Source organism: Eleutherodactylus coqui, chromosome 6 (genome assembly GCF_035609145.1).
Source record: "Eleutherodactylus coqui strain aEleCoq1 chromosome 6, aEleCoq1.hap1, whole genome shotgun sequence".
NCBI classification, from domain to species: Eukaryota; Metazoa; Chordata; class Amphibia; order Anura; family Eleutherodactylidae; genus Eleutherodactylus; species Eleutherodactylus coqui.
In genome coordinates this window covers 241717700-241789788 of record NC_089842.1, presented here as the reverse complement: position 1 = coordinate 241789788, position 72089 = coordinate 241717700, and the positions used below count along the sequence as shown (strand labels likewise).

Here is a 72089-nt window from a genome sequence, read left to right as displayed (position 1 = left end):
TTTGGCTCATAGTGTTGCAACTCACCTCTGTTGCCTAAGGTGACATCCCAACACTCTTTTACCAAGTGTTTTTTTACTATTAGGGCTCCTACCAACTTGCGTTTTTAACATTAGAAAGTCCCATTGACAATCGTGTTACCAAAAAACGCAGCGTTTAAAAAACACAAGTGTGTGGGAGCCATAATGGGGGAAGAGAGGGCACCAAAAATTTTTTTGAATAGGGCACCAACTAACCTAAGGGCAGCTCTGCCAAAAACCCAATGATTGCTCTGGCTGAGCGCTGAAGATCCTGTGTGCAGACAGGAGAAACTTCCAGAAGATCAACCATCACTGCAGCCTCCACCAATGTGGGCTTTATGGCAGAGCGGCCAGAAAGAAGCCTCCTCAGTAAGACACATGAAGGCCACCTGGAGTTTACAAAAAAGCACCTAAAGGACTCTCAGACTGAAGATTCTCTGGTCTGATGAAACCAAGATGGAACTTTTTGTCCTCTAAGCGTTCTGTCTGAAGGAAACCAGGTGCCACTCATCACCTGCCCAATACCATCCCTACAGTGAAGCCTGGTGGTGGCGCATCATGCTGGGGAAGGGGAGACCGGTCAGGGTGGATGGAAAGCTGAATGGAGTGAAGTACAGAGAGGATCTAAATGTTCCAGAGAGCAAAGGACCTCAGCCTAGGCAGAAGGTTCACCTTTCAACAAGACAATGACCCTAAGACCCCAGCCAAGACAAAGCAAGACGGGCTTAGGGACAACTCTGTGAATGTCCAGGGCCCTGACTTGAACCCAATTCAATCCTCTGGAGAACCTAAAATGGCTGTCCACAGACAGCCCCCATGCAACCTGATGAGTTTAAGTGGATCTGTAGAGGAGAATGGCAGAAAATACCCAAACTGAGGTGTGCAAATCTTGTGGCATTATACCCAAGGAGGCTTGAGGCTGGAATCACTGACAAAGGGGCTTCACCTAAGTAGTGAATACAGGGTGTGAATACTTATGTCAGTGCAAAATGGGAGTTTTTGATTCTGTTCTCCTTTTTTCATTATGGGGTATTGAGTGCAGAATGATTGGAAAAACTTGAATTGTATTTAGTTTGCAGAAGGCCACAACATGAGAAAAGGGTAAAAGGGTCTGAAGACTTTCCGGAGCCACTGTATAAACAATAAGTGCATACAAAACTGACTGTCACTAAAAATCTGCCTAACTCTAATGTGAGTGAAGGATGGTAACAATCTGTTATAAATCACAGCGATCAGGAACACACTTCACGTGCTAGAACCACCGAACGTTCCAACCCAGCTATGGCGGTCAGCCGCAAGTGTTGTCCAATAACTGGCAGACGAATATGTGTTCCTCTGGTGTCGGCTTGAGCATATTTTAACTAGCCAGCCTGCATGTAAGGCACTACCTATTTGCATACACCGGGCCTTTTCCTGAGGTCCCACCTCACTTCCATATCTCCCATGTATTCAGTGTCGTAATATAGGTATTTGGATGTCTGTTGGGGGAAACCCAATTTGCAGGACTGTGAATCCTTTGTAGCAGTCTCTCTAGTTGTAGTCCCTGCAGCTTTGTTCTCTCAGTGATGTTAGTTCTGGGTGTTACGGAGCTTCGCTTCTCAAACACCGGCTGCCTCCTTTCTTGTGCCGCTGTCCCTCTCTAACAGGCACAGATTCCCAGGACACATCTCACACGGCTCTCCAGCCGACTCCTCACTCCTTTGGCAGCTCTCTCTCCCGGCAATACAATCTCTCTTAAGACTCAGTACCACTGGAATTGCTCTCCAGCTTGCAGCTCTCTATGATATCAAGTCCCCCAGATCTCCCACTTGATTTCTGCAGCTAATGGGAAATACACCAGCTGCATTCATATATGACGGCCAGTAGAGGTCACCCTTATACAATTCAGATTACATAACTATAGGAACCATAACAGAGCTCATTACAGCACAAACTCAAACCTGGGCTCCCCCCTTACATAGGCATTTAAAAGTTTTGAGGTTTTGGAAAATATTATATGGTACATTGGATGATGAAAAAAATAGAACTTGTCCAACAAGTAAATACAAGCTTTCATACTGTTGCCATGGCTGGTCATTAAGGGGTTAAGAAAGTACTTTTTGTGTTCCCATACGTACCACTATGCACATCACACCTCCAGATTAATGTTCTTTCCTAAGTGCTGACAGTAAATACATCTCTTCAGTCATCCTCAGCGTTACGGCTTTGGCATTGATACAAAAGGTCTTCTTCAATGGTTTATGTTGAATGATGTTGTTTGTAAGCTTTGTGATTCTTGTGCAGATGACTAAACAAATCTGTTTCCATTGGAGTATAATGTTTCTAGATGACGAGTCTTCTGCACTTACGCACTGCTAGGTAAGTCGTATCGGAGGGTGGGTGGAAAACAGCTCACAGGACAAGCAAACAGACAGGGTTGCGTAAAAAATGCAGGCGATGGCCCCATATGTGTCCACAATACCGATCTTATCTGAGCAGAGAAACGGGCTTGTGGGTTTTGATCCCGGGGACTGCACACTGATGACTACACGTAAGACCTCAATGTTCAATGCTAGGGACTAACAACCATCTCCCTCTGCTTCTGGGGGGTAGTGGCATACATAGAAGAGATGGGGCCCCATAGCAAAGGGGTTGCGCTAGAATCACCTTGTATTGCCTACATGTAGGATAGATGATTAAAGTCTGTTCGGTGGGGGTCTCATTGCTGAGACCACAACCAATTCTAATAATGAGGATCCCATGTCCCCCCTTTTTCACACTGCGGACTTACTGCATCTCGCACTGTGAGGAGGAGATTGCATGGAGCAGTGGTGCCACTCCATTAATTTTCAACGGGACTGTCAAAGATAGCTGAGTATAAGCGCTCAACTATTTCCGTCCGCCCCATTGAAATGATTACAGTAGCAGCTGCACATGCTTGAGGACTGCTCAGGGAAAGTGGGGACACAGGATCCCTGATCTTGGGATCAGTGGTGGTTTCAGCAGTGAGGCCTCCACCAATCAGACTTTTAGCACCTATGCAGTGGACAAGGCCGACCTTTGGTGGGGAGCGACGGGATGGGAAGATGGTGGTTATGTCACGGTAACTCTACCATCAACTTCCAAATGACCCAAAGTACAATAAGCCAGCTGCACACAGTATCCACCTTCGGTAGCAACAGTGCTAGATAAAGTTTGTTACCTTAAGTTGTCCTCGTGACGCCAGTACCCCTTTATGAAGTCCAGATGAAATAAATAAAATGAAATGAAATAATTAGAGTCCACAAGAGTTAAACTTTTTAACCGGGGGTACACGGTCTCAAAACATTACAGTGCAAATTACTCGGAGGATTCTTCCCTCAACAAGCTTGTATCCAGAAGTCACCCTTTTACTTTTACTTGCATTCTCTGCAGTCTTAAGTCATCTGTCGGGACTTTGCAGCCATGCTTCTGTTACTCATCAGGTACACTCTACAACCACTCTCACTTTCCTCTATCTCTCAGTTGCAGTTGGTCCTGACCACATACTCACGCAGACTCAACAGCGTGATCGGTAAAGGGTAGTTCCAAACACTCTCCATCTCCTACTCCACGAGTACAGAACCTGGTCCTCACTCTTGTATGAGGCAATTGCCTGTTGGGCAATTCTCTACCTCCTTGTTTGCTAACAACGCAGTTCGTCTTTGAAGAAAGGTCATGCATATGTTCTCGCTACCCAGTAGCAAAAGGGATAGTGCAGTCAGAGCTGGGCCATCTCTCTCGAAGGACCGCACAGCAATACACGGTCTGCAAACCAGGCCAACCTCTTAAAGGGCAAGCATACACACCCAATGTTCCAGAACTAAACCAATCCTGATGTTTCCTGGGTTATTTCAGGCACCCTTCCCCACTGGAGGGTGCAAGAGTAATAGGTTTCATTAATTTCTATGAAGGTGCTATTGTTTCTTGCTTGATGCCTGGTTTTGGCCCTTACCTGTGTACCCAGCTTTCTCGAATCTTGCTAATCCTGACCTCAGCCTATGATTTGATGACAGTTCACCTGATTGCTGTCCGCCATGACTCTCCACTTGTCACATTGCATGAACTCTGTCTGTCCTTACCAAAGCCTGTTATATTGACTATGTCTCTGCCTGTCTCGCTATGGTGCCTCTGACTTGACCGTGCTAGCTGTCACTACACCAAGCGTTCTCTTGGGGTAATGGTGAGGGAGCCCCTGCAGCAAAGACCAGATCCCTCAAAAAGGGGTAAAGGGTGAAAACCAGGAGACCCTTAGGTGCAGCCTAAGCCAAATTGGTAAGTGATACAGTAGGTCCCCACATGTTGCATGACACACTTTAATGTTTGTTTAGGGGCTCAAATTAAGTTTTTGAAAAATACAGCATACAATGGATGTGCTTATCATGTATTTTTGGAGTGTAGCCCACGGATCATCCTCTTAAACCATTGGTGCCATTACTGCCTCCAACTGAATAGGCATACAAACTGAAAGTCAATGGACCAAATTACCCGTGTGATCACATAGTCTGGCACATAGATTGTTGAAGGGCTCCATTGAGGCAGCTCTCAATTATCAGTATCTATAGTGCTATGATAGATATAGTAGTCTGTTCCCATCTTGACCTACCATATCTCACAATCCAACCTGTTTATAGGTTGTCAAGACATGAGATAGTAGATATACTTTGCATCTGCCCCTCTGTCTGCTTACATGTATAAAGTAGAAGAGGAAACATAAAAGTGGAGCAAAATGACAGCAGTACCAGACTACACAGAGTTTTATTGTAGTGGGTAACCAAGAACAGTGTAGGCCTTAGGTTAGATGGCATCTATGGTTAGATAGCTCAGTACATAAATGTAGCACCAGAACCAAGCTCAAAATATCAAAACAGTACAAACCAAACTCAGTAAAAATATACAATACCAGAACCAAGCTCTGAACCTAAATACAGTAGCAGAACTAAGTGATTGTGTTTCCGGGTGCCCATGACCTAATAGTGGTGAATAGAAGTGTAACTTGAAACTTCTGGGCCCCAATGTAAAGCCTGTAACAGGGCCCCCAACTATAATGCTTTATTCAGAGTACTGGGCTCCCTATATGAAGAAGAGAGGCCTTATGAGCCCCCAAAGGCTCCTGGGCCCGGGTGCAACCGCATCCTTTGCATCCCTTATAGTTATGCCATTGGCGGCACCTCAGAGGGGTGGAGACAGAGCCAGGAGGAGGTGGATTCTTGTAGCTCCACAAGACACTGCTGCAAGGAGGAAGAAGATCATTTGGCAGGGTGGACCTAAGGGGAAAGATTGCCCTTAGCCTACATTCTCCTGTTGTCCTTTCTACAAGCTGGTGGTCGGTGCCCTGTGCGACTACAGGGGTTGCATGTAGCGAAGGCCGGCCACGACCTAGGAGATATACACAGAATGGTAGAATGTTTTTAATCAAGACTATTTGCAAAGTTGCTTCATTTTTTATGCACTGGAACCAAAAAGTGATTGCAAAAGCAAACATACAGCTTGGAAGGATTGCTTCAAGATGGCATTCCCTGTTCATATGCCTTCTTAGGCCATGTGCAAGTCATAGAGCTGCACATTGCCTAATGTAGAAGAACCCGCCCTACAGTTTATCCCAGAGCTGCTCAGTAAGAACGGCTCTCATCCCAGTAGACCTGCTACTGTCCTGTTCTTACAGGTTGGCCAATCATGTGAATGGCTCTCCAGTAGTACTGCGGCTGCTGAAGGGGAAATGTCAGGTTGAGCGTGGCTTCCTTTAGCAAAATCAGCTGTTTGCTGGAGGTGCCAAAAGCAGGACTGGGGGTGATGAGCCCCACATTCTCACAGGAGCTGTGCATCTTGGCATTAGCACCAGTTTAGACTAATTTGACAAGCCCTCTTCATAGTGCTAGTCATCTTGTGACATCTTTGTCACAAAACAACAGCAAAGGTAAAAGGGGTGTGGTTTGGGGTGTGGCTTATCACAATGTATGTTTTAAACTCCATTATTTTAGTGGCGCCAACTAATAGTTTTGTACCCCTTTGTGGTCTCAATAATAATAGTGTCCTCAGTAATGGCCCCAATAGTAACAATGATTCAGTTAGTGGTCCTAGTAGTAATAGTGACTGCATTAGGGCCCCAGTAGTAATAGTGATGTGGCTAGTGGCCCCAGGAGCAATAGTGAACCCTTGTGACACTAGTAGCAATAGTGTCTGCATTAGTGGTCCTAGTAGTATTAGTGACCCTGTTAGTGGCCTTAGTGTTAATAGGGTCTCCCTCAGTGGCCCCAGTAGTAACAGTGCCCTTGTTAATGGCCTCAGTAATAATGGTGAAACTAATAGTGGCCTCAGTAGTAATAGTGACCCCCCCCCCCCCCAAAAAAAAATAATCTCAGTAATAATACTGTACGCAGCACAAACACTGGGAGGAGACATCCAGGGTCAATTGTGAGTTTACGGCAGGAGGCATCCGGAAGGCAAATGCCAGGGGAAGTAGCCCAGGGTCCTGTGTGAGTACAACAGGCGTCCAGAATGGAACCTCAGTTAAGTGAATGCCCGGCAGAAACTGCTCAATACAGGTAACTTTTTTTAACGGACTGTAAAAAATAAATATCGCTACCAGCCTTCAGGATAGATTACCGACCAGGCTGGTAGCTTACTGGTCAGGTGACAACCCTACTAGGACATGACATGACCTCTTCTAAAATCAATGGGTGTCCATTGGTTTCAATCAGTTGCCTGAGGTATCACGGTATCGGAGGCCAATGTCAGTCATTGATTTCACTGCGAGTCTTGTGGCCTTAGTGTTCCAAGAGAACCTGGCTTTAGCTAATAGAAGAAGGTCACCAACTTGGAGTCAACCACGTGCCCTAACAGGGCATCTGCCCCTCATGATGCACCTCACAATGTTGCATCTTACTATTTGACAAAGGATGTATTAAGATTCTGATGTACCGTACCCATCAGACAGACCCATCGTCCGTCTTCTACATATACCAACCAGTGATACTCCCACATCCTCAGACTCCGGAAGAGTTAACAGCCACCTACTGCAGATGCTCAGTCAGGTAAGCTCATGCTGTCATTCTTCATGGTGGGATTCACAACTCCGTCTGTTCTCTCCTGCATGTTTTCAGCTTCTATTTCAGTATCCAGAGAGCTGAGTGGGAGGCAGGCGCTGCTAAAAATGTGAAAGGCTTGCTCTATGCTTACGCAGAGCTGGAACAGAATGACACATATACATCCACTCCTGCAACCTCTCTTCTCATTGCAGCAGGGACGCATTTGTTCAAAATTAGCATTTAAAAAATACTCGGTTCATAAAAATAGCCACTTGTGTGCCCACAGGGGGCGGTCCACCGAACAAGAGCCGGTCGTGTTAACAAGAGAGTACTTGTATGTGTACTTATCTATCCACTCAACAAACAAGTTTTTTCTATGCGGCGACCTTCTGCTTTTCTTTCTCTTTATAGAGAATTTATTCATTTCCTACTCATTTACATTGGCTTCTGGCACTGGTGGTGCTTACCATCTCGTTTGCCTAGCAGTGGCAGATGAAGTGGATCATAGACCATATTGTGGGTTGTCCATAGAATATCTTCTGGGAAAACATTTAATAAATAGCCACTATAATAATAGTGCCCCAAATGAGGCTGCTTATAGTAATAGTGCCCCTGATGTGGCCCCTTATAGTAATAGTCAATCACAAGAAAGCATCGTTAGGTGGCCAGGGTCTGCGGGAAGCAGGTGGGGCTGGCCCAGGACAGGAGCTATTATAGAAGATTATAATTGGGATGGTTTGGACAACAATGGGCCCCCTGGAGCCTCGGGCCTTGAACAGTCACCCTATACCCCCCTATTATAATCTGCCATTGTTGTCTACCGAGGATATATACCGTAGTACCACTCTGTTCTCTCGAGATCAATAAGTAATTATTGGGTATTGGCTTTTCCCTTTCATATTTTCAGCAAGAATCAAATAATTGAAGTGGCAAGCACTGTTGCGGGCACCTATGCCACATGTCTGTTCCCACTCTCAACATGTGCCAAAGCAACCACTTATGTATTCTAGATTGGCCAGGTTGGGAACACATTCTGCTGGGTGCTAAAAAAGCAAAGTGTGAGCATGTTGCTACCATACCCATAATAATTCCATCACTATTCATTGTCTATGGACTTCAAGAAGAATGCCCCCCTCTGTGTCTGACATGCAGTGGGTGCAGACCTGCTGTGCCACTGACCATTTCGACTTTGGGCTACTCCCGAGGAAAGCATCTAGTGGACCTCTGTTTTTTACCCTTTAACCACTTTTTGAGGGAACTGCTTTTAGTTGCAAGGGCTGCCAGGCCATCACCCAAAAATAGTTTCAATGACGTAGTAGCTGACGTTGACAGGCCCGAGGCACCATAGCGAAGTACCAGAGGTACAGCCAGAGAGGTAATCGGTATAATAGGCTGACATCAGGACTGATGGAATTTATGCAAAACTGAGAGATAGGCAGAGGGTCAGGGCAGGTGGCAAAGAACAGGCCAAGGTCAGGAGAAGCAGAATATGGGAAAGCTGGTGACGTATACAAGGGTCAAAAACAGTAATCAAACTGCAAACAGGAACACTTTAACAGAATCAATAGAACCTATTGCTAAGGAACTGTTCAGTGGAGGAGGATGCATTAAAGAACCTGGGAAGCATCAGGATTGGGTGAGGACAAGAAAGCTGGGTGTGCGCGCTAACCCTTTAAGTGGTGGACTGAGCATGTGTGCATGAACTATAAGCAGAACTGACGGATGTAGGAACAGAATAGCATCTGCTGCACAGCAGGAATAGAAGATATCGATGGCTACGACTGGCGGGAGGGGAAGGTGAAGAGAGGCACTATCTTCTATGGCAAGCGGACATAACGGTGTCTTGCTTCTAGTCATACAATAAAAGTCACCGTTGAATATTTGCCTATGCGTATAAGTTGGATAATGCATAGAGAAACTAAAGATCTTACTCTAGAAGAGCGCAGATAGGCAAGTGGCTGAAGAGTAATTTCTGCACAGATAATTAGCTGCCCTCAGCAATGCCAAGTCTAGCCCATCTCTACCTGCTTATTACACAGCTGCCCATGCTTTCGCCTTCTTCTCTGTCCCACACATACACCACAGTCTTGATGCATGAGATATTCCTAGTGAATAGTGCAGAGTCCAGTCCCTGGTGTTTAGTGGTAAGCTAATTCAGATTTAGTGTGACTGTCTTGAGGGGCCCATATAGGGTTTTTTCAATGGGTGGGGTAAGGGTTCACCTTGGCAAAAATGTGTGTACTCCTGCGAATGAATATTCGCATGAGCAAATATTTCGGTGCCCCAATGAGACTCTGCCCAAAATACTGGCATGGGTTCCCACGGTCTAGTGTGAAGAAGACAGCGGTGTCAGAGAAAGACTCTTGCAGTGGAGTTCAGCTGAGGATTGGTTATGACTGCCTGAGCAGGGAGGCAGCTGAGTGACTGTGCGGGCTGCATAGTCCTGGCCGTGTCAGGAAGGCATACTGAGAGGGAGAGTTCTACTGCAGAAGTTCGTGTTACAGTTTCCCAAAGCTTACATCCAGACGGATCACGTCTGAGATTGCCACAGTGGAGGACATATCATTTAACAGTTACCAGGATCCGAGATTGTCAAAGGATTTTAGAGGCCTCATCACCCTGAAAACAGAACAGAGGATGCCAGAGGTTGTGAGTGAGGATGGACCTCAATAAAAAACAAGTGTGCGCACACGAACAACTAGTGTGAGATAGCAAGCAGGCCTGCTAGTCAGGGACAGGGACATACTGTGTTATTAAATCAGATGTCCACAGTGCTATTAGCGCTTGTGCATAGTAACGTACATTCACGGACCTAGAGGCAAGCCAGTACCTTGTGTTAAAATCCTCTCTGCTCATCAGGGTTTTAGGAAATAGGGGCCCTGCCACTAAGTTCTTGCTAAATCTGGGATTCTGAACGGTGGCTGCTGTTGCAGGGAAGGAGCTCTTCTCCTCCCAGGAAGAAGGCAATGGGTTGAGGGGAGTGATCGTGCTCTTTTTCAATGGTGCTGCATTATCGTGACTTAAATCTGGAGCGACTTCGGGTACCTTCCATGCCTGAGATAATATCCAGGGTCAGGATTCTCTAAAGACTATGTCCCGCCCAAAGCTCAATCCCGAGACCCTGATACAGGTACCAACTGGTCACCAGATGCATCCATTTAGATGACCTTGCCCATTACACACAGGTAAATCAATATACCTTGCCAACTTCCATGACCACTCTACAGAATCACATCTCGAGGATTGAGATGATTATACCAGCCTCTGAGTAGTGAAGCTCTTCTTGCTATATCTGTGAGCAGTTCTGAGCGTTGTCTGCAGATGGAAGTGATGGTTATATCTCTGGACTTACTTTCTCTCGAGATGTCCTACATGAAATGGTGAGATCTTGAACGTTTTGGCTCCATCTTTCTTCACTCACCAGCTCCGTGTGACTTTGAAATACATTTTATTCAACTTTTATCTTTCAAATGATATATTGTGTTTATTTTTCCTGGTGGTCAGTGGGTGAATAAAAAATACTTTTTTCTATGTTGAGTCGTAAATCCAGAGTCTTGTTCTTGGTGTTGAGTGATAAATCTAGATTTAGGTCTCTGGTGTCCAGGGGAAAATTGAGAACCTGATCTCTGGTGATCACTGACATATTGTGTGTGCAGTCCCTGGTGTCAATGGTGCCTTCAGAGCAGTACAACATACTTTGACTGGTCACTTTATTAGAGGTACCAATCTAGTAGCACATTGGACCTCTGTTGGTCTTCAAAGAAGTCGCAATTCGCTGTGGCATTGATTCCACTAGGTGAAAGTAACATAGTACGTTAGGCTGAAAAATTATCCAGTTCAGCCTATTTGTCCCAATGTTGATCCAGAAGAAGGCAAAAAAAAAAACAATTAGGTAGAAGCAAATTTTTCTCATTCTAAGGGTAGACACCCACTGGCGTTTTTTTCTCCACTGCGCTGCGAGACTAAAGTCAATGTCTCGCATCGCAGTGAGAGAAAAAAGCCAGCATTACGCTGGAATATCGGCTTTTCGCCAGTCTTTTCAACGGGCCAGTGGCAGCAGCGCTAGCCCCATTGAAAAGAGAAGCAGAATGCCGGGGACTTCTGCCACAGCTGTGACAGCTGTGGCAGAAGTCCCCGGCATTCTATTCCATTGCTTTCAATGGGATTGGCACTGCTGCCGATCCCATTGAAAGCAATGGTTTCTGCCAAGCCCAGCGGAATGATTATCGGGGAAGGGCTTTAAATATAAGCTCTTCCCCGATAATCTGCAAAAAGTGTGTAAAAAAAAAAAAAATTACTTACCTCTCCGGGCCTCAGACGCGTCCTCCGGCTGGCTCCACTGCACTGCTATTAAGCTTTTTCAGCAGTCGGGGATTTAAAAATCCCCGCCTCCTGAAAGGGCTGTGCTGATTGGCTGAGGGCTCAGCCAATAGCAGCTACTGCTTAGCTATTGGCTGAGCGCTCAGCCAATGACACATTGCCCTTAGCTATTCATTTTTGCAGATTATTGGGGAAGGGCTTATATTTCAAGCCCTTCCCCAATAATCATTCCGCGGGGCTTGCCAAAGCAGTGCTTTCAATGGGATCGGCAGCAGCTGTCACAGCTGTGGCAGAAGTCTGCGGCATTCTCCCTATGTTTTCAATGGGGCTAGCTCTGCTGCCGCTGGCCCCATTGAAACCACTAGCGATATGCCGGTTCTATACCGGCGTCTTTCTTGCGCTGCGAGGCGAGAGTTTTCTTATGCTCTCGCAGCGCAAGAGAGAAAATATCACCTGTGAGTGCCCACCCTAAGGGTAAAAAATTCCCTCCCAACTTCAATCTATCAATCGGAAAATTCCCTGAATCACCAAACTTCCTGACGTAATCAGTAATATACCATGTAATATTTTAACACTTAAGAATGATGTCCAAGCCCCCTTGTACTATTTTATCGAGTTCTCCATCACCACATCCTCAGGAGAGTGTTCCATGGTCTTACTGCTCTTACAGTAAATAACCCCCTTCTATGTTGCGCAGAAACCTTTCTTCTAGAAGTAGAGGGTGCCCCCTTGTTACTGACACAGTCCTGGGTATAATTGGTGATGGGAGATAATGTCTGAGCCTATGCCAACCCCACCAGAGCTGAAGTGTCATATCGGAAGTGGAACGCCCCAGCGGCACCAGAGCCGCAAGAAGACCCGCTGGAAGGATACGTCCAGCAGGGAGAAGAGGAGGAGAAGAGAACAGGTACCAGAGCAGCAGGAGGCCAGAGAGTGTGTCCACCGGGAGAGAGGTCCTGGCGCTGAGCCTGCAGGTCACGTCATCGGCTGCAGAGGAGCTGCTGACAAGAGCGGATAAGTATACTTTGTGTGTCTGTGTTTAAGTGTGTGACTAAGTGTGGGGGTGTAAGAGAGTGAGTGTGTAAGTGCCTGTGAGCGAGGTGTAAGTGAAGCAGAATTGGATGACTGAGCGAGAGCAAGTAGAAAGTGTGCAAGCATTAAAAAAAAAAGTGTGAGCAGTTGTGAACGGGCGAAGGCGCGTGAGCGATTTGCAAATGGGCAGAGGCGCGTCAGTGGTTGCAAACGGGCGGAGGCGTGTTTGAAGTAAGATCTAGTCAATCTCCACTACTCCCATAAGTAAATTGTGGATTCCCATTAGGAGGAGCTCCATGCTTGACAATGACATCCAGTGTGCAACGCGTGCAATGTATGCAGTCCTTGATCAGCCGCAAGATGCATGCTTGTCGCACATTTAGGCCTCATGTCCACGGGGAAAATCAGATCCGCTGCAGATTCTACATGTAGAATCTGCAGCGGGTCCCTCCTGCCCCGCGGACATGAGCGCCGAAAATAAGAATTTAAAAGTATTTACCATCCGGCGCGGGCGGAGAAGATCAGCTGTTCCTCACGGCCGGATCTTCATTTTCGGCCGGCGGATGAATTCCTGACGCCGGCGGCACGTCGCCGACGTGCCGCGCGCATGCGCCGGGCACATCCGCCGAGCCGAAGCAAGGAAGATGCGGCCGTGAGGAACAGCTGACCTTCCCCGCCCGCGCCGGATGGTAAATACTTTAAATTCCTATTTTAGGTCTCCCGCGGATCCGGACGGCTTCCATAGGCTTCAATAGAAGCCCGCGGGAGCCGTCCCCGCGGGAGACCCGCACGAAAATGGAGCATGGTCCGGATTTTTCCATGCTCCATTTTTTTTTAAATCCCTTTTATTGACGATCCGCGGGTATTTATCTACCCGCGGGTGGTCAATGCATCCCTATGGGATGCGGATCCGCATGCAGGAAATCCGCTGCGGATCTTAAATCATATTTTGCCCGTGGACATGAGCCCTTAGAAGCCCAGTCCTAGATCTAAATGAGCAACTGGCAACACTGAGAGCCATTGACAACATGGAAAGGAGTTTGTTGCTCACTGAGCAGGTACTTACTGGGGTAGAGGCGAGGGCGGATGGTAGTTCGGAAGAGCAGGGGGAGCAGGCAGCTGGGTGACAGTTAGAAAGGGTAAAGGGATGAGAACCTTGGAGGCTAGTACTGAACTGGCACACCCCAACAAGTTTGCAAAGTTGGCACACAAGGGGGATGCCATTAGAGAGCCCGCACCGCTGCAGCACGGCATGCCCTCTGAATGCCAGGGAGATGACTGCTCCAGTGAGAATGGGATGGGGAACACAGGGCAGGTTAGACAGGTCCTAGTGGTGGGAGATTCAATTATAAGGGGGACAGACAGGGCATTCTGCCACAAAGACCGGGATCGTCAAAGGTGTGTTGTCTTCCTGGCATTCGAGTTCAACACATCACGGATTGGATTGACAGATTACTGGGAGGGGCTGGTGAGGATCCAGCGGGCATGGTGCACATTGGCACCAATGGACAAATTAGAGGTCAATGAAAGGTCCTCAAAAACGATTTCAGTGACCTAAGATCCAAGCTCAGGGCGAGGACCTCCAAGGTAGTTTTCTCGGAAATACTACCTGCACCACAAGCCACTCTAGAAAGGCAGCAGGATCTTAGGGAGGTAAACAAGTGGCTCCGGAGTTGATGTAAGAAGGAGGGGTTTGGGTTCCTGGAGAACTGGGCTGACTTTGCTGTCGGCTACAGGCTCTATCGTAGGGATGGGCTGCATCCTAATGGGGAGGCTGCAGCTGTGCTGGGGAGACGATGGCTGGAAGGCTGGGGACTGGAGGGAGGGCAAAAAGAGAATAGGGGGGTAGACAGTGTAGATAGTGACCTGGTACCAGGTAAGGAGAATGGGGATCGAGCGATGGGTGGGGTTAGTGCAGTTAGAACTGACAGAATAGCTAATAGTAACATTAGTAGCACAATGAACATAAATAACAACAACCGTATAAATTGTATGGCAACGAATGCAGGAAGTCTGATTGGTAAAGTGGGTGAGCTTGACACAAGAATCACTGATGAAAATTACATATAGTTGGAATAACAGAAACATGGCTTGATGATAAGTGCGATTGGGCAGTGAATTTATAGGGTTACAATCTCTTCAGAAGAGACCGTGGGGAATAGAAAGGGGGAGGGGTGTGTGTACGTTAAATCCTACTTAATACCGAGACTACGAGAAGATATAGGTGCAGGAGATGAACATGTGGAATCTCTGGTGATAGAAATATAGGGAGAAAAAAAATAACAAAATCCTGATAGGGGTTTTGTATAGGCCACCAAAAGCAACAGAAGAAACTGAAATCTTATTATTAAGGCAGATAAAAGGTGTCAAACCACAATGATGTAATTATTATAGGGGACTTTAATTATCTAATATGGGAAAATGAAACCTGCAAATCTCACAGGGGTGCTAAGTCCTTGAGAACAGTTAAAGATAACTATCTTACCCAATTTGTTCGGGAGCCAACTAGAGGGAGGGCCACTCTGGACTTATTATTAACTAACAAACCGGACCAAATAATGGGGGTGCAGGTTGATGGACACTTGGGGAACAGTGACCACAATATAATTAATTTCCAGCTATCATTCAATAAGAAGACTTATCAGGGAGCGACAAAAAAAACTAAACCCCTTGTTACAGGCCTGGGTATAATAGATGATGGGAGAGATCTCTGTACTGACCCCTGATATATTATACATAGTTATTAGAGCGCCCCCTTGTTACAGTCCTGGGTATAATAGATGATGGGAGAGATCTCTGTACTGACCTCTGATATATCTATACATAGTTATTAGAGCGCCCCCTTGTTACAGTCCTGGGTATAATAGATGATGGGAGTGATCTCTGTACTGACCCCTGATATATCTATACATAGTTATTAGAGCGCCCCCTTGTTACTGTCCTGGTATAATAGATGATGGGAGAGATCTCTGTACTGACCCAATATACTATACATAGTTATTGGAGAGCCCCTTGTTACAGTCCTTGGTATAAATAGATGATGGGAGAGATCTCTGTACTGCCCCCTGATATATCTAGACACAGTTATTAGAGCGTCCCCTTGTTACAGTCCTGCGTATAATAGATGATGGGAGAGATCTCTGTACTGACTCGATATACTATACATAGTTATTGGAGAGCCCTCTTGTTGCAGTCGTGAGTATAAATAGATAATGGGAGAGATCTCTGTACTGACCCCTGATATAATTATACATAGTTATTAGAGAACCCCCTTGTTATAGTCCTGGGTGTAATAGATGATGGGAGAGATCTCTGTACTGACCCCTGATATATAATACATAGTTATTAGAGCGTCCCCATGTTACAGTCCTGTGTATAATAGATGAGGGGAGAGATCTCTGTATTGACCCCTGACATATCTATACATAGTTATTAGAGCACCCCCTTGTTACAGTCCTGTGTATAATAGATGAGGGGAGAGATCTCTGTACTGACCCCTGATATATTATACGTAGTTATTAGAGCACCCCCTTGTTACAGTCCTGGGTATAATAGATGATGGGAGAGATCTCAGTACTGACCCCTGATATACTATACATAGTTATTGGAGAGCCCCCTTGTTATAGTCCTGGGTATAATAGATGATGGTAGGGATCTCTGTACTGACCCCTGATATATCTATACATAGTTATTAGAGCGCCCCCTTGTTACAGTCCTGTGTGTAATAGATGATGGGAGAGATCTCTGTACTAACCCCTGATATAATTATACATAGTTATTAGAGCGCCCCCTTATTACAGTCCTAGGTATAATAGATGATGGAAGAGATCTCTGTACTGACCCCTGATATATCTATACATAGTTATTAGAGCGCCCCCTTGTTACAGTCCTGGGTATAAATAGATGATGTGAGAGATTTCTGTATTGTCTCCTGATATAGCTATACATAGTTATTAGAGCGCCCCCTTGTTGCAGTCCTGGGTATAATAGATAATGGGAGAGATTTCTGTATTGTCTCCTGATATAGCTATACATAGTTATTAGATCGCCCCTCAGCCGTTGTTTTGCTAGACTAAATAATCAAAAATTTTGATAACCTCTCTGGGTATTGTAGTCCACCCATTCTGTTTATTACTTTAGTAGCCCGCCTATGAACCCGGTGATGCAATTGTTCTGCTGGAATATTGGCCCAAGCTGTCAGGAAGCTTCTTGTAGTGCCACAAATTAGATAGAAGTATTGACATGCTCTGATCAGCTGACAGGCAGGGTGTAACACAGCAGATGTGGACTAGTAAGGAGGGAGTCCAGATTTGAGTTTGTGCTGTAATGAGCTCTGTTACGCTTCCTATTGTTATTTAATTTGGATGGTATAAGGGCAACCCCTACTGGCCGTCATACATTATTGCAGTTTGTGTATTTCTCTATAGAGTGTTGTATGTGACTTCCCATTGGCTGCAGAGGTCAGGTAGAATATCTGGAGGACTTGAGATCATAGAAAGCTGCAAGCTGGAGAGCAATTCAAGTGGTACTGATCCTTAAGAGAGACTGCAGTGCTGGGAGAGAGAGCTGCCAAAGGAGTGAGGAGTCGGCTTGGGGAGTCGTGTGGGTCGTGTCCTGGAGAATCTGTGCCTGTTATAGAGGGACAGTGGCACAAGAGAGAAGGCAGCCAGTGTTTGAGAAGCGAAGCTCCATAACAGGCCAGAAACAAGGTCATTGAGAGAGCAAATCTACAGGAACAACAGCTAGAAAGACTGCTACAAAAGATTGACTTTGCAGCCCTACGAATTGGGGTACGCCCAACTGACATCGAAAGATGCGCCTCATACATTACGCTACTGAAGATGCTGGAGATATGTAAGTGAGGTTGGCCCTCAGGAAATGGCCCCATGTGTGCAAATAGAGAGTGACTGAAATGCAGATCTGCCAGTCAAAATATGTGAGCTCAAGCCGACACCAGAGGGACACATATTCATCCACTGGTTGCGGTCAAGTTAATAGACAATGCTTGTGTTACCTTCCAACTGTGTCCTGACGACCGCCATTGCTGGAGTGAAACATTGGGTGGTACTACCATGTGTTCTACAGGGAAGTGTGCAACTTTTTAACAAGTTTGTAAAACAATGATTCCATACACAGGCAGCTGTTTCGGGGGGGGGGGGGGGGGGGTTGCCCCGGGGGGGGGGGGGTTGCCCCTCATCAGTGTGCAGTAGGTTTCTGACTTGGCTGGTGAGAGGCCTGTAATGTGGATCAAGAGGGGTGTCGTCTCTTCTTAAGGAGATAACCTAGAAAGTGTGTGGAGACACCTAGGTGATGAGTGGGTTGGGGGGGAGATCATTTCTCCCGAACTAGAGCACCCAGAATGGGTGTAAAAACACCTAAGTGGTGAGTGAGGAGACTTATACGGCCATGCATGCTCCTCTGGGAATTTTATGCAAATAAGAAAGATGGAGCGATACCTCTGCAGCGCCACCTATTGGATGGCAGCATTTCTTCAAATCAATGTACGACTTTTTTTAACAAGTCTGAAAAACAATGATTGGGAACAGGAAACTAAGTCAGACCCCATACACACACAGTTGTTTTGGGGTGTTTGCCCCTCATTAGTGTGTAGTAGGTTTCTGGCTTGGCTGGTGAGAGGCCTGTAACGTGATGGGTCAAGAAGGGTGTCTGGGTGCTCTCCTTGGGGAGAGACGATGCTCCCCCCCTGACCCACTCACCCCCTAGGTGTCCCCACACACTTTCTGGGTGCTCTCCTTAAGTGTTCGCCCCTCTTGACCCACAGTGAAGTGTTTTACTGATCTGTGATTTCTAACAGATTGTTACCATCCCCCACTCACGCTAACGTTGAGCATGATCTCAGTTAATTACCTAATGTTTCTGAATATCCACATGTTGCTTATCTATTAACAGAGGCTTCTACAGCAACTTCATCTACAAGTTTATTTGTTGAAATAAAATAATATATATTGTTGCAAGCCTGGTGTCTGCATCGCACCTCGATTCCTGTGTCACCTGCCCCTACCGCAGAAACCAAAGTAGTATCAGAAGTATACATACCTATAATAAATACTCTAACCACATTCAATAATGCAAGGTTCTTGGTATAGAATTTGATCAAATCATATTGGCCCATCTGCCACCGTCCAGGTGACTAAGCTCAGATGGGTCCTAACGCTAACACCAGGTGGTTTAATCTTAACCTGAGAAAGACCCACGGTGGCACTGAAGGATCTGACTTTGGACTATTTCAGGGAGGGGCTGCTCTAAGAGGACCCTGGTCTTCACCCTTTGACCCCTTTTAGTGGGATCTGGCCTTTGCTGCAGGGAATCTCCAAGGTCATTTAGATACAGAACACCTTCTTATCATAAAACAAAGGACATAACAAAGGGTTCATTGTTTTATATTGCTTGCCCTAAATTCTGCCCCTCCCATCAGCACGGTGCAACAGAAATCTGGATTTATCTGACCAGGCGATGCTTTTTCGCTGCTCAGTGATACCATTTTTGTGCTCTTGGAGTCTTGTCTTTCTATTTCTCTTAGACAGTAATGGCACTGGAACCGGTCGTCTGCTGTTATAGTCTGGTATATGTCTGGAGGAGAGCTATTTTGCATACTTTTTCCCAGGGAGCATTGCCATAAAGATTCTCTACCAGCTGGATCTCCACAAGGACAATCAGTAGTTCCCAAAAGCCAATATTACATATATAATAAAACACTGGTTATCTGGCACATGAAAGTCCAAACATACTACTAATTTGTCATCCTGTACAAACAGTCCTCAATGCCAATTTAATTAAGAGATAATGAGAAGAATTGTGTGTGTGAGTATGGGGGGGGCTATGATGAACATTAGTAGAGGTAAATATATTAGGGGTGGATATGGCCAAGTACTATGTACTGCAAGGACATATTGGAAATATGTGGTACATGTGAACAGTTCAATTCTTTATAATTATGTTGTCACACAGTGGGTATGGACCTGCCACTCATCGATTTGACTTTGGGCTACTCTTGAGGGCAGCATCTAGAGGGTACACTGGTTTTCACCCTTTAACCCCTCTAAGTGGAATCTGGTCTTAACTGCAGGGGCCTCAAGGCTAGTTACCCAACAGTAGACTTGGTGCAGTGGCAGTGGCAGTTGACATGTGATGTGGTACCGGAGGGACAGGAGGGATGTTGTCAATATCACAGGCCAAGGTCAGGACAGGTGGAGTTCCTGCATAAAAGGAGAGATAGGCAAAAAGTCAGGACAGGTACAAGCTGAGGTCAGGAGAAGAGAATACAGGAAAGCTGGATGAACAAGCACAGGTCAAACCAGGAGTCAATCACAACTAACAGCACCTTGGGAGAACTGAGGAACTAAGGGGAACCTATTGCTTACCCACCTTGCAGTGGGGGAGCGTGCCAAAATAACTTGGGAGACACCTGGCTGGGGGCAGGAAAGCTGGGTAGGTGCTGGCTCTTGAAGATGTGGACCAGCCACGCATTCACATCTAATAGGTGGCACAGACAGGCACTGTGACAATGACTGCAACACAAAGTTGGGAACTGAAGTTAATGACTTTGATTGGTGGATGGAAGAGGTGAAGAGAGGCACTGCCGATAGCGGCCGGCAGACATGATGTCAGTCCCAAAGTGGATTATTTTATATACTGCAGAAATTAGCTTCTGGGTTGATATTTATACCACAGCTAAAAATATTCTCCCTGCTTCAATCTGTCTTATAGAACAAGCTGTATTTGCATAATGCAATTCTCAGATCTATTTTTGGTGTAACCAGCCTAAACACGCCGGTCCCATTCCTCTCAAGGGTAACAATCTAGGAGAATGCCTTTATCTAATGGAGGATTAGTTTGCAATTGTTTCAGGGTTAGACAGTCTAGGCAAGGGAAGCTTGTGGACACCAGTTGTGGGTAAAAGGGCCTTTTACATGAGCGGCTATTGGACATGAACGTTCGCCAGAACATACAGTTGCCTAATAACCATCTGGTCTGATTGTGCTGCCATCGCCTGCGCATATTAACCTTTTACTCCCCACTTCTTCACGAGCCAACTCAAATAACCAATCACCGTGAATGGGTAAATCCAAACAACCAATCAGGTTGCGAATGGTGTGGATTTAGGGAGTAATATAGATATATGCGTCCCCTGCGCTCGGTCGTTGGGAGATCGCATCTTTTATGAGGCACAAAAACATCATCGTTGTTAGAAGTTCATTCCCTAGTATAATGGGGGAGTCCTGCAGACAATGATGATACTCTACGGGGACGAATGATTGTAAAGGCCAGGCAAAGAAGCACCGATCTTGCTTATTGGCACTCATCAGGAGTGGATTGCTCCATGTAAAAGGACCCTAAGCCATGGTACCAGGTCATGTCATCTAACTCATTACTAGACTCGGGCTTGGACTCATCCAAGAATATGATTTTCACTACTTTTTAACCGTGATCATTATCATTGTATAAACCGGATATATCCATAAGGGTATTTGTAACTGTGAACAGCCCGTAGCAGATAGGCCCTACTGGCAAGTCATTGGCTACTCTTGGGATTGTCTTCTGCTGGACCTTTAAGGCCCATTATTGTGTTAGAGCCTTGGCTAACAGAGGATCTTCTGGTATACTAGTAGTGTGACTATGTCAATGACTACCACCAAATTGCGGAAGTCAAGCATCACCATTTTTCATGTGTCCATTCATTGTGGTACATTTGCAAACTGTTCTTGGTGGTTCGTGGTCTGATCGGTGTTGCCAGTGCATTGAACCACAGTGGTTGAATAGACTGATCGTTGGATGTTATTGTCTGCATCCCTAGAAGTTCAGTAGTTTGTACCAATATCCAATGTCTTTTCTACACAGTCCTACCTAAATAATTGGACACCTGAGCAAGAATCAAAAGCTGTGGTAATATTTAGTGGGGCTTCTTTGGCTCTAATGACATCGGATACTCTCATTGACATACTTCCTACTGACATTTGATACATTTCAGCTGGTATTTCCCTTCATTAACCCTGCAAACTTTTGGCAAGTTCTCTCAAAGATGGACACTGTTCATATTTCCTGACCCGACGTTTCAGTTCGTCCCAAAAACGTTCGGTAGGGTTCAGGTCGGGACTCTGTGCAGCCAATTGTGGAACATCCATAGCCTCAAAACCAATGTAAAACAGCGTTGGATTTGGGACAAGGCGAGTTGTCTTCTTGGAAGTATGGCCGACCATTCCCAGGGTATTACCATATTGTCGACAGCACATTATTGTGTATTGTCAGGGTACACCTCCGTGTTCATGGTTCTTGTCACTACAACCAACGGACCAAGACCATGCCGCGTAACACATCTCTAGACCATAATGGAACCTCCGCCGTAATTAACTGCTGGCATATCACACAGAGGCAGAAGGCGTTCCTCAGGATCCTCCACAGCCACCTGATTTGAAGATAGAGTAGTGCGATTCGTCACACTAAAGAACGTTTTTCAACATTCTATGGAGTGCTCAACTGTCCAATGACAACGCTACTTACAGTACATCATTGTAAGTGTGCCATTTCATCTTATTTGAGAGAACTTGCAGGACGAATGGAGGGAAATATCAGCTGAAGTGTAACATACGAGTTAATACGTTAATAGAATGTATACCACAGAGAGTATCTGATGTCATCACGGCCAAAGGAGGCCCCGCTAATATTAACATAGACTACTTTTGATTCTTGCTCAGGTGTCCGCTTACTTTTGGTAGGATTGTGTACATAGGTGTTAAGTACTAGTGATGTTACAGCAAACATTTTAGTCCAGTCTACCATCAGCTGCGAAACAGCACATCCAATAACTGGTTTTAGAGAGCGGTCAAAAAGAGTGTTTCTCATTCTGGAGGACCGTTCTGTCAACAGCCAACCTATTGATTGGAATGAGCATTATAATTCTTAATTTCTCCTGTAGAGGCGCTGCAGGCAAATTGAACGCTTACTACCAGGTTTCCCCAAATATTACAACTGATCGCTGGAGACCCCAGCAAGGGGTGTAAGTTATGATCTACTTATTGTCAAGAAAGCCTTTCAATAAGTTGGGCTTGCCTAAAGTGAAGAACCCCTTTATGGTTTATTTTATGATTACTGGTTTAAAATAAGCAAATATTTTAGTCCAACTACTTTGCTCTCCTCTATTGTGTTTTCTTCAAAAGTGAGGCAAGTTCCTCTCTGGTGTCCACCAGTAAGTTCCAGCAGGTGCAGAGCAGACTGGAGAAACTCGTCACCTCCAATTGCATCCCTTGCCTGACAGCAATTTAGCCAAGTGCCCTTGATGATGTCACTCGTAGCAATCCACATTTCAAGTGCCATCGAAAGATCATCAGGGCAGGAAGATAAGCATGAAACCACTCTTCATTATTCCACCCTCCGAGGACACTTACAACACATCGGCCAAATCAAGGAGAATGTGACATGCTGTATGTGATACTTGGATGTAGCAGTAGCATCCTGACATCATTACCGGCTGTGGTTCTTCTATTATATACTAGTCTTTTATTACTTTATATGTTGCATATTAATTGTTAGGGTTTTCATACCAAACTCTATCCCGAAATGAAGGTCCACCAACTCAGTGGTAAAGCCTGCTGCCAGCTTCAATTATGAGAAAGGCAACAACTGCAAGGAGATTCATGACCTGGGTAGGTTAGAGTGCCCGCTCCTGTAGCCAACCCCCATACATTCCAAATAAAACAACTGACCCAAAGTTTGGATAAATTGGCCACAGTAGCCATTTTATTAACATATTAACATAAAATACAACATAGAAAATGAGGGAGCAGATCCTTGGAGCCACAAAATCTGGTGCTTAAAATAATAATCCACATGTATCTTGCCCACAGCCTTACTGACCAGCTTGTGGACACCACTACCCGCCCTTGGGTGGCTAATATATGTAAACTGCGGCCGGGAGGGATTAACCGCTCCCCCCCCCCTCCCGTTACCAAACTGCAAGCACCAGACACCACCCAATTAATGACAGGAGGAAGTATTATCCGGTTAGGCCATACCCACCAAACTTCCCTCCCAACGAATTTAAAACCGACTTCAAGGACCCCCCACCCACCAAGGCTGACATGACAGGAAAAAACAATCTCCCTTCACCCCCTCAACAACAACTAATAGGGAGGAAGGGCGGTACTCTTCTATCCTTCTTTACAAAATGGCCCACATGTCTAGATCTATGACATTAAGATGCACTCCACCTGCTAACCAAAAACTACCAACCCCTTCTTCCAGATCCAAATGCCTCATGCTAATTCCCCATTCTTTTCAACAAAAGCCGAGATATGCCTATTCAATTTAATTCTCGCCTTGTTAAGTCCCTTCACCGACCTAGCCATTGGCCCCCTCCTCTGCGGAATGACCTCAGACTACACCCCTACCTCCTTCAGAAAAAGACGCAGAAGTGCTGTATATTCCTTCTGAGCTTGTGGGCAGGGCGAGTACCAAGATCATTTCCCCCAAGTGTAATATCAGAATATCTAGACTCTAACTACTGTAAACCTGACTCCATGGCATACCTCTATGACCCAACCGCCTAATCACCGCCACCTCTCTAACAAAAAACTGCCAACTGCCCCCCATTCGACCTCGCCCGTGCATTTTTTTTTAATCAATAGTTTGACTATACCATTTTACCCATACCCGCCTCACCTGAACCTACAAAAAATACCGTTTTGACTCCCATCTCCCAATTCTTTTCACCAAATCTATACTTAGACCACGCTCCACCACCTCTGTTGCAGCCCCTATCCTAAAGGAGTAGGATGAACAACCACCCCTCACTATAAATCCAGCTTTACCAAAACTCTTTCAAACACTCGAGGAAACTGAAACCTAGAAAGAAAGGTTCCATCCCTGTACCTAACAAAGGACCTTCCCTTCCAACCACCCGAGATCAATATTCCCCACAACAACTGACCAAATACATCACCGGCCCTGATACCCGTGACAAGGACACTCTCTTTCTCCTACCCACTGGATCCGTTTCCGACCTCCGCAGCCAAATATCCACTCCCTAACACGTGCGGCTAACATCAGCCACTTCTGGACCTCCTCCAACCCGTTCACTGGGCGACACCAATTCACTCAGCCTAAAAGTGTTATAGACATACTTAACATGTATTGTGAGGAAAACAAAATGTAACATACCATAACATATGAGGGGCAGTCATGGAGCCACAAAAATTTGGTGCTAAACATAATTATTAACAACAGAGCTTACATCCAATGGTACTAACAGGCTCAGGGGCACCACAAGCCGCTCTTGGGTGGCTAATAACTGTATACCAAGGCCGGAAGAAATTTACCATCCCCGCCACTAGCCACATCACACAGCACCAGACACCAAGCAAATTATACCAAGGTGAGATAGTGCCCACCCAACTTCCCCCTAACCAATTGAAACTGACTCCAAGGACCCTCCACTAGAAAATAGCGAAAAAGACATTCCTCAAAACTGTCTTTACCAACTTTCCCCCAAAACACCATCCATGCATTCCAAAAATGAAAACGTAGTCAGTCGCCTACCATCCTTAACCACTGTTCCCCTCTGCAAACCCTTCAAGGGCTGTCATACCAACAATTCTTAGTAATATCCCGCATTCATCTCAGCTGAAAACCAAACACCAAACCCAATATCAATCGGTTAACCTTAGCCACCAACCACTCATTCACCGATGCGGCTCCCTACAATCGTAATAGCGCACTGACCAAATCATCCTCTGAGAGCACGCCATCCATGTCCCCCACCCACTGCTCCCACTCCCACCAAGCTGACCCTTACGCTGTGCACGTACCCCGTGCCAGCGAAACCCCAAATCAGGTGCTCCACTGCGCGTCGACCAACTTCCCAAATTTCCGGGGGACATGGGCAACCTTCTTTCCCTGCGTCCAACATCAATAAATGGAACCGATCCCACTGCAACCAGTTAACCACGGGCAGTGAGTGCGCCGACCCAGAGGTAATGGCCTGTACTGTTCCCAGGTTCTCCCAATGAAAGCGATTCCTCTTGCGCCTAAACCAATTCCCCCAAAGCAACACCACCACCACTATTGGAAACAGCCCCAGACTTTTTACCATCCTGGCTCACACCCACTCCTTCAGCTAGGAGCTGCACACCACCGTCATTTAAACAAGGCTCCAAAGCCAACTGCCCCCAGCCGCATCCATGAACATCTCACAATCAAAATTGTCCACTACCTCTTCCGAAACAAGCATCACCCATTATACTCCACTAAGAAACTAGAGACCCCACCTGTAAGTCGTCCTTCCTCCCCAAATCACCCGCTCAAAATGATGACCCGATTCAACCCCCACCCTTCCTTCCGCAATCCTGCAACCAAAACCTGAACCATCGACATAGTTCAGCTTCCACAACAAAAAACTGCAAACTCTTAAGGGTAACTTTCCTGGTCCACCGTATCCCTTGAAGATCTTCCCGCAAGCGATCCAACTTCTCCAACGGCAGCCGGCATTCCCTTTTTACCGTATCACTCATGACACCAAGAAAATTAATGCCCTAACCGGGCCCTCCATCTTTTTTAGGGGCCATTGGGACTCCACAACGGCTGGCGAACCCCTGCCATGTTGCTAAATGTGAGGCACACAGCCTGGACTCCCCAGGGCCAACACATAAGAAGTCAATAAAATAATATATGACCGACCTCAACCCCAACACATCCTTTACTACCCACTCCAAAAACGAACTCAAAGAATCAAAGTACGCACAAGACATCAACAACCCATGGGAAGCCAACGATCCACCTCAAAATACCCTTCCCAGACACACCCCAATAAGTGAACACTGTCGGAATGTATCGGAAACAACCAAAACTGACTCCCAAGAGTTTTTTTTTCTTATATAAAAGAACAACCCCCAATGGTGACAACCACCAATCCGGGAACAAAACTTTCATTCTGCAACTTGTTCCTAGCCACTGCCAGATGACGTAACCTGACTGTAAAACGTTTTAGCCAAAAAGGTGATGCGCGGCACAGGAATACAACCCCCCCCCCCCCAAAAAAAAACCCAAAACATAACAACCATGTTTTTTCAGCATCAGGGTCCCTTAGAAAGGGGGGTGCATCGTGAACCCTCACTGACATCCACCCGTATGTGATCCCATTCACCTCCCTCCCTTTCCCCCATCGGAAACATTTAATAAACCCGTAAGATGATCCACTAAGTATGGAGCAACTGTGCCGAAACTCGCAACTGGCCCCGAACTTGCACTGACTCTCATTGAACTGCCCGCAATAACTCGCCGCATGGTCGACGAACTTCCTGAGTTGGAGGACTGCTCTCCGCTACTTGTGTTGGAAGACCCGGCTCTCCTGTAAAAAGGCCGCCCGTTACGCGTTGGGCCATATGCTTCAACTACAAGATAATGTCTTCATGATCACAAGGGATATTGGCCTAACCGGGCTGCAACTGGAGACGGGCCCCCTGCGCCCCCATCCACATCTTCTGTTCACAGCGCGACAATAAACCCCAAACATTCCCCAACAACGACCAAAAATCCTTGTGACCCACATCACCCCGAGACCCGTTCTACTCTCGACAACCACCATCCCTCTTACAAAGCTACCCACTAGTATATTTTGAGACACATAAAACATAGAACCATGTTCACCAGACTGCATGGGAGCTGTGATCCCACCATCCGGACCCACTGGATCTTGAAGGTCAGCGTCGCTCCCCGACTCGTCCACATCCAACTGGTCCTGATGATGCAATCCTGATCCTGGCTCCACCGCTACTCTGCATCTGCCATCTTGTCGCTGAACCTGCTGCGACCTCGACATTGTCGACCTCAGCCGTCCATTGCTGCCTCCAGCTGGACCCCCATGGGACTACTGTGGCCTGGTGCACTCCCCTGAGCACCGCGCTGCCGACAGAAGAGGATGTCAAGAACAAATGCTACAAAAACACCTTCCATGAAGAACTGGCTCATCTGGGAATTGAACCACAACCTTGGAGTCATACGCACCACACTTTAACCAAACTGTGCTAACAGGCCATGAGATGTAACTGCAAAAACACCCTCACAGGTCTTCATACACTAGGCTGTATAGGGATTGAACCCCTGACCTTGGCCATACCAGCACCACGCTCTAACCAAACTGAGGGTGAGCTGCAAAAAAGTGCTGCAAGTCAAGCCAATTGCAGTGTAAGGGCATATTTACATATAGTCCATATCCTGCGGATTCTCCACAGTGGAAAAGTCCGCTGCAAAATCTGCATTGTTTCTCCCCCCCCCCCCCCCTCCCCCACGCCGGTGCGGAATTTAACGAGAAATCAGCGGCATATCCGCAGCTGATATCAGAAGTTACCGCGCTCCCCACCCGGCCGTTGAAGAAGGCACTGACAGTGCGAAGACGTTGGAGGTGTGGGGAGCGCGGTATCTTCTGATGCCGCTGATTTTGACTCTGTTTTGGAATGTGGAAATGCTGCAGAATTTTTCGTTACGTACCCTAATACAACGCTGGAGCTCCAACCAACATGTCTGCACGTAACCTCATCATTCCTCCGCACGGATGGTATAACAGCAGAGGACCAGTCCCAGCGCCATTGTGTGTAAGAGAAACAGAAAGACGAGACTCCAGCGGGCAAAACAGCGCAAAACTTGTATCCCTGAGCAGCGGCAAAACATCTCCTGGTCGGATTTATCCAAAATTCTGCTGATGGGAGTCATAATTTGGCGCCAGCAGCATGAATCAATAACCACGTCCTGTCAAGCAATCAGAGACATCAGGACCCCCATGGAATCTGCAATCTACATGAAGCTTCCTGTCCACAGGGGCCGATATTCCTGCAGAATGATCTTACCACCCAACCACAAGGAACTGCTGCAGTTCTGAAGACCAAAGGAGGTGGGGTCATTAAAAAATGGCGGTCAGCGTATACAGTGGAAATCTTTGCTACGTTTTTCAGACCTCCTTATGTTTTTGCCCCTTTTACCCCTGAGGTTGCAGGTTTTGCCCCCCTTTTTTTTTTCTTCTACTCCACTCCCTAATATCCCTCTACTAAACTAAGTGCAGCCCCCCCTCCTGCTGGACCCGGATAGAACGGCGCTCTCGTTAAAAATAGCATCTCGTTCTGTTTGATTTCATAGATCCCCGTTTTATATAATCTCCGAGCGGAGTGGTTTTTTTTATCCCACTTGATGGTTGCGTGCGTGCGTGTGCGACAGCTCCGCCTGACATGCTGATGCATATTGAACCCGATTTAGTTACAGCGGCTGACGCAATGCTGAAATACGAATCAAAAAATAGAAAGTGTGAGGGTATGAGATGGGGAATAATACGAGGCCGAGCCTTTCTTCTTCTATGCCTCCTCATACATCAGCGCTGCTCGGGATCCAGAAAGTAGTGTGTATCGGGAAATGTGAGCGCAGAGCCAACAATACAATCAGCCGGCGTGTTACCATGGCGACGGCAGAATTAATGTACAATGGATCAGACAGGGTTCAGAGCAGACACACCGAGCTTATGTGTGAAGTGAAATCATGTCTATTAAAGCATTCCTCCCTATTATAGTATATATTGTACGCCGTAATGCGCTCTGTAAAGAAACGCGACGCCAACCGTCGCTGTATACACGGGGGCAGGAGGCATCATTATGGGTTTGCAGACAAAGCCGTGCTGAAATAACACTTCTAGAACCAATAACCAAGTGTTACATTATCCTGTAATAGCGGTTACGGGAAAATACGAACGGGCTGATATGGATATGGCGAAAATCGTCCGCCGCCGTTTATAGAGGGAAAGGTTTGTACGCAGAATCCGCTTCGGGATTTTCACACCCTGATTTGTCCATTGAAAAGGGCTAAATCCCCATGTGGATCCGTGGCCAATTTTTTGTTTAGCCGGAGTTTTTAGGGCTCCTTCACACAGGCGTATTCGTGCGAGTAAAATATACGCACATAATATATAGAGAGAATGGAGCCCATGGCTTTCAATGGGTTAATTCAGATTTCCATATTTTGCACGCATTTCGGTCAAGCAAAGCAAGTCCCCATAGAAGTAATTCGGGGTGCGCAAATACGTACGCAATATGCAAGGGGCTGTGTGACGCGCTGCGGAAATCGGCTGCATCAAGATCTGCATCAGTACGCGCCCCCTTCGCTTGAATGGGAAATTCGGATCACTTATGGCGCGGATCTGTGCGCTGCGGATTTCTGCATCACGGAAAAAAAGAAGTCATGTCTGAACGCGGATTTGCACTGGAAACTGCGCACGGATTTTGCCTATTACAGGGGTTGAATCCATCTGCAGATTGGATGCATTTTCTAGCAAAACGAATTACAATCGCAGGTGTGATATTGGTTCGTTATCGCACTCACCTGTATGAATGCAGCCTAAGGGCTCCTGCAGACGAGCAAGGGTGTATATATACGCGTGAGAGTATGACGTGACTGCGCTGTGAAGAGAGCGCCATCATGTGCTTTTGCATGTGTAGCAGCGCTGTTTAATGAACTTTTTTGCGCGCCAGGACCGTTCACTTCGGCGCTGGTGTGATTGAACCACCTGTGAAGCCTAATTAGCCCCCGGTGTTACCGATTAACACCGCAAAATCAGGCAGTGCAGATTCTCGTGTGGATTTTCTGTGGATTTTTTCAGCTGCGGTAAACTGTCACCTGATAAATATGTATGTAAGGGGGGAGCCCAGGTTGCAGTTTGTGCTGTAATGAGCTCTGCCGTAGTTCCTATAGTTATGTAATCTGGATGGCATAAGGGTGACCTCTACTGGCCGTCATACATTACTGCAGTTTGTGTATTTCTCTATGGAGTGTTGTATGTGACTTCCCATTGGCTGCAGACGTCAGGTGGGAGATCTGGAGGACTGGAGATCCTAGAGAGCTGTTAGCTGAAGAGCAATTTTAGGGATGCTGAGCCTTAAGAGAGACTGCATTGCTGGGAGAGAGAGCTGCCAAAGCAGTGAGGAGTCGACTTGGGGAGCCGTGTGGGACGTGCCTGTTAGAGAGGGACAGCGGCACAAGAAATAAGGCAGCCGGTGTTTGAGAAGTGCAGCTCCATAACGCCCAGAACTAACATCACTGAGAGGACAAAGCTGGAACTACAGCTAGAGAGACGGCTACAAAGGATTCACAGCTCTGCAAATCCTGATGCTTCCAACAGATGTCCAAATCCGCATTACCTATGGTACTAAGTACGCTGGAGATATGTAAGTGAGGCTGGCCCTCAGGAAAAAGGCCGACGTAGTGACTTACATGCAGGCCTGACAGTTAAAATACGTGAGTTTGAGCCGACACCAGAGGAACACATCTTCATCATTGGACAATGCTTGCGTTACTTTCGAACCGTGTGAGGGCGACTGGCATTGCTGGGGTGAAACGTCGGGTGGTACTACGTCATGTTCTATAGTGAAGTGTGTTGCTGATCTCTGTGATGTATAACAGATCGTTACCATCCCCCGCTCACGTTGGAGTTAAGCATACTCTTAATTATAGTCAGTTAGGTTGTCTAATGTTTTTGATCAGCTGCATATTACTTTTATGGCAACTTCATTTTCAAGTTCATGTGTTTAAATAAAAAATACATATTTTTATAAGCCGGGTGTCCGCTTTGTACCCTGATTCCTGTGTCACCTGCCTCTACCACCCATTCACGTGAATGGATTGAGCTGCTATACCAGGTATAGCCACTATACAATGTACACTGCTATGTCTGGTATGGATTGACTGGAGAGTGGCGCTCACCCGGGTGTTGCTGTCCCTTCAGTCAGCTGATCAACGGAGGTCCTAAATGGTGGACCCGACCAACCAACTATTGTTTACCTGTCCTGAGGACAAGTTATCAACAGTTTAGTCCTGGAAAACTACTTTAAAAGCATTTTAAAATATCAGAAACCTGCTGATCAGCTGATTGAAATGACAGTTGCGCACAGGCACAGCGCCGCACATTGCATAGTGGCTGTGCTTGGTATTGCAGCTCTATTCACTTGAATGGGGCTGAGCTGCTCTCAGGCCATGTCACTAATAAATGTGATGTCATATGCCAGAGAATAGGCCAGGATGCTCACCCGAGTGCAGCTAATTGGCGGGGGGCCCAAATGGCGGATCCTACTGATTAACTATTGGTGACCTATCCTGAGAATAAGTATCCAATAGTTCAGTACAGTCCATAAAGCAAATAATGTTACACAACTATACACAGTTTTTCGGAGGTTGGAAGATAAAATATGTTAACAGTAGCTGCCAAAGCAGAGTTTGAGGATATGGCTACTTACTCCACCAGATGAGCATAACTGCTGCTCCCAGAATGGAGGTTGTGATGGTGGTTTCCCCGGGACCCAGAACACCCAAGTTGTGTCTTCATGGCTGAAGGTCTGTCTGTCATATTGAACTACAAGCTAAAGGAGACCATCTTCCTTCTAGCAGCCTTCCTTTTTTCTCTCACGACAATCAAAAATGAACGAAACGCCCCTATGTATATATGTCCGGTCTCGGGAGGACATCCTAGAATCCTTGTGACCACCATTACATGACCACCCAAGCATTGAACCTTTCATGATTCATTATACAAGTATTCACACCTGGCAATATGGCTGCGGGCATCAGCAATGGATTACCTGAAGCAATTACACTGGAAATCCACAGTTGCCAAATGCACACCGAATTAGCACGGACTCAGCCGTGTTTTTAATTGTAGATCAGCTGCAAAATGTAACCCTTGTATTGCAAGAGTTGAGTTTCACAGCATGGGGGTGCCTTCACATAAGCGTAGTTTGCTGTGCACTGCCCGCAAGAGACATTGTGTACTTGCTGTGCCCTCCTCAGTCGCCCAAATAGTAATTTAACCTCCAGAACAGTCCCCAGTAGTAACAGTGGCCCCAGTACTAATAGTGTCCCCAATAGTAGTAGTGTGGACGGTAGTGACCTCAATAGTAATAGTGCCCAAGTACTGCCCCCAGTAGTGGCCTCAATATTAATAGTGCCACCAGTAGTAATAGTGCTCTAATAGTAACGGTGCCCCCGGTAGTGGCCTCAATAGTAATAGTACCCCAAGTAGTGCCCCTAGTAGTAGTAGTGCCCCTATTAGTGGCCCCAATTGTAATAGTGCCCTCCAGTAGTAATAGTGTCTCTATTATTAGACCCAATAGTAACAATAGCCCCAATAGTAATAAAGCCCCCAGTAGTCGACCCAGGACTAAACCTTTAAGGCTGGTTTACACGGGCAGATGATCGCTCAAATGACAGTTGGAGTGACAGCTTTGAGCGATCATTTTGCATAAACTATTAAGTAGCTACTCAGCTACTTAAATACCAATTAGGTGTGCAAATGAAGCCTTAGCTGAATGCAGTTAATAGCCAAGGGCTCTTATCTGCGCTCAGATCCTTTGTTCTCCAAGGGGAAACAATGCAATCAGCACTCCCCGTGGAGAACCTCTGATAAGAGTGAGGATTTTTAGGTTGGACTGAATTTAAGGATCAGCCACCAGTGCCCGAAAAGCGGACAATGGGCGCACATTTACACGCACCGATTATTGCTAAAACGATCGCCGATTAGTGATTTTTTTAGCGATCGTCGGCTGGTGTAAATGGGCCTTAACCCTTTGCAATCCAATTTGGGATTCAGGGTTTCCTAGAGTGCTTTCTCTTTCTGCCATTTTACAATGGTGCCATCTGCTGGCTAGAGCCAGTACTGTGGTATGGGACATGCTGGAGAGGCCCCCCGACAACTGAGCGCCCAGTAATATACAGTAAGAATACCCCGCCGCATGTCTTCTGTACAGTCTTCAATCAGAATGTCTTCAGACGTCAGACAGTGGATTGGAAAGGGTTACTACGGCTCCCCCTTTGTGCTCTCCCCACCCAGAACCTGTAATCAGAGTCTGTGACCCCTGCCCCCCCCCCCCCCCTTCATTTGTGTCCTACAGATGCCAAGGGAGATGTCAAGGGCCCCACCTTTGACTACAGCAGCGGTGTCTGGACCGGGGCTAGAGAGAAGGCGAGTGAAATACAGGATGGTAGGGGCCTGCTGTCCGGCTGCAGGTGCTCTTAGCTGTCAATCATTAACAAAGCGGGTAAAAAATAAACACCAGCACCGGCCTTTCGACTCAATTACCATATAGGTGGCAACACTCGCCGCAGGTCTGCACCAAAATACATGCCAAAACCTGCAGCAAATCAGCAACATGGAACGCATTCTACAGCTCAACCTATACACTCCAATTCAGCTGGGCTGCAATACCAGACACAACCCCTGAACAGGGGGGGCGCTAAACAAAAACGCAGCTATGTTTTTTTTTTAACCTTGTCCAACCCCGTCCATTCATCTTCTCTCTACAAGAGTGGGAACTGCAAACTCTACCTATCCAACGGTCCCATTTCGAAAACCAGAAATACTATATATATATATTTTTTATCGTTAGCTTAATAAAATAATTTTTCTACGGTCCTTAAAATCCAAATCTCATTTGATCAATTTCCTCCTAGATCTCTGGGCAAGGATGTGCAGCCAAGGAGTTAATGAGCAGAAGTGTGGCAGGACCCTGCATGCGGTATACGAGGCAGCGCAGGGTTGGCGGATGCGCGGCCCCGGACTCTGCATAGTGCTGCAGTGTTATGCCTCAGTGTATTTTAATGGAATATCTACTTCTGCTCTATGGGAAAGGAGCTAAAAATAGCCTCGGCGGGTCTCTCAGGGCTGTTCATTCTGTGACAGTGACTTGCAGGCACCAGATCGTATGCAGCCTGCAACAAGGGGGGGGACATAGGATGACTCTCGCTGACACATCCATACACTGGATTTCTTTAAAGCAATATATATATTTATCCAGCATTTTTTTTTAGAATTTTTTTATTTTTTTTTTGCATTAAAAATAGAAGCATTTTTTTTTCTTTCCTCCTCTCTATTCTTGTACAGAGAGAATCTATTCTTCCTCCTTTCCAGACATGAATTTACACTGGGAATATACAGGGATCCTTCAAGCCAAAGGAGATGGTGTATGGGGCGAAGCTGTGTTCCTTGCAAGCTTTGATCTAGCAGGGAGAGAAGCGTACCAGGTGAGCCGCTAACCCTATGTAACCATCCATGTGTGTTTGCAGGGATGCATGCCAACATCATTCTGGGCACAGATGCCGGTATACTGGTGCTGCGAAGAAGGAGGGAGGGTATTGCTTACTATTGTCTAACACAGCCCTTTCACTTCTATCGCATTCCTTTAGTGCTATTATCATGTGTGCATTTATTTTATTATTATTATTATATATTTTTGGATTTTTTTTTTTACATTTTTTTTAGCATTTCCTACCAATTTTATTGAGCATTTTTTATTATTTTTTTTTTAATTAAATCTCCAGCAACTAGAAGACCATTCGGCTATAAGATCTGGATGATGGGGGGGGGGAGACACAAATATGGAATCATAGAATAGGGGGGAGATGTTAAAAAAAAAATGTGGCGCCACCCTGTTTATTTTTAGACTCCTGAAAAAGGCGTTTCAGAAAATCGCTTAAAATGGGTTAATCTCAAAGGCCATGAAAACCTGATTACAAAGCATCGAGGCTTTTTTTTTTTTACAACTTCCTATTTTAAGAAGTGCATTAAAAATTAGGTAATCTTTCATTTAAAGCGATACCGTCGGCATTTTTTTTTTTTTTTTTTTTTTTACTTACGATGCCAAAAAATTTTTGGAAAAAAAGTTAGAAAAAATAATTCAGATGTCTAATAAAATGCGAAAAAAAAAATTGCAATATTACATAATTATTCCTACACAATTATATATTACGGGAGCTGTGAACAGGGGACAGGCCACGATTGGACACATTGTTAACTGGATCTACTAATTAAACTCTTCCCAGCCAACCCCTTGTGTTTATTTGCTAAAATCTCTGCAGCATATTGCAGAGTAGGAAAGAACTGAGAATTCGGGAGTGTTGCTAAAAATATAACCTCCCCAAGAAAATCGAAACTCCCTGGGATTGGAGGCCGCAGATGGTCATCATTTTCAATTACGCCCGGTTATAAATGGTAATCCTAATGAGTAATAATAATTCATTGATAACGGCCTTGTTCACTTTTGCAGCCTGAACCGCGAGCCGGAGAAAAAGTGGGATTTGCATAACACAGGGCTATAAAGAGTGATTTGAATTGGTAATATGATGGCGTTTGAGTGGTTACACTCCTGTTCTTTGTAAGCGATAGCAATATCAAAACACCCCCTTGCACAGTGAGCGGCAGCCTCTCTGTAGCCTGACGAGCGCATATTCATCTGTTAGGGCTTTGAACTCATAAACTATATATAAAAGAGGAAAATAAGGGAATGAGATGATGTGTAATCAAAAGCAATACGTTACCGTAGACGATAATGGGAAATGATTGAGTTTGATTGCCGGCGCTGGCTGGTTGGACACTGCAGGAGCAAGGTTACTATCAAAGAGTCGGGGCTAAAAAAGGAATGAAGCTCCACCTTTACCGCTGCTTTTAGAGAATGCTCGGGGGAATTGCACAAATAGCAACTCCATGCATACAGTAATACTATTATTAGACAGGTAAGGGAACATTTGGTAATAACTTGTAGGGCTATACACTATGCTGACCAAAGTATTGGGACTCAGATAGAAGGTGATGAAGTTCTATTTTCTTCACATTGTTCCATCTGGTTTGGGCGCCTTTGGCCTCAATGACTACAGTAACCCTCCAGGCCGCTTTCCATCTAATTCGGCTGGTTTTGTGGATCGATTTGCCTCTATTCCTTGAGAAGAGCTTCAGATAGTGCTGCTGTGGATGATGGGAGTGTTCTAGTTTGCCCCAAAGATGCTTGATGGGATTGAGATCTGGACATTGGGTTCACCCAACCAAGCCTCAACCCTGCATGCCGTATGACATGGTGCTCGGTCATGTTGGTAGAGACATGGATCTGTACCCAAGTATTGCCACATAGTGGATGATGCCACATTGTACAGAATGTCTCTCTTCCCCATTGACATTGAGGGTAGACTTCACTACAACCCTAGGCCTCCCCAGCAGAAACACTCGCACACCATAACAGAACCTCTTCCAAACCTCACTGATGGGATGACGCAGTCACATAGAATTCGCTCTCCAGGAAACCGCCACACCAAAGTGCGCCCATCTGATCAGAAGATGGTGTTCTGTGATTCATCTGTCCACAACACTTGCTTCCACTCACTTATAGTTCCCCCACTGCTGTCAACTCTACTGCTAGTGACATCCCCCCACCAGGCCACCCCACCCCCCGACCCGTTGTCAGCTCTACACCTGGTGACGTCCACCCAGCAGACTTTGTGGTCAGCTCTACACCTGGTAAAATCCCACCACCAGACCCCGTTGTCAGTTCTACGCCTCGTGACATCCCAGCACCAGACCCCATTGTCAGCTCAACACCTGATGACATTTCACCACCAGACCCTGTTGTCAGCTCTACACCTGATGACACCTAACCACCAGACCCAATTGTCAGCTCTACAGCTGGTGCCATCCCACCAGACCCCATTGTCAGTGCTACACGTAGTGACATCCCCCCAGCAGACCACATTGTCAGCGCTACACCTAGTGACATCCCCCCACCAGACCACATCGTCAGCGCTACAGCTGGTGACATCCCACCACCATACCCGTTGTTAGCTCTACACCTGGTGACATCCCACCACCAGACCTCGTTGTCAGTTCTATACCAGGTGACATCCCAGCACCAGACCCTGTTGTCAGGTCTACACCTGATGACATCTCACCACAAGACCCCCTTGTCAGCTCTACAGCTGGTGCCATCCCACCAGACCCCATTGTCAGTGCTACACTTAGTGACATCCCCCCACCAGACCACATTGTCAGCTCTACAGCTGGTGACATCCCACCACCAGACCCCGTTGTTAGCTCTACACCTGGTGACATCCCACCACCAGACCTTGTTGTCAACTCTACACCTGGTGATATCCCCCCGCAAGACTCCGTTGACAGCTCTACACCTGGTGGCATCCCACTACCCAACCCAATTGTTAGCTCTGCAGCCGGTGACATCCAAACACCAGACCCCGTTGTCAACTCTACACCAGGTGACATCCCACCATCAGACCCCATTGTCAACTCTACATGAGGTGACATCCCACCATCAGACCCCGTTGTCAACTCTACACCAGGCGACATCCCACCACCAGACCCCATTGTCAGCTCTACACCTGGTGAAATCCCACCACCAGACCCGGTTGTCAGCTCTACACCTGGTGATATTCCCCAACCAGACTCCGTTGTCAGCTCTACACCAGATGACATCCCACTGCTGGACCCCGTTGTCAGCTCTACAGCTGTTAAATCCCATCATCAGAGCCTGTTGTCAGCTCTACATCTGGTGACACCTCAGCACTAGACCCCGTTGTCAACTCTACACCAGGTGACAGCCCACCATCAGACCCCATTGTTAGCTCTAGACCAGATGACATCCGCCACCAGACCCCGTTGTCAGCTCTACGCCAGGTGACATCCCACCAACAGACCCTATTGTGAGCTCTACACCTGGTGACATTCCACTACCAAACCTCGTTGTCAGCTCTGCACCTGGGGATATCCCCCCACCAGACTCCATTGACAGCTTTACACCTGGTGGCATCCCACCACAAGATCCCATTCTTAGCTCTGCAGCTGGTGACATCCCAACACCAGACCCTGTATTCAGCTCTAAACCTGGTGACATTCCACCACCAGAACCCTTTGTCAGTTGTACACCTGGCGACATCCCACCACCAGTCCCCATTGTCAGCTCTACACTTGGTGACATCCCACCACCAGACCCCATTGTCAGCACTACACTCAGTGACATCCCCCCACTAGACCACATTGCCAGCTCTAGACCTGGTGACATCCCCTTACCAGACCCGGTGTCATCTCTACACCTCATGACATCCCTCCACCAGACGCCATTGTCAGCTCTACACCTGGTGACATCCCTCCACCAGACACCATTGCTAGCTTTACACCTGGTGACATCCCCCCACCAGACCCTGTTGTCAGCTCTACTCCTGGTGACATCCCACCACCAGACCCTGTTGTCAGCTCCACACCTGGTGTCATCCCACCACCATACTTCGTTGTCAGCTCTACACCTGGTGATATCCCACAAGCCCCCGCTGTCAGCTCTACAGCTGCTGACATCCCACCACCAGACTCTGTTGTCAGCTCTATACCTGGTGTCATCCCACCACCATACTTCGTTGTCACCTCTATACCTTGTGACATCCCACAGGCCCCTGCTGTCAGCTCTACACCTGATGACGTCCACCCACCACACCCCATTGTCAGCTCTACACCTTGTGACATCCCACCACCAGACCCCGTTGTCAGCTCTACGCCAGGTGACATCCCACCAACAGACCCTATTGTCAGCTCTACACCTGGTGACATCCCACCACAAGACCCCATTGTCAGCTCTACACCAGATGACATCCCATCACCAGACCCGGTTGTCAGCTCTACACCTGGTGACATCCCACCACCAGACCCCGTTGTCAGCTCTACGCCAGGTGACATCCCACCAACAGACCCTATTGTCAGCTCTACACCTGGTGACATCCCACCACAAGACCCCATTGTCAGCTCTACACCAGATGACATCCCATCACCAGACCCGGTTGTCAGCTCTACACCTGGTGACATCCCACCACCAGACCCCGTTGTCAGCTCTACGCCAGGTGACATCCCACCAACAGACCCTATTGTCAGCTCTACATCTGGTGACACCCCATCACCAGACCCCGTTGTCAACGCTACACCAGGTTACAGCCCACCACCAGACCTCGTTGTCAGCTCTACACCAGATAACATCACCCACCAGCCCCTATTTTCAGCTCTACACCTTGTGATATCCCCCCACCAGACTCCCTTGTCAGCTCTACACCTGGTGATTTCCCCCCACCAGACCCCGTTGTCAGCTCTACACTTAGTGAGATCCCCCCACCAGACCACATTGTCAGCACTACACATGGTGACATCCTACCACCAGACCCCGTTGTCAGCTCTACACCTGGGGACATCCCCACACCAAACCACATTGTCAACTCTACACCTGGTGACATCCCACCACCAGACCCCATTATCAGTTCTACACCTGGTGAAATCCCCTTTCCAGACCCCATTGTCAGCTCTACACCTGGTGACATCTCCCCACAAGACCAAGTTGTCAGTTCTACACCTGGTGACATCACCCCCCACCAGACCCCGTGGTCAGCTCTACACCTGGTGACATCCCACCAGCAGACCCCGTTTTCAACTGTACACCTTGTGACATCTGACCACCAGACCCCATTGTCAGCACTACACTCAGTGACATCCCCCCACCAGACCACATTGTCAGCTCTAGACTTGGTGACATCCCCTTACCAGACCCCGTTGTCATCTCCACACCTCGTGACAACCCTCCACCAGACGCCATTGTCAGCTCTACACCTGGTGACATCCCTCCACCAGACACCGTTGCCAGCTTTACACCTGGTGACATCCCCCCACCAGACCCCGTTGTCAGCTCTACTCCTGGTGACATCCCACCGCCAGACCTTGTTGTCAGCTCTACACCTGGTGTTATCCCACCACCATACTTCGGTGTCAGCTCTACACCTGGTGATATCCCACAAGGCCCGGCTGTCAGCTCCACAGATGCTGACATCCCACCACCAGACCCTGTTGTCAGCTCTATACCTGGTGTCATCCCACCACCATACTTCGTTGTCACCTCTACACCTTGTGACATCCCACAAGCCCCCGCTGTCAGCTCTACACCTGATGACGTCCACCCACCAGACCCTGTTGTCAGCTCTACACCTGGTGATTTCACCCCACCAGACCACGTTGTCAGCTCTACACTTAGTGACATCCCACCACCAGACCACATTGTCAGCACTACACATGGTGACATCCTACCACCAGACCCCGTTGTCAGCTCTACACCTGGTGACATCTCAACACCAGACAACATTGTCAGCTCTACACCTGGTGACATCCTACCACCAGACACCGTTGTCAGCTCTACACCTGGGGACATCCCCACACCAAACCACATTGTCAGCTCTACACCTGGTGACATCCCTCCACCAGACACCGTTGCCAGCTTTACACCTGGTGACATCCCCCCACCAGACCCCGTTGTCAGCTCTACTCCTGGTGACATCCCACCGCCAGACCTTGTTGTCAGCTCTACACCTGGTGTTATCCCACCACCATACTTCGGTGTCAGCTCTACACCTGGTGATATCCCACAAGGCCCGGCTGTCAGCTCCACAGATGCTGACATCCCACCACCAGACCCTGTTGTCAGCTCTATACCTGGTGTCATCCCACCACCATACTTCGTTGTCACCTCTACACCTTGTGACATCCCACAAGCCCCCGCTGTCAGCTCTACACCTGATGACGTCCACCCACCAGACCCTGTTGTCAGCTCTACACCTGGTGATTTCACCCCACCAGACCACGTTGTCAGCTCTACACTTAGTGACATCCCACCACCAGACCACATTGTCAGCACTACACATGGTGACATCCTACCACCAGACCCCGTTGTCAGCTCTACACCTGGTGACATCTCAACACCAGACAACATTGTCAGCTCTACACCTGGTGACATCCTACCACCAGACACCGTTGTCAGCTCTACACCTGGGGACATCCCCACACCAAACCACATTGTCAGCTCTACACCTGGTGACATCCCTCCACCAGACACCGTTGCCAGCTTTACACCTGGTGACATCCCCCCACCAGACCCCGTTGTCAGCTCTACTCCTGGTGACATCCCACCGCCAGACCTTGTTGTCAGCTCTACACCTGGTGTCATCCCACCACCATACTTCGTTGTCAGCTCTACACCTGGTGATATCCCACAAGGCCCGGCTGTCAGCTCCACAGATGCTGACATCCCACCACCAGACCCTGTTGTCAGCTCTATACCTGGTGTCATCCCACCACCATACTTCGTTGTCATCTCTACACCTTGTGACATCCCACAAGCCCCCGCTGTCAGCTCTACACCTGATGACGTCCACCCACCAGACCCTGTTGTCAGCTCTACACCTGGTGATTTCACCCCACCAGACCACGTTGTCAGCTCTACACTTAGTGACATCCCACCACCAGACCACATTGTCAGCACTACACATGGTGACATCCTACCACCAGACCCCGTTGTCAGCTCTACACCTGGTGACATCTCAACACCAGACCACATTGTCAGCTCTACACCTGGTGACATCCTACCACCAGACACCGTTGTCAGCTCTACACCTGGGGACATCCCCACACCAAACCACATTGTCAGCTCTACACCTGGTGACATCCCACCACCAGACCGCATTATCAGTTCTACACCTGGTGACATCCCCTTTCCAGACCCCATTGTCAGCTCTACACCTGGTGACATCTCCCCACAAGACCAAGTTGTCAGTTCTACACCTGGTGACATCCCACCCACCAGACCCCGTGGTCAACTCTACACCTGGTGACATCCCACCAGCAGACCCCGTTTTCAACTGTACACCTTGTGACATCCGACCACCAGACTCCATTGTCAGCACTACACTCAGTGACATCCCCCCACCAGACCACATTGTCAGCTCTAGACTTGGTGACATCCCCTTACCAGACCCCGTTGTCATCTCTACACCTCGTGACATCCCTCCACCAGACCCCATTGTCAGCTCTACACCTGGTGACATCCCTCCACCAGACACCGTTGCCAGCTTTACACCTGGTGACATCCCCCCACCAGACCCCGTTGTCAGCTCTACTCCTGGTGACATCCCACCGCCAGACCTTGTTGTCAGCTCTACACCTGGTGTCATCCCACCACCATACTTCGTTGTCAGCTCTACACCTGGTGATATACCACAAGGCCCCGCTGTCAGCTCTACAGATGCTGACATCCCACCACCAAACCCTGTTGTCAGCTCTATACCTGGTGTCATCCCACCACCATACTTCGTTGTCACCTCTACACCTTGTAACTTCCCACAAGCCCCCGCTGTCAGCTCTACACCTGATGACGTCCACCCACCAGACCCTGTTGTCAGCTCTACACCTGGTGACATCCCACCACCAGACGCTGTTGTCAGTTCTACACTTTGTGACATCCCAGCACCAGACCCTGTTGTCTGCTCTACACCTGATGACGTCCACCCACCAGACTCCGTTGTCATCTCTACACCTAGTGAGATCCCACCACCAGACCCTGTTGTCAGTTCTACACCTAGTGAGATCCCACCATCAGACCCTGTTGTCAGCTCTACACCTGATGACATCCCACCACCAGACCCCGTTGTCAGCTCTACACCTGGTGACATCCCACCACCAGACCCCGTTGTCAGCTCTACACCTGGTGACATCCCACCACCAGACCCCATTGTCAGCTCTACACCTGGTGACATCCCACCACCAGTCACCGTTGTGCTTTACAACTGGTGACATCCCCCCACCAGACCCCATTGTCAGCTCTACACCTAAAGGCATCGTTACCACCAGATCCCGCTGACAGCTTTCTGGGATCTCCTGTGTGATCCTCTCCTTTATACCTAATGCTCACACATTATCGAACTGCACAGGATTTGTGGGTGGCCAATACATTTGTCAACATAGTGTACATTCACTCTGATAATGACCCCCATGTAGAGTTGCCACCCAGCTCCTAAACCACTGGCCCAGGTGGTAATTTACTCTAGAGGCCACTGACAGCATTTATCTAATGGACGGTAAAAAATAATTAGGTGGTATGAGCATCTCCGGCTGGGCAGCCGGCATATCTTCAAGCGCTATAACTCACTCTGAAGTTCTGATCGGGACGCCGGTGCAGTCCTCAAAAAACATTCACACTCCTTACCCCAACATCTGCGTACCTGCACATACTGTACGCAGCACAGATGCCATTGGGGAGGAGTGCGGATCTTCTGTGAGCCCTGCAGCAGCATTTCAACTGGAACTTGAGAGAGAATTAAAGCGTTTAATGATATGCTTGCTACCCGACCAAAGGTTGAGAGGTGGAGAGGAAACTAAGAGGGGGCCTTCTTACTACTGGTGCCACTAAGGGGAGCCTAATACTAATTGGGCCATTAAAGGGGCTAATATTACTATTGGGGCTACTAAAGGGGAGAATACTACTAGTGTTACTACTGGAGCCACTAAATGGGCCACTTTTACTATTCGGTCCACTAAAGGGGCGCTATTACTATTGGATTTACTGAGAGGGGCACTATTACCATAGGGGTCACTGGGAGTTGCCACTATTACTATAGGGTCTACTTAGAGGGGGGCTCTATTAGTACTGGAATAATGGAGGTAAAATCATATGTTGTGATAAGCAATGCTTCTAACCACACTCCTAAATCATGCCCCCTTTTACCTTGGCTGGTATTTTTTGGTGCCAAAGATGGCAACCCTACTTCCAGGGCTTGAGGAATATAGAAATGCCCACAATTATGGTAAGAACCTGGCAGCAAACACAATAGAGGTGTAATTATAGGAGTTCCAAAGTGCCACAAAAGGGCAAAATAATGCCTTAATTGGCATGTAACAGATGGGGGTGCTTTTACAACGTTTGAATAGCGCTCATGAGCTTTCTGTTACCCCTCTGAACCAATCAGAAAGCACGTATAGTGTACTGTAGTCCAACACCACCAATGCATTGTGGGGGTTAGGTAGTCTGAAGATTGCATCAGCCATGTTGGACATCTGAAAATGGGATGCAGAACTGGTAGATCAGAGGGTCATGAGTACTGAAGACCAACAGCACGTAGTAGAACTGCTTCCTACGGTCGCAGGACAAAATGTTTATCAAAACCGAAGGGTTGCTTTAAGCTAACAGTGAAAAATATAATACAATAAGAAAGCCCCCCAAAATATTGTTAATTTGATAACTCCCCCAATCTCCCAGTGCTGCCCTCTGGTTTGGGTTGATTGTCCTGCATCAGTGGCGTGTTGTGTACTGTCTTGCCCGCTGTAACCAGGTACTGTGATGCTAGCATGTATGGCATAAGTCAACGGAGGCAAAAAATTGTCTGCACTGGTACTGTGGTTGTCCAACGGAAATCGGGAAAGACTGGGGGACTACTGGATTGGCAGAGCTAGAGCGGTGGGGGATTTATCAGGTGAGGCCCAAAGGAAAATCTGTATTACAGTCTCCGAACTACCATGTGTCATTTATAATACTGGTGTTACCTAATATAGCAGAAGAGCCTTCGAACCCCCACCATAGCCCTGGTGCAACTGTGACCCCTGCCCTCCTATTTTTAATACTAAAATTATATTTCGGAATTGCTAAACAAAATATACAACTTCAGTCCATGTACATGGAGTCCCTATGAGTCCCTATTACGGACCTGTAGGGACTTCGTGTACCCATGTCTCCTGACAGCCTGGTTCTGCAGGACAGTCCTGGACTTGGGATGCTGTCCGCAGTCCCGGACAGCAAGATGAATGTCCTGCTTCTTCCTCCCAACAAGCAGTTAACTCGCTGTTAGTCCGCCACTGACGTCTACCCCGGCGTCTATGTCCCTACTCGCAGAGAGGTCAGACGTCGCACTGATTACAGCAGCATCGCTGCCACCGGACCAAAACTACAAGTGAGTTAAAAGCTTGTAGGGTGGCTGGAGGTCCACTATGGGGGTCAATGAGGGACACTATTACTGTGAGGAGGTCACTGTGGGACACTATTACTGTGAGGGGGTCACTGTGGGACACTATTACTGTGAGGGGGTCACTGGGGGACACTATTACTGTGAGGGGGTCACTGAGGGGCACTATTACTGTGAGGGGGTCACTGAGGGACACTATTACTGTGAGGGGGTCACTGGGGGACACTATTACTGTGAGGGGGTCACTGAGGGGTACAATTACTGTGAGGTGGTCACTGAGGGGCACTATTACTGTGAGGGGGTCACTGAGGAACACTATTACTGTGAGGGGGTCACTGAGGGGCACTATGATCGTGAGGGGGTCATTGAGGGACACCATTACTGTGAAGGGGTCATTGAGGGACACTATTACTGTGAGGGGGTCACTGAGGGGCACTATTACTGTGAGGTGGTCCCTGAGGGACACTATGATCGTGAGGGGGTCATTGAGGGACACCATTACTGTGAAGGGGTCATTGAGGGACACTATTACTGTGAGGGGGTCACTGAGGGGGCACCATTACTGTGAGGGAGTCACTGAGGGGCACTATTACTTTGAGGGAGTCACTGAGGGGCACTATTACTGTGAGGGCGTCACTGAGGGGCACTATTACTGTGAGGCGTCACTGAGGGGGCACCATTACTGTGAGGGGGTCATTGAGGGGCACTATTACTTTGAGGCAGTCATTGAGGGGCACCGTTACTGTGAGGGGGTCACTGAGGGGCACTATTACTGTGAGGCGTCACTGAGGGGCACAATTATAGAGGGAGCAGTTTTGCGTAAAAGTGCATGACCTGTCATAAGAATGTGCTGTGGCGCCATACATGCGCCACTACAGTTGTCCCTCTTTTAATTGTTCAAACGTTGGGTGGTATGAGAGTATCCCCATATGGTGCCCTGCAGAGTATCTGTGCGCTACAATTTGGGCACCATGTTACAGATCCACAATATTGCCAAGTGCATGGACCGCTATTCACATTTATGAGACGAGGCTGCCATAGATATACCAAGGCAGTCCTGAAGCTCAGTATCATTCTGCATAGTAGAGCTCCCTGCAATGGAACGTATGTGGTGATGACCATCCCTTATATCGGGCCATTGTGTCTGCTGAGAGCAGGGTTACACATGGAGGAGAGGGGGCCCCCTTATGGTGCTGCTCAGCACTACTACACTACTAGTCACCCGGAACTAGAGGGCTTGGATGATATTTATTGCTGCTCTCTCTTTTCATAGTCCTTGATTCAATGGGCGGCGGTTACTGCAAATAACATTGAGGCCACCTTGTCCGGACGCCATCTTTCCACGGGCCCTACAGCAGTCACACGGTCCGCCTCTATGCTACAATCCGGAGAGGGTTCCTGAGTCTTCATTTTCTGTTGCAGTAAGAATCTAAGGCCGCTCTCACACAACCATAAGTAAAAATCTGAAAGGGCGACTTAGGGCTCGGAGCATACGTGGATATACGCTCCTAAGAGGATGGCGTGATTGCCTTCTGAATGAAGCACTATTGCGTGCTTTTGCCCGTGCCCAGTTACGTAGGGGATTTCATACGGACGGGGTGAACATTTCTGCACGCCGAAAAACTCCTATGTGCACAAAATAGAGAACGTCGCGTGTTTTTACCCCCAACACACCCACAAAAACGCTAAATGTGAAGAAACTTATTGAAACCAATGGGTTCTACTGTTGGATGTTTGCGCAAGAGAAAATGTGTGCAAAATCTTGTGTGAGAGTGGCCTAACGGAGCTTTTACATGCCGCGGGTATTGGTATGACTCAGGCTTCCGGATCAGATGCAGCAGATGGAGTAACAGAAGTTTACAATATTTAGTAGAAATGAGCAATAATAGTCTACAAGAACGGTAACTACGGATAAATAGATACTAAGGAGGCCTTCAGACGGGCGAGTTTTGGGCGCTGCAAGACGCACAAACCTGGCACTGACATAGACACTGTGGTTTTCCATAGGTCTGTGTATGTGTGTGATGTTTCTCTCACAGTGATGCTGCGAGATAGAAAAATCGCAGCATGTTCTATTTTTCTGCGAGTGTTTCCAATGGGCGGCGAAAAATTGCATCACACTTGCATGTACATGCGCGTTTCATGCGAGTGAGATTTTTAACTTCTATTGAAAACCACATGTTCACAAATCGCAACGCACTTGGTGTGAACATCTTACCAATATTAGGATAATACTTTGTGCACCACAGCAAAGAACATTATCAATAAAACTGTTACAACACAATGTCCAGTTATGGACTATATGCACAGTGACACAGCTTCCTATTAAGGGTTAACACTCCAGTACAGTCTCTTAGAAAAGCTGGATCCCTATTCCTGTACAATGTCACATAAACTACTCCCCATGCCGCCCTCCCTCACAGACTGCTCACCTCTCACATAAACAACCCCGTGTGCTGCCATCTCTCACAGACTGCTCACCTCTTACATAAACTACTCCCCATGGCGCACTCCCTCACAGACTGCTCACCTCTCACATAAACTACTCCTCATACCGCCCTCCCTCACAGACTGCTCACCTCTTACATAAACTACTCCCCATACCGCCCTCCCTCACAGACTGCTCACCTCTTACATAAACTACTCCCCATGCCGCACTCACTCACAGACTGCTTACCTCTCTCACAGACTGTTCACCTCTCACACAAACTACTCCCCGTGCTGCCCTCCCTCACAGACTGCTCACCTCTCACATAAACTACTCCTCATACCGCCCTCCCTCACAGACTGCTCACCTCTTACATAAACAACCCCGTGTGCTGCCATCTCTCACAGACTGCTCACCTCTCACATAAACTACTCCTCATACCGCCCTCCCTCACAGACTGCTCACCTCTCACATGAACTACTCCTCATGCTGCCCTCCCTCACAGACTACTCACCTCTCGCAAGAACTACTCCCCGTGCTGCCCTCCCTCACAGACTGCTCACCTCTCACATGAACTACTCCTCATACCGCCCTCCCTCACAGACTGCTCACCTCTAACGTAAACTACTCCCTATGCCGCACTCCCTCATAGACTACTCACCTTTCTCACAGACTGCTCACCTCTCACACAAACAACTTCCCATGCCGCCCTCCCTCACAGACTGCTCATCTCTTTCAGAAACTACTCCCCATGCTGCCCTCCCTCACAGACTGCTCACCTCTCATATAAACTGCTTCTCAATCTGCCCTCCCTCACAGACTGTTCACCTCTCTCAGAAACTACTCCTCATGCCGCACTCGCTCACAGACTGCTTACCTCTCTCACAGACTGTTCACCTCTCACACAAACTACTCCCCATGCTGCCCTCCCTCACAGACTGCTCACCTCTCACATGAAGTACTCCCCATGCTGCCCTCCCTCACAGACTGCTCACCTCTCACATGAACTACTCCCCATGCTGCCCTCCCTCACAGACTACTCACCTCTCGCAAGAACTACTCCCCGTGCCGCCCTCCCTCACAGACTGCTCACCTCTCAGATAATCTACTCCCCATGCCGCCCTCCCTCACAGACTGCTCACCTCTAACGTAAACTACTCCCTATGCCGCACTCCCTCACAGACTACTCACCTTTCTCACAGACTGCTCACCTCTCACACAAACAACTTCCCATGCCGCCCTCCCTCACAGACTGCTCATCTCTTTCAGAAACTACTCCACATGCTGCCCTCCCTCACAGACTGCTCACCTCTCATATAAACTGCTTCTCAATCTGCCCTCCCTCACAGACTGTTCACCTCTCTCAGAAACTACTCCTCATGGTGCTCTCTCTCACAGACTGCTTACCTCTCACATAAACTACTTCCCATGCCGCTCTCCCTCACAGACTGCCCACCTCTCGCATAAACTACTCCCCATGCCGCCCTCCCTCACAGATTGCTTACCTCACATAAACTACTCCCCATGCCGCCCTCCCTCACAGATTGCTCACCTCTCACATAAACTGGCCCTCATGCCGCCCTCCCTCACAGACTGCTTACCTCTCTCACAGACTGCTCTCCATCATTCCCTTCTTTTTACACAGAATGCTGAAGCCCCTTCTGGTTTTACCCCCTCCCCATCACACAGAATGCCCTTCATAGTACCCCTCCTCGTAGACAACTCCCCATTTTCTCCCCTGCCCCTTCATCACACAGGATGCCCTCTCATGGTTCTGGCCACCATCCTTATCACACAAGGTGCCCCTTTATGGTTCTCCATCTGCCACACAGAATGCTGCTTTTGTCTCCCCCATCACACAAGATGCCCCTTATATTTCTCCCCCTTTATCACTCATGGTTATAGTTTTTCCCGTGCCCCCGTCACACATCAAGCCCCTTGGGGCTCATTCACATGAGCATTATGCAAGTTTCGGTCACGTAAATAATCTGCACAAAACCACAGCGTTTATACTTCCGTAAGTGCGTTTTATCAGTGTATGTAAGCACTCCATAGACTAAGGGCGGCTTCATAGGAGGACGTTTGTATGCGCAAAATATGTGCACATATTGCGCAGAGGACAGATACCATTGTTTTCCATAAGCTCCTTCTCACTTTCACTTTTACATACATACTTTGCACACGCCAAAAAAAAAAAAGCGCATTTACGCACCTAAGGGTGGCCGCACACGGGTGCATTTGCATGAGCATTTATGGACGCAAAACCTGCACGCCGAATGCACATCAAATCGAACCCATTGATTTCCATGAGTTCCTTCATATGTGCTTTTTTCCGCACACATTTCGAGTGCGGGGGAAAAAACGCAGCATCCTCTATTTTGGTGTGCACTAAAGGCCCCCATTTTCCCGAAATCACGCACTGAACTGCATGAATTTGTGGGGCTAAACAATAACACCTGAGCCTACTAGGTGAGCTGCCTACTAATTCAGATGACCCGCCTACTAAGTAGACTGCCCCGCCTACTAATTCAGATGACCCGCCTACTAAGTAGACTGCCCCGCCTACTCAAACATGGAACTGCGGGGACCGCGCCGATGTGAGCAGACCCGGCAGCGGAAAAGAATACAGTAGAAAGCGCTGATACGGATGTTATAGCATGCGATCGTGAGCGTATATGTGGCTGTTTGTGGACGCCCTAAGGCACCATAGGAGTCTATGGGGCTGCGCAAATGCGCACCTGATCCCCCCAAAATTACGCAATGGACTGCACAATTTTGCGGGCACATCAATAACCCCAGGGACTAAATAGGCTGCACAGCCTTTCCTATGGCTGATGTGAACGGTACCCAGCAGTGCAAAAAGTACAGTAAAATGCGCTAAAACATGCGTGATAGCACGTCCTTTACTGTGCAAAAAGTCGCACTATGGCGAGCGTTATGAAGCCGTCCTTACATACAGGATTTTGGTCTGTAAATAAACATAAAAAATAGGACATGCCGCGAAAATACACTAATGTGAATAAACCCATTGGATTTTACTCGTGGCGCATTACGTGCGTAAATACGTGGCATATATACGCTCCTGTGAATGAGCCCTTATAGTTCTCCCTCTGCCCCCTGTCACACATGATGCCATTTTATTGCTGCCTTTGCCCCACTGTCATACAAGATGATGCACCTTGCCTACCTGACTGCACTATGTAACGCTACGCCTGGGTCCTCCACGCTCCACTACATAGCTTCTCACTGAAAGTCAAAACTTCATCCCCAACCCCGGCTCAGTCTCCACCCCTCCAACATCCTGAAACTACATTGGAGGTGGAGACTGAACCCGGATGAAGTTCTGACTATATGCAGCGTCCGATGAGCGGGCCAACAGCCGAGGAGACAGCGGGGTAGATAAGGCCTTGTCGCGGAGCTCTACCATCTCCTCCCCTGGGGGTAGCTCAGGACCTGACCACATTACTGCTGGGGGAGATCACAGGGGATGTAACCGGAGGTTACCTTAAGTCCAGTTCTCACTCGTGACGTCACCGTTCTTCCCTCTGCGGTGGATCCTTCAGATGTAATATAGTAGTCCACACATAGGGTAACTTTCTGAAAAAGAACCAGTAACGGTCGGTTCTGCTCGTTTACTGGAAATCCTTAAACTGCAATCCAACAAAACAGTCTTAATACGGATACAGCAAGCTAAAGTGGTGGAACAGGGAGGATTCTTGGGGGATCAGAAAATTCCACAGTCCAAGTTATCTGTGACATTCCTGTCCCGGCAAACTCTCTCTCTACCGGTCAACATTCACTGTCACTTTCTCCTATTCTCGCTAGGTAGTGGGTTTCTTCTCTCCCAGCGCCGAGGATTCCTGGGTATATTACGCCCAGGTTCAGCATCAGACCATCGCTCGACCTCCTCCATACTCCACACACTGACCGACTTGTCTGGTGTGAGGGTGGCAGACTCTCCAGACTGCACTACTCCTACTGACACACTTCCACTAACCCCACTGACACTCACTGACTTTCACTGAAGGCCTATATGGCTCATATCACATGCACACATTTGATGCACACAAATAGATACATTTCTGGTCAGGACAGGACATACTAGACATTAACCCTTTCAGTCCTGCAAACATTCAATACACATAAATCAAATGCATACCACAGACATATAACATTGACAAGACAATGGCACGAGATAGACATATAACATTGTGGAGGGGCCCTACTAACTCTGGGCCACTACATATGGAGGAATATACATTAAAGAGAGGGAGACTGAGCCAGCGTTCTGACTACCAAGCACCATGCAGGAGAAGCAGTGTGGTCCTCGCATATGGCGCGCCGCGTGGAGGACCTGGTTGTAGTGTTAAACAGTGCAGTCAGGCAGCCTTAGCATGGCCCAGGGGCCTCTGGGCCCCCCCTGACTTAGAGGCCAAGTCGTAATTATGACCCTGCGACCCTTATAGCTACACCAGTGTCCAGCAGCTTCTCTCAGGCTCAGCTTCAACAGCACCTCTGCTCAGCACTGTCTCTCCACTGTGACTCAGCACAAAAATGTCCCTCTTATAACCAAAGCTCTAGTCTCTAGAAAGTTCCTACCGAGCATGCTCAGTATCAATGTGCTTAAATTTTCCCAAATTTTGGTGCACACAGTGATTTTGGCACAAGTCACAGTAACCCTTTAGTATAGCCCCTTAAACAGCGGAATTTGAAATTGCAACTTTTTGCAGACTTGGGCCCCTTGACACGTGTATTATGAGACTCCTCTTAATACATATGTCACGGGAATGACGGGGCAAAGTTTACTTAGACCGGTGTATGAAACGAAGAGAGAGAGAGTGTGATTGACATGCTAGTTTGCTGTGGATTTGCTGCAAGGCCACAGGTTGAGGGCACAAAAGGGGCCCTATTACCTTTGAAGTCACCATTATTACTACCGAGGTCACTAATACTATTGGGGTCACTACTAGGGTTATTACTGGCGCCACAACTAGGGGCACTATTACTATTGGGGCCACAACTGGAGGCATTATTACTACTAGGGGAATTGTTACTCTTAGAAACACAACTGGGAACACTATGACTACTGGGGCACTGCAGCGTCCGAGAAGTTCGCCCCAGCCTAGGAGACAGCGGGGTAGAGTTTGGGCCCTGTCACGGTGGCTCTACCATCTCTCACCCGGAAAGTAACTGGTGACATGTCCAAGGTTTCATCACCAACATAGAAAGGGGTTCTTTACTGTAAGAGCAGTTAGACTGTGGAACTCTCTGCTGGAGGACGTGGTGATGGCAAAATCCATAGAGGAGTTTAAAAGGGGACTAGATGTCTTTCTGGAGAGGAAGGATATTATAGGTTATAAATCTTAGGTTAATTGTTAATCCAGGTATACAGGCAGGTAGGAACTATTAGGGGTTGATCCAAGGAACAGTCTGATTGCCATTAGGGAGTCGGGAAGGAATTTTTTTCCCCAAAAGGGCTAATTGGCTTCTGCTCTTGGGGTTTTTTGCCTTCCTCTGGATCAACAACACAGGAGGATAGACAGGCTGGACTAGATGGACATTGTCTTCATTCAGCCTAACGAACTATGTTACTATGTAAGGGGCCACGGGCAGGCTATTAAACAGGGGAACCCAATGATGGATTACCTCAGTCTTTTGTGTCACGCGTGACGCCACTGTTCCATCCTCTGCGATGAATCCAGTTGTTGGTAATAAAGAGTCCGCACACAGGGATTTAACTTTCTGAGCCAAACCAGTAACGATCGGTGAAGCTCGTTTACTTGAAAATAACTTGATGATACATGAGGAAAACAGTGCAAAAACATCAAAGTGGTGTGACGGAGGATTCACGGGGGGACAGGAGAAAACCACAGTCCTGTTATCTGTGGGTCCTGATTTCGGCAACACACTCTCTTCTCTCCAACTGTCTACTGGTCGACATTCACATTTGGAAAAAGGGGTGCGCTGCATGGCGGTTCCTCATTCTCTCTCTCTTTGCATTAAACGGTACTTTCACATCTCCTGTGTATAGCAAGGCCAGGGCAGACTGTAGATTCCTTTCAGCCTCTTCCATTCTAGGCCACACAGGCTGAAGGTGCCTGCGTGGTCCTCTTGCAGCCCTTCCAACGCTCCTCTCTCTTGCAAGACCCAGGACAAAACGCTCTCTTCCACTCTACTCCCTTGCACACACCTTGCAATCACATTTATACAGGATGGTCAGGTGACCACCAACTCACAACATAAAATGATACATTTACAGACAGACAGCTCACATACCATGGAATCATAGAATGGTAGAGTTGGAAGAGGCCTCCAGGGTCATCGGGTCCAACCCCCTGCTCAGTGCAGGAGTCATTAAATCATCCCAGACAGATATTTGTCCAGCCTTTGTTTGAACACTTCCATTGAAGGATAACTCCCCACCTCCCATGGCAACCTGTTCCACTCATTGATCCCCTCACTGTCTAATATCTAATCTGTGTCTCCTCCCTTTCAGTTTCATCCCATTGCTTCTAGTCTTTCCTTGTACAGATGAGAATAGGGCTGATCCCTCTGCACTGTGACAGCCCTTCAGATATTTGTAGACAGCTATTAAGTCTCCTCTTACCAAACAATTAACTCTTTCTGTGCTGCAGTTATGCAATACACATCAATCATGTAATGCAGAAGACAGTAACATTACAGTGGACAAATGCATACACACTATTATGAAGGGGCCCCATTGTTCTGGGCTACTAGAGCACTATCACTATTGAGTCCACTGCTGGGTGCACAATTACTATTGGGGCCACTACTAAGGGCAATATTACTATAGGGGCTACAACTGGGGGCATTATTACTACTGGGGGCACTATTACTATTGGGACCACAACTAGGAGCACTATTACTATTGGAGCCACAACTGGGGGCACTATTACTATTGGGGTCACTAGGGGGGCACAGTTATTAGTTGTGACCATCAGAGTAACTGGGGTAAAAACATACTTTGTGTAAGCCACACCCCCTTTTATTTTGGCTGGTATTTTTTTGTAACAAAGGTGGCAATGACAAAAATTCCCAGCACTCCGGGTATAAACGTGGCTGGAAAAAATATGCAGGGAACCTCCTTGAGCTGCGAGTTTGTGATCCATAGGTGCTCTAGATCAGGCATCCATGTTGGCTTTGAAAATGTAACAAAGTATTGTCCAAACAGGGTTCAGAAAGTGGCATAAATGCAATGTATTTGGAAGGTAGGAGGCTGATTCAAGGTAGTGCGACGCGTTTCATAGGAAATACAGATAAAATAGCCTCCTTTCTCAAGCACAAACATAAAGATACCTGGAATGCTGGGAATTTTTGTCATTTGCATTTTTTGCTCTTGCCCTTGTGACCGAAGCGCTAGTGTGCCTTGGGTTCCCCCTTGATGCTCCCTCCTCCTCCTTCTTCTGGATCCTTTTTGGAAGGGTTTTAGAGTTGACCACTGCAATGTTGTTTTGGAAGCGGTGTGGCGGTCTGTCCATTGACGGCTGTCCATACCTGGTGAGTCCGGTTTACATTTACCATACACCTTATATATACCTGCACAAATAATCATCCCTGACCTAAGGGCGCTGTCCTAACTCTACGAGTAGCACACTCCCGAACTTACTGGAAAGTCTAGAAAACAAACAAAAACCAATTGGGCTACTGGGTAACAAGCGCAAGCATCATTTTCGATTTGTAGTGGACTATTACTGCAGTGCCCCAAAGGTAGGAGTTTGAAGTGCTAGAAATGATGCTTTCATATGCTGTATGTCATACAGTTACCCGATGCCGGCTGTATTGGGGATGAACGATTGGCAATATGATCATTGGTCCCCAATACAATATCATCATTGTGGGCAGCCGGGAAATTGACCCGCCGACAATAATAATTTTTCCTGTAACATAAATGAGCCTATCAGCCAATGAAGGAGTGTTTCCTCGATCATTAGCTGATTGGGAGCATATTTACATGGCCCATTGATTGGGTAAACTAACATTCAGCAAACATGTTGACTTGTAAGTCACTAGTATATGGGTCAGCAAAATAATGAGGCTAATGGATCTAATGGATGGTGTACCTTCAGAGTCCCAAAACCCTGGGGCACATCCATTAGTCGTTAGGCGCAATAATAAATATCCTCACCATTGTATCCATTATACTCCACCTCCAGGTCATCTGTTATCCTACATACCCCATCTGGATCCCCCTTCTATATCGGAAAGCCATAAGCCACATCCAGAGCTATTGTCTACATTGGAGGACAGCCCAGTACTCAGTAGAATACAAGGATTGGTGGAGGGACAGGAATGTCAATGATTGTCTTATTGGTGTTGACATTATAGATTATAAACTAATGGACTGCATTGTAATTCGTTACTGCTGGCCCCATTTTCTTATCATTAAGAGGGCTCCTTTGGGCTACCACAACAGTGAGGCTGAATAGTCTTCGAAATTTGGAAATACAGTCAAAACAGGTCCAATGCACCCCACTTTTCTCTCTGGATAGACGGGACGGGCACAGGGAGCATTGTGTGGCAAATTCTTCATAACCCCTTTTTCAGTGCCCCCAACACAATGCCAGACATAGCCCCTCTACAAGTAGCTACATTGCCCCTGAAAGTGCCCGCTATTGTTGCCTCTGTAAACTCCCCATACTGTATGTTTCCTTACCTCTTCCACATTCTCATGCTGATGAGCTGGAAAAGCCCTCAAAGTTCTCTGAACTTCAAGCGCTTAGCTGATATCTGAAGATCAACAAGCTTTAGGCAACTCCATGTCTGGAAGCCTGGTCGAATTCCACATGCGGGATCCCGCAGCAGAATCTGACCCTGCACCCGGCCAAGGACCCCAGATTCTTGTTATCTGTGCTGTGGACGAGCCGACTGGTGCCCCGGCGCACATGCACAGTACAGGTAATGCTGCACCGTCGCTAGGTGGTTACACGAATTCCATGGCGTCCCCTCAGTGATGATTGCAGAAGGGCCGCGGGTGGGCCGGCTTCCATTGACTTCAATAGAAGCTGTCTGTGCGGAATCTGGCTCAAAATAGAGCATCCTGCGATTTTTCCCCTGCAAGTGGAAAAATCGCAATTGATTTCAGCTGATGGGCAGGAAAACCCGCTTTTACATAGCATGCTATGGAAGGTATTTGCTGCAGAGTCCAGAGGCTGATGCCAGCTCCAGATTCCGCAATGCAAATCTGTCCGTATGCATTGGGCCTACCTCATAGAGCTCTTGGTGTTCATATTAACTTTACTTTACCCAATGTCTGACTGGATAAAATGAAGAAAGTGGTACAAGGAAGCAGGGCTTTGAAGTTGGGCATGAAGGCCAACCAATCGGTACTGCATCATCCACTTATAAGGTATGGGGCCATTTGGTCATGTCCAATCGCCAAGCCCCTCTATCTCACCCTGAACACCCTGTACAGCCTTAGCTCAGAATCACCTATTTTATTCTAGTCCCATGGACAAGCAGATGGTTTGTAACATAGTATGTAAGGCCAAAACATGTCCATCTAGTTCAGCCCATTCCCCCCCAATGTTGATCCAGAGGAAGGCAAAAAGCCCCAATGAGGTAGAAGTGATTGCGGAGATGTATTGCAGCATGCTCTGCTCTGGCTGCTTATTATCATTGGAATCTTATTTTTTTGGAACCGATCCTATAGTTACATCATTTCAGTTCTAGAAACACGAGAAACCAAACAACTCGTGACTCTGGTATCTGGCACTTGAAATGTGTGAATCTTATAACACAAGGCTCGAAACGCTCTAATTTTTTTTTGTTAAATAATGAAGGCTTTCTGCTTTTTTTTTATACATGCAACTTTTTGAAAAAAAAATCTCCCCTATTTATATAACAGCAACAGAATCTGAGAATTTAAGAAGTTATTAATTAGTATCCGTCTCAGAGTTTAGACTGTCTCTGCCGCCTGCAGTACGCTCTATAACTTAGCCCCTCTTACTATAAGTGAGGTATGATGTGGATGACATCTCCTATGTCCTCTACAACCCTGTACAAATCTTGCACAACCACAGACTGGCACATGCACAGATCGTTAAGCCCTACTGTGGCCCGAATGGACTAACTCTTCTGCACATGCGCCGGTCTGCAGTCGTGCAGCACATGCACAAGATTTGGCCGGGACTATGAATGACATAAGAGATATGATCCATGTCACAGGTCACTCATAGAGAGAATGGTTGGGTACTTCCTGGGGCCGTCTGCCCCACACATCAGACCTGGTGTTCTCTAGCTGCCAGTGGTTTAATCTGCTCCGATCCGTTGACAGGTTCCTTTAAGATATATTGGTCATAAACTATTTTTTTTCTGATACAGGACTGAAAACACCCTGCATAGATATAAAGTATCAGAAAAACTGTACTCCATATTATGAAGCTTTGGTGTTCAAGCGTGGACAGTTACTATAATGTCTTCGAGTTAACCACTGATCAGGGCATACATAGATGATGGGGTCCTTGAGTCCTACCAAGGGTCCGATGTCCAGAACGGGATTGCAGTTTTCAGTCAAAAACAAGACTTGTAAAAGTGCCGAGGCTTCAAACTGAAAGAAGTAGATGCTACTGACATGAAAAGGGTTAACCTAACTGAACTGTATCATGACTATGGCAAAGTGGTAAAAGTCCAATTACATAAATTATTTTGGATCCACCTCTGAGGTGCTCTGACCCATGAATTAGTTAGGATGACTGTGAGCAGGTTAAGTTGTAACACAATGAAGATCATTGAGCTCTTTTAATCCTTGCGTTACATGACTCCGCCTGTCTAGAACTTGTTCACTAGGCTGTTAATTGGCAGGCTAGTACCGTTTGCCAATTAATAGTCTCTAAGAGTCATTCACGGAGGTTCTTGACCAATGTGCAGAAGTTTAAACTGATCTTTCGCCTCAAAACCATCGTAGCGTCCCATGCCTTCATATGTTGTTTTGGATTTCTACTTTAGCAACCCCTGTAGCTTTCCATGTAATCCCTCACCAATCTCAGTGCAGAGTTCCCCAAAATAACCTAAAATGTTGCAGGCTTGGACATTTGGATGCACGATATAGAGTATTTGTACAGGAACCAATATAAGGCTTGGCTCAGGCACTACCACTAGGTTTTTGTTGGCAACTTGTATGATTAAAAGTGAATCTAATAGTTATTATGAGGTCTGTGGATGAAGACACTCTAGTAACTATGGGAGTGGAGCTGCTGTGCCACTGACTGATTTGAATTTGGGCTACTCTGAGAGTGCAACCTAGGAATTACCTGGTTTGAGAGTAGCACCTAGAGACTCCTTGGTTTGAGAGTAGCACCTAGAGACTCCTTGGTTTGATAGTAGCACCTTGGGATTCCTTGGTTTTCACACTTTAAACCCTTCAAGTAAGATCTGGTGTTAGCTTCAGGGTCTCCCCGTCTTTTACCCCAAGAGTAGTCTCAGTGCAGTAGCAGCTGACATGAACTGGTCAGAGACTCCTTAGTACAGTGCTGGAGAGACAGGTAGAAACACTATTGATACACAGGCCGAGATTAGAACGGGTAGGGTTCTTGTATAAACAGAGAGACAAGCCGAGAGTAAGGGCAGCTAGCAATCAGATAAATCATGGTCAAGGTACTAATTGAGGTCAGGACAGGAGAAGACAGGAAAGCTGGGTGAACAGGCATGGGTCAAAACCAAGAGTTAATTACAAAACTATAGCATCTTTGCAGAATCTTGTGGAACCTATTGTTAAGGCACTCTCCAGTGGAGGTGCAGCGTCCCGTAGGGTGACCGCGGATGCAGGGCGTACGTTGAGGAGCTGGGAGGGTAAGATGCTGGCTTGTCACGGCAGCACTTACCACACTCCCTCCCAGAGGGACGCACGTAGTCTTGGCCAGGGCAGTGCTGGGCCTCTTCCAAACATCCCTCGGAAAGGGATGCCCAATTAGCATGTGAACAAAGATAGGGGTTGTCATGGGTAACGCCACCATTCCTTTACCCACCGGAAAGACCCTTGGTGGTAAATAAATGAGCTACAGACAGAATAAATGTCCCTCGGGTCTCTGGGAGTGGTCAGAGCCTGAAAGAACTTGACTTGAATAAACTTTTGGACCATACAAGGCACAATTGACAGTATTGGATTTGAAGACATGAAACAGACTGGAGTAGTAATACCTCCACATGGTGATCCCAGACGCCAGGACGGCCATCTGTGACAAATGAATAAAAGTACCTCTACGCGGTGATCCAATAGCTCTGGATGGCCGCGTAGGAAAGTAGGATAGCAAGTACCTCTGCACTAGGCCTTGGGAAAAAGTGCACTTACTGCTTGCTCCTGCTCTCTCCCTCTCTCTGCTTGGGGCTCACTCTTCTCTCATCACTGGTACATGCACTTCACGGAACCTCTCCTCCTCTTCCATCTTCACCACATGGGACTTGATGATACCCCCATGTGGCTGGCACTTTGAATTCTCAGGAACCCAGAGTAAATGGAACTCCCTTCTCGCTCTCACACACTCCTATTATAATCACACTCATACCACGTGACAGGACATAAATTGTTACATTTACAGACAATCTTCAGTCTTTTGCAGACACTTGACCCATCACACGCTGCAGCTATGCAATACATATAACAGAATGACTAGACAGATTTGCACAGCGCACCAACAAAAGACATGACATGTATGACATTATGGAGGGGGCCAGGATAGTATGTACTGGGCCACTACAGAGGGGAGTGTCTTAAATAACCAGGGAAGTGACAAAGTTAGATGGCAATGGGAAAGCTGGGTGCACGAGCTGGCCATTTAAGAAACAGGCCCAGTGTGCACTCACCTTAAGGGAGGCACTGAGAGCAGCATCTGCCACAAGGAGGGCTCAGAGAATGCCGATGACCATGAAGAATGAGAGGAGGAAGTGAGGAAAACTGCCAGCCGCAGACAGCGGCCATTACAAAATTCATAACCCACTTAATAAACAGTGTCCTTACTTGGCATGCTTCCTTAATTCCAACATCTAGAAAGTCTAGTGGTTAACCCATGGTCGGTCTTGCAGCTATTAGTAGTTATTAGTAGAGGCTTGGTTTATTGTCCGCTTTAGCCCCCTATAATCTCAACGAGAAGCTGGCACCATGTCTGGTGTAAATAACATCCTGCAATGGATGTAATTTAATGTCCGTCTTCCAGGACTTCCTGTTCTGTAGAAACAGGGCAATTGTAAGATGAAATGAAACATGCAAATTCCCGAATTCCCTTATGGACTTCACCAATCAATTATATGGAGTCTATTCGATTACTACAACTGGCCTTGTGTTCTCCGAAGAATGAAATCGCTTTACAGAACTGCTTAGGCACGTTCACTGCCTCGCTCGTGGGCTTTGCCAGTTTGGCCATTCCGGTGCCCCAAATTCTCTTCGGTTATTGCACTGCATGTACATAGATGTGTGTATGGTGTGTAATTATATTGTTATTACGTAGAGATGAGCGAGCGCCCAAATGCTCGGGTCCGCGTTATTCGAGTCGAGCTTTTCATAAAATTCGAGAGCTCTACTCGAGTAACGAACCCCATTGACTACAATGGGAGACTCGAGCATTTTTGTATGTGGGACGCCGGGTGCCGAGCTTTTTTTTTTTTTCTCCCTTGGTTCGTGTGTTCTCTCTCTCTGCCAGCCAGCCAGCCAAAAAATTTGCCATTGACGCACTCTGCGTCGCGGCAGGGAGGGGCCAAAACAGGCACGTCACAGCGGGGAGGAGCCAAAAACTGGGGCGAGGTCGAACACGGCATGATGCTCGTTCGAGTAACGAGCACGATCAAGTACGCTAATACTCGAATGAGCATCAAGCTCGGCAGAGAACGTTCGCTCAACTCTAATATTACGCTATCTTTGATGTGTATTAGCAACATAGTAACATAGGCTGAAAAAGACGTGTCCATCAAGTCCAGCCTATGATAGTGCTAATAAAGCTGGCTACGGGCGCCTTCACACTGGCAATAAAATTGCGCGATTTTCGAGCGATGCGAGAGTGAGTGAAAACGCTTAATTATGAAACCAGTGATTTTTCAATGCTTTCCTTCACATTTGCGCCCTTTTTTACTCATGCGATAAAAAAAAATTGCGTCATGTCCTATCTTTCTGTGTTTTGCGCTATTTAATCTCCTATATATCAGCAGCACTGATGCCCAAAAATCACGGGAAACAAGTTGTGCTTTTGCTGCGATTTTCTCACCAGTGTGAAGGAGCCCTCAGGGTGGTTTCACATGATTCGAGAGTCACTAAAAAAGTCGATTATTGAAACAATGACTTACAACAGTTTCCTTCCATTAGTGACGCTTTTACTCACGCGATCTTGGGAGAGCAAAAAACTCGCGGCATGCTCTATCTTTCTACAATGTTCAATTATTTTTATCTCCCATGTTTCCCAATGTAATGTGATGCGATTTTAACATTAGAAAGTCCTGCTGAGTTTCACAAAAAAATAGCGGCAAAATCACGCAATATAAAAGCACGAGAAAATCGTGAGCGGCAACAATGATTTTGCGAGAAAAAGCAGTGCCGACACTCAAAAATCACAGGAAAAAACACGCGATTCTGCCGTGATTTTTTTCCGCCAAAATCGCGATCACCGATGTGGAACTAGCGTTAGTGTCCGTTTAACCCTTTCCAATCCAATCTGTATCCTGCTTTTCCTAGGGGGCTTACTCTTTTTCTGCCGTTATACAACAGCACCATCTGCTGGCTAAAGCCAGTACTGCATGAGGTGACACGTTGGATAGGCTCTGACAGCAGAGAGGCTGGCAATGTACAGTAAGAGAACCCCGACGGACGTCTTCCAACATCGGAGCTGTACAGCCTTAAATCATAATGTCTTCAGACGTCAGACAGTGGATTGGAAAGGGTTAAAACTTATTCCTGGCTGCTGACCTTGTGTTTGGTGAAAGAGACCTCAGCAAAGGCGACCCTAAGCTAATCCTCTCACACAAGTTTAACTGAAGTCAAGCATGTACCATTGACCATTAGAGGTTACTGGCTGGTAAGGAAGTTAGAGGCAGCCCAAGTGCCCAACTAACCAACACTTACCGATATTTTCTCTTGGCCAAACAGTAGAGAGGGATGAGCAAAATAACAGTTTTGGGCTCCATTTTGCCTTAGCCCATCATAATGCTTATCAATGGAGAATGCTCATCTTGAGGTATAATGGAAGAAGGCGCAGCCTGTCGCCCCAAGACCCAAACTTCAGAAATCAAACCATTCTTGAAAACTGCCCAAAAAAAATGGCTGATCTCTGGAAACAAGTGACTGAAAATGCTGGTTAGCAAGCAAATATCTCATATAATAAACCATATAATATCAAAACAACATATAACATATACTGTAATAATTTGAGTAATTTTCTTTTTTCCAGATAAAAGATGGCAATTTTTCACTTTATTTTTATTGTCTTTCCAGGAAAAATCCCTGCCTGCGGAACGTGCACTTTCCAAACAGCATAGTGCTCCTTTCTTAGCTTAGCAGATCTGTTCCTGGACCAAATTACCAATGAGAGACTCTACCATGTTGCATACAGAGGGCAGTGCCTTACTAAAGGCGGTGTGGCAGGGGAAATTCAGACTGACGCGCCTCTTGCTGGAGGGTGGTGCTTACATCAATGAGGGCAATGCCCAGGGTGAAACCCCTTTGATGGCAGCCTGCTTAGCCAAATACGATGACCCCCAAAATAAGTCCCGAATGGTAAAATACCTTCTGGAAAATGGGGCTGACCCAAACATGCCTGACAAGATGGGTAAAACGGCTTTAATGCACGCTTGCGGCAACTTGACTGGAGCAAGCGTGGTCTCAGTTTTGCTAGAACATGGTTCAGACCCCAGTATGAAAGACTACTCCGGCACATCTGCTCTTATGTATGCTCTTAACAAAGGTGACCGCGAAACCTTAAGGGTCCTCTTGGATGCTTGCAAAGCTAGAGGCAAAGAGGTAATCATCATAACCACAGACACTTCTCCTTCTGGGACCAAAAAGACAAAGCAGTATCTGAACTCTCCCCCGTCACCAGGAGTTGATGACAAGCAATCTCCGTCAATATGTATGTCTCCCTCCGACATTGAGTTAAAAACATCCCTCTCTCCGGCAAGTGAGAGAGAAGAAGCCCGGGATGTATTTAACTTCAATATGGGCACCAGGCTGACATGCCCTACATCCAGCAAACTAGAAATTAAAACCTCAGATCACATACCTAATAAAGGAAGGATGGTGAACAAAAAGCAACTGAAAAGGCTAAACTCTGAACCTTGGGGTTTAGTGGCCCCATCAGTCTTGGCTGCGTCTCATCTTGTGGCACCTGCCGAGAAGCCTACTGTTGAAGAATCTGAAGAAAAGGTCATTTCGGAAATAAATAACTTGTCCATTACCAAGAGAGCTTTGCTGTCTAGACGTCACAGCATAGAGGGTCAAGATTCGTCTTGCTTTAAAACCGGAGAGCAGTCGTCTGAGGAAGATCCCTCAGGCCCAGACACTTCGTGGGCTGACAAGGTCCACTTAAGCCACCTACATCAGCCACTATCAAGGCGCAACACAGCACCTGAGACTCAGGAAACATCTAGTGCCACCTTGGCTCCAACTATTGGGACTAACTTAAGAGGAGTTCCTCATCATAAATTGACACGTATGGACCACTATGAATCAGATTCCCACCTTTGCCCTGACTCTATTCCTGGTTCTCCAGACTCTGGACGTGTGTCTTTAGAAAGGAGAAAATATAATGCTTCTCCTTTAACTCTTTTTACCAGTTCCTCTCGTGAATCATTAGAAAGCATTCCCAGTGCTGTCTCTCCTATGTCTGTCCGTCGTAGGACCCCCGGTCTTCTCGAAAGAAGAGGATCTGGGACTCTTCTTCTGGATCATATATCTCATACCCGACCGGGCTTCTTACCACCGCTGAACGTCAACCTCAACCCTCCAATACCTGACATCAGATCTAACGGCAAAGCTCCTTCACCGGTTCACGGTAGCCAGAAGACACTGATTCCTGTGGCCCCAAGTTCTCCAAAACACTTTGACGCCAAAGCCAAGAAGAAACTCATAAGGAGACATTCTATGCAAACAGAACAGATCAAACAACTTGCCAGTTTTCAGAACCTCTTTACTCAAAACGAATCTGATAATTAAAGAAACCGAACTGTGGAAACCCAATAGAGCTCCGACACGAAGAAAATCAATCAAACGTAAATATGTAAATCTCCTCTCACCTTGCAGGATTTTACAACATTTTGGTGGCTCATCATGGAACCTACAGGAAGCATGGATGAGCAGGAAGTTGCTTCCGTTGTAATCACCTTTTTCTTGATCGATTTTGTTCTCATAGGCTTTATGAAGTTTTTGCATACATACGCGGGAATGTGGGTAGATCTCCGAAATGTAGCATTTTGAAATTTAACAATTTAGGAGTCCATTGAATAAAAAATCTAACATTCATATTCCATCGGATCAGCAAATAATTAGACTTTCATATTTGTATAATTAGAGTTAACGAAGCCTGCAAAAAATAATAAACTGAAACTCTACCCTTCCTGTGACTTTGAGGTCATGAAGGTACTAAGAAGATGGCCTACATCATCGAAGCAGTATACAATTCTTAGTGTATGTTTTATATCAGCTATATGTAAAAAACAACATCAATTGTAAATAGTACAACATAAAATGGTCATGTGACTAAATCATTTTGATTATTTCCAGGGTTTTAAACAGGGTCAGTCAGGATTTTGACTTAGAGATACCTACGTCAACGTGTTGACCAGGTGGTGCTCTACCTTAAATCCGAACCTTATCTTTTAGTGCCATCTTCTGGCAAACCAAGTAGCAGGTTTTATTGCCTTTTTTTTGTTGTTTTTTGTTATATAGTAACACATTTTATATATCGTCAGCAGAGTTCGAGAGGTTTGTCCACCAGAGCACTTACAAAAAGTTGATCTTTATAAATATACTGATGATTGAATGTACCATAGTGGAATTTCTTGTTATAAATTCCCCAAAAGAGCTTTAAACTGGTGAAAACCTGACCAGTAAAGCACACACAGAGTATATACAAGAAACTAATAGATGTATAACAAATTATAGATGAATGTGTGGAGGCCAATTTTATTTTGAAGGAAACGGGAGATATTTTTAATGTATAATGGAATCGACCCCGTGTCGATCTTATGATATCCTACAGCACTTTGCCCTGTCTACTCATGTATAAATAGAAATATATCAATATACCTATATAACTATATCTAAAATGATAGAGATTAGGGACACACAGATGTGGTTGTGCAAACACATATTTATGTAGATATACGCATACATGAATGCGCATGTGTATGACAGAAACCATTGTAATGGTATCTACTGTTTTGGTTCCATATGGTTGTTCTCTACACAGGAGTCCTCAGGCCTGGTTGTGGTGCCCATTACTGTTCCCAAAATATTTAGCATTGTTGTAGACATTGTACATAAGCTATTTCACAATTTCTATTATTGTAATCATTGCGTTGGAAAGTGGCAAACACATCTAAGCAATTTTTTTAAATCTCTATACCTTGTTCTCTCCCAGAAACCAGGACATAAAAAAGAATACAGAGATCGGTGGAATAGTTTAGATGAAATATACCTGTATGCTGCAATTCTAAAAGAATTACTCCAGTCAGGATTTCTGTAGTACATTACAGAGGTCACATAAGGACGCCTTTATTTTATTTTTGTGCCTTATGAATATTTTACCAAACATTCTGTAACCATGGCTTTTAGTACCCATACCCACCCCTCCTCCAACTTTGCAAACGACCATGTTTATACATTTTGCAGATTGCAGGCTCATGAGAGACGAGTCATTTCAGTCACCTCTTTATTGAATTAAGAAGCTGTCAGAAGGAGTCAAATTAATGTCATGCTCGTCTCATGTCAGTCTTATACTAAATTACACTGACATCCTAATGGCTAAGAAGATGACTTACCAGATTGCATCGTTATACACACCCCACACATACGGGCTAATAATTATAATTAACCACTTAGGAATTGAGTTGACGATATGTGACTGCTGCTGCGATCGAATCTATTAACATGGCAAAAGATGTTGGCCTTAGCCGGAGGCTACTGTGTAATGCAGCGGGTGTGGGCTCACTGTGTCATTGACTGATTTGACTTCAGGCTGCTCTTGAGGGCTGCTCTAGGGGCTCACCTGGTTTTCACCCATTAACCCCTTTTTGAGGGATCTGGTCTTTACTGCAGGGAACCTTCAGGCGTAGTCAGGAAAGCAAGCTGAGTTTGGGGCAGGCAGAGTTGTTTTTAGATAAAGCTGTAGGTCGGAGTAGGTGGCAATCAGGCAAGACATAATCAGAAAACAGGCGGTGGTCAGGACAGGCAGAGTTTTGGAAACCTGGGTATATAGGCAAGGGTCAAAACTGGGTAGCAAGCAGATACTGGCACACCGTCACTTGAAACACTAGGAACCTTAATGCTCAGACACCCTCCAGTGGGAAGGGCTGGGATTGGGAGGGAATGGGAAAGCTGGGTGCATGTGCTGTCCTTTTTAGAGGGCAAGCTGAGCACGTGCGCACCCAATGGACAAAAGAGACAGCCAGGAAGATAATGCAGAGTTTGCCACATAAAAGACTCAAAAGATGCCGACAACCTTGACTGGTGGGAGGGGGAGGAGAAGAGAAGGCATACCATAATGTATCCTACCATATAAGAGATACTTATGAGAATCCTGCCCCAGTAATCTGACAGGGCTTGTATAAGACATGAATTTTTTTTTCTCAGAAACAGCACCACGCTTGCCCATGGCGGTGTGGGGTATTGCAGCGCACACTCATTCAATTGAATGCAAAATAACATCTTCTCTGGAGCGTACCTAATAGTTAGTAATGGGGTACAGTGTCACTAGTCACCCTTTTAATACTGAGTTAACAAAGTAAGTAAGACTCGATCAGAAGGAAACAGAGTCCCTTTACTAGTTGCACATATCCCATTGGCTTCCGACAATGTGGGAGGACTGTATAGTAGAGATTGTAAATTATTGCTATAACCAATAGACAGAAGTTCTACATAAAAGGGGCTATGACGTTTTAGATGGTTGCTAAGTTTCTCTATTGATGACATGACATCCACGTTTCAGTAGGTTTCTCCACTATTTACACTATTTTACAACATACATGTAGATAAAATTGGGTCACTTTGTACAACATGACATAAGCTGTCGGTATTATACTCCAGAGCTGCACTCATGACTCTGCTAGTGGCTATTGGATACAATGAACAACTTTGTAATGTGATACCCCTACTAACAGCTCATATAGGCTCCTATAGTGTAGCTAAAGGGGTTTAATCATTGCTAACAAACATTTTCTAGCAGCTGGGCCCAGTGAAAGTCAGGTGACCACTGTGGCCAATCAGAGGCCGCAGCATCACCATTCTAACTCCTGGCATCAGCACTCATCCTGTGCACCATGATGCCAGGAGTCTAGTATGGAGACACTGCAGCCTTTGATTGACTGCAGCCGTTACCTGGAACCTGAGGCCGGGGCTGTGGGAGCTGCTCATCTGTGTCTCGGGGAAGCATGGAGATGGGGAGAGCATGATCTATTTTTTATTTTACAACGGGCCCAGCTGCTAGAAAAGTTTTGTTGGGAATGATAAAACCCATTTAAGAATCTATCTGCTTTTTTGAATGGAGTTATCTGGGGACAGAGTTGTGTTGAAAAACTTCTTCAGCCTGAGTGCATACTCACCTTCCAGGTTCCCCCACCGCTGCCGTTTCGCTGTTTCCACGCTGAACTTCACTTCGTGAAGGGAAGTGATGATGACCAGACAATGGGTCACGGTATTTACCGGCTGAAGAGTCAGTGATTGGCTGCATCGGCCATGTGGGCCTTTTGTTGGGGACGTCATCGCCAGAAAGGGAAGACCAGCGGGGATCGGCAAGACCGTGGCGGAGCGTGGAAGGGGAGTATGGATTCTGTTATTTTACTGCAGGCTGAAAAAGTTTTGGAACAAACCTATGTCCCCAGATAACCCCCTTACATCTGTGGATCCAACCACTGCCTCAGGATCCACATGTGGTTCGTGGCCGCCTGCTATGTGGCTCAGCATATGAGTTGTGAGTTGATAAGGTTGAAAAAAGACAAAGGCTCATCTAGTCCAACCTAGGAATGGGAAGGCCTGGAAAAAAACTGGAAAAAATTTTTGGGGAAAAAAACAGTTTTTTCCCTAAGCCATTTTTTTCCCGAAAATGAGAAAAAAATGTGTAGAATATTATCTTTTCCAATGATAAATAATATGGTATTCAAACTATATAAAACATACAAAATGTATTTGGAAGAAAACGGGAAAAACTGTTTTTCCCCCCAATTTTTCAGTTTTTTTTCCAGGCCTTCCCATCACTGGTCCAACCTATGATCTAATTGTGTTGATCCAGAGAAAGGCTATTCCCCAATGAGACAGGTGCTAATTGCCCTTATCAGGGGAACATATCCTGCTCTTACAGTAAAGAAGCCCTTCCATGTTAAGCGTGGAGCCTTTCTTCCTCCAGACGTAGAGGATGTACAGGCCATATGTAGAAAGATCATTAGTAAGATGCCTTTGCTGTCCGTTCATATATTTGTACCTTGTAATGCCATCGTCTTTCCATACTGAATAGCCCAAGTTTGATAACCGGTCTTGGTACTCCAATCCAGCCACCCCCTTCACTGCCATGTCTGCCCTCCCTCTATTTCAGCTGGTGCTGATATAACCACAGACACTGCCTATTTACATTATTGAAGCCATATCCTAACCATGAAACAACGCCAATTCGAATAATACAATACTAGTATTAAAGGTACTGTCCAGTTGCAAACTATTGATGGCCCATCCAGAAGATAGGCCATCAATAGTATGTCAGCTGGGGTCTGCCACAGTGGATGAGATCCACGGGTGTAATACCAAGCCTAGCCACTACAGTAAGATCGGAGCTGTGTGCTTCCTGCAGAAATCAGCTCAATGTAGGAACGCATGGGCCCAATGAACAGGTGATTGGTAGGGATCCTGGGTGGCAGACTCCAACTGATCTACTATTGATGGACAACTAGAGATGAGCGAGCATACTCTGTAAGCCGATTTACTCGAGAGAGCATTGCTTTTTTCGAGTAACTGCTGGCTCGTCCCTGAAGATTCGGGGGGGGGGGGGGAGAGTGAGAGAGATCTCTCTCTCCCTCCCGATCCCCTCCGCAACCCTCCGCTCATCCCCGTAGCCCCCCTGAATCTTCAGGGACGAGCCAGCAGTTACTCGAAAAAGGCAATGCTCTCGAGTATGCTCGCTCATCTCAATGGACAAGCCCTTAAAATTTTGTTCTGAAAATGTTTGCAAATTGATGATTTCTTCTCTACTAATGATATGTCACGTCTCCCTTTTTTGAGCCTCCAGACTATCACTAATGTTAATTATGGTTTGCAAGGTACAAAAAGTTGGGGACCTCTGCTGTATAGTGTCTGCTATATAGACTGTACTTCCCAGCATGCAAATCACCAGAGCAGATAATGAACATGCAGGGATTATAGGAGATTCCAGCTCTGAAGCTTCTAGAATAGAACATACAGCTCTGAAGAACAAGACAAGATAATTAGTGAGTGCAGCTCTGGAGTATAATACAGGATGTAACTCAGGATCAGTACAGGATAAGTAATGTATGTACACAGTGACTGCAGCAGCAGAATAGTGAGTGCAGCTCTGGGGTATAATACAGGATATAACTCAGGATCAGTACAGGATAAGTAATGTATGTACACAGTGACTCCACCAGCAGAATAGTGAGTGCAACTCTGGAGTATAATACAGGATGTAACTGAGGATCAGTACAGGATAAGTAATGTATGTACACAGTGACTCCACCAGCAGAATAGTGAGTGCAGCTCTGGAGTATAATACAGGATGTAACTCAGGATCAGTACAGGACAACTAATGTATGTACACAGTGACTCCACCAGCAGAATAGTGAGTGCAGCTCTGGAGTATAATACAGGATATAACTCAGGAGCAGTACAGGATAAGTAATGTATGTACACAGTGACTCCACCAGCAGAATAGTGAGTGCAGCTCTGGAGTATAATACAGGATATAACTCAGGAGCAGTACAGGATAAGTAATGTATGCACACAGTGACTCCACCAGCAGAATAGTGAGTGCAGCTCTGGAGTATAATACAGGATATAACTCAGGAGCAGTACAGGATAAGTAATGTATGTACACAGTGACTCCACCAGCAGAATAGTTAGTGCAGCTCTGGAGTATAATACAGGATATAACTCAGGATCAGTACAGGATAAGTAATGTATGTACACAGTGACTCCACCAGCAGAATAGTGAGTGCAGCTCTAGAGTATAATACAGGATGTAACTCAGGAGCAGTACAGGATAAGTAATGTATGTACACAGTGACTCCACCAGCAGAATAGTGAGTGCAGCTCTGCAGTATAATACTGGATGTAACTCAGGAGCAGTACAGGATAAGTAATGTATGTACACAGTGACTCCATCAGCAGAATAGTGAGTGCAGCCCTGAGGTATAATACAGGATATAACTCAGGATCAGTACAGGATAAATAATGTATGTACACAGTGACTCCACCAGCAGAATAGTGAGTGCAGCTCTGGAGTATAATACAGGATGTAACTCAGGATCAGTACAGGATAAGTAATGTATGCACACAGTGACTCCACCAGCAGAATAGTGAATGCAGCTCTGGAGTATAATACAGGATGTAACTCAGGAGCAGTACAGGATACGTAATGTATGTACACAGTGACTCCACCAGCAGAATAGTGAGTGCAGCTCCGTAAATGCTGCAGAAGTTCCGGGAGGAGGGTGTGCACTGAAATTCCACAGTAAATCCCCCCCATCTGCCCCACCCCTTAGGGTTTCAGCTTATGGATGTAAGCAGCTTCCATTCACAGAAAGCAATAAAAGAACTTGAAAATGGTGAAGGATTAAAACACAAGGTATAACAAAAAGTTCCAGAGCAGTATATTACCTGCCACTGGTCTTCTGTGCTTCTGTCCTGCCGATCCGCCTGTTTCGGGCCCCGTTTAGAGTTGTCCAAGATGGTCACTGCAATCTTCTAACAAACTAATACACTACTCTTTAATTGGCCATCACTGATCATGTGAGCAACACTGGCCAATCAGAGAGCAAGTATGGTGCATCGGTAGTCTAAAACTACCAATACAAGATGTGAATTAGTTAGAATGCAGTAGTCATCTTGGATGACCAAAAATGGGTCCTACAACCGGCAGGCAACATAATTCCCCCCTCGGGTGTCTGGACAGCATTTTGTCCGGGGACTTGAGGGGCGCTTTAAGCTGGTCATACATTGGAGCTGTCTGACCTCTCTGAGCCCCCCATCACCCCAGGTCACTGAGCATATAGACACATGACAATACTCATCATTGTACGGCCACCATGACATTATAATGTCACCTGGTCTGACTGGTCCGCCTAGGACTGAATGGAGTCAGGTGACACATACGCCCCCTACAGACTCCTGCGATTGATGCCATTCAGTGAAAAAAACAAATTAAAATATAGAAAACCTCAAGTTATATGGAAACAAAATAGTCTACACAGGTGCGTTTATGTGTGGAACCGTATGT

At 46.7% G+C, this 72089-nt stretch overlaps 1 protein-coding gene across 1 annotated transcript; it reads left to right on the top strand.

Annotated features, from left to right (window-relative positions):
* Positions 1-34350: 34350 nt before the first annotated feature.
* On the top strand, positions 34351-65035 carry LOC136631658 (ankyrin repeat domain-containing protein 34A-like). The gene is made up of 2 exons (XM_066605943.1): positions 34351-34451; positions 62873-65035. Exon 2 carries the CDS (start codon positions 62963-62965, stop codon positions 64586-64588), a length of 1626 nt encoding a protein of 541 aa, XP_066462040.1. The 5' UTR covers positions 34351-34451; positions 62873-62962; the 3' UTR covers positions 64589-65035.
* The last annotated feature ends 7054 nt before the right edge of the window (positions 65036-72089 follow it).

What these genes read in the sequence shown, in the direction of transcription:
- LOC136631658 (XM_066605943.1), top strand. Translation starts at nt 62,963, where the DNA reads ATGAGAGACTCTACCATGTTGCATACAGAGGGCAGTGCCTTACTAAAG.